Source organism: Cyprinus carpio, chromosome B19, assembly GCF_018340385.1.
Source record: "Cyprinus carpio isolate SPL01 chromosome B19, ASM1834038v1, whole genome shotgun sequence".
Classification (NCBI taxonomy): domain Eukaryota; kingdom Metazoa; phylum Chordata; class Actinopteri; order Cypriniformes; family Cyprinidae; genus Cyprinus; species Cyprinus carpio.
In genome coordinates, this window is record NC_056615.1 from 9,349,739 (window position 1) to 9,421,827 (window position 72,089).

The 72,089-nt window shown below is 37.7% G+C and overlaps 2 protein-coding genes across 6 annotated transcripts; both read right to left on the reverse strand.

Moving 5' to 3' along the window:
- Window positions 1-464: 464 nt before the first annotated feature.
- Window positions 465-41,626, reverse strand: LOC109110875 (tRNA dimethylallyltransferase-like). Of its 4 annotated transcripts, none has more exons than XM_042745970.1 (11): window positions 41,403-41,625; window positions 24,260-24,400; window positions 18,843-18,941; window positions 17,860-18,011; window positions 16,752-16,894; window positions 16,562-16,673; window positions 11,993-12,105; window positions 10,094-10,171; window positions 2,308-2,417; window positions 1,703-1,820; window positions 465-1,620 (listed from the first exon to the last, which is right to left on the reverse strand). In XM_042745970.1, exons 1-11 carry the CDS (start codon window positions 41,547-41,549, stop codon window positions 1,493-1,495), a joined length of 1,341 nt encoding a protein of 446 aa, XP_042601904.1. In that variant the 5' UTR covers window positions 41,550-41,625; the 3' UTR covers window positions 465-1,492. The 4 variants fall into 4 exon arrangements, with proteins under 4 accessions (XP_042601904.1, XP_042601903.1, XP_042601905.1 ...); XM_042745969.1 differs by having other exon boundaries at window positions 17,860-18,014; window positions 41,403-41,623; XM_042745971.1 differs by lacking the exon at window positions 41,403-41,625 and adding an exon at window positions 18,099-18,217 and having other exon boundaries at window positions 17,860-18,014; window positions 24,260-24,394.
- A 2,270-nt stretch (window positions 41,627-43,896) lies between these two features.
- LOC109110858 (protein L-Myc-1b-like) lies at window positions 43,897-48,359 on the reverse strand. 2 transcript variants are annotated; one of them, XM_042745084.1, is made up of 3 exons: window positions 48,037-48,359; window positions 46,898-47,494; window positions 43,897-46,059 (listed from the first exon to the last, which is right to left on the reverse strand). In XM_042745084.1, the coding sequence occupies exons 2-3, from the start codon at window positions 47,454-47,456 to the stop codon at window positions 45,413-45,415; spliced, it is 1,206 nt and encodes a 401-aa protein (XP_042601018.1). In that variant the 5' UTR covers window positions 47,457-47,494; window positions 48,037-48,359; the 3' UTR covers window positions 43,897-45,412. The 2 variants fall into 2 exon arrangements, with proteins under 2 accessions (XP_042601018.1, XP_018979350.2); XM_019123805.2 differs by having other exon boundaries at window positions 46,898-47,481; window positions 48,037-48,358.
- Between the last annotated feature and the right edge of the window lie 23,730 nt (window positions 48,360-72,089).

The following is a 72,089-nucleotide window of genomic DNA, read 5'->3' on the forward strand; positions in this document are numbered from 1 at the left end:
AAGACTTTCCCGCCAAGCCTTGGACTCTCACAGAGCTAAAATAAAACTCACAATCACACACAAGAATGAGAGGCTGCCCGTCACCCCTTATACCGGAATCACCGGCACCCGCACAGTTCAAATCAGTGACCCACATCAGTTTAAATGTGGGACAGCCACTTTCAGGCACTATGTAAACACTGTCCCTTCCAGCTATTGTATGTGTGATGTATATTTAGCCTGGACAGGGAGGCTAATGAGTGTTATGCTGTGAACTTGCTGAATTTCCACATTGGAGCACATACATCGACGCAGAGCAGGGATCAAAAGAGAGGGAGAAAGAAAAATGAGGTAGCTTGTGGCTCTTAGCCAAGGATTACGAAGTTGTGAGCCGGTATGAGCAGGTATTGGTGGCTCATCGCCCAAGCAACCCTGATGACTTCATGCTAAAAGACTCATTTGATTAGATAACAAACACGGATCTGTTCCGATAAGACGTTTTAAAAATTATAAAAAACTCTTTAATTACATTTACATAACGTATGCAGTGATAGACAGATCATTCTGTAAAAGTCAAGAAATAACAACACCCCAACCAAAAAGCAAATGCAGTTGAGCTTAAAATGTAAAGGATTAGGTCAAACTGATTCAGGCTTATGCCGTTAAAAAAGATGATGTTTTGAAGAATGTTCATGCTGCTCTTTTCCATGCAAGCTCCAATGGGACAAAAACCCTGTAAAGTAGCCAATAAGATTTGTGTGTCAAGTCTTCTAATGCTATATTATACAATTTAGTCATTTTATGGAAATGAGCAGCGTGGGTATTCTTCAAAATGTCTTCTTTTGTGTTCCACGAAAGAATGAATGGTTTTGGAGTGGCATGAGAGTAAATAAAATAAGTTTTTGGTTGGACGTCATCACAGAAAAAGGCACTGGGAATCCTGAGGAAAGAATGTCCACATCTGCTTGAAGTCCTAGTTATATTCTGACCCAATATGATCAGACGATTACATAAATTTAAGATTTCCAAATAAAGTCCGGCATCAGATTTAATAATCAAAAAATAACCTTCCATTCTTGATCAGCAGAGAAAAATGTGATCCAGTAATCCAACATCAGCAGTGATGTATTTGGAGTTCAGTCAGAGCAGCCAAAGAGGTTAGCACAGCTCACCGCAGCGTGGTTTAAAAGAGCAGTAGACGCAGTTAGATGTGGTTAAAAAGTGCACCGCTCAGACAAACAGCAGCGGGGAAGACATCTGTCCAGCACAAGAATCCAAATACAGACATCAGATGTAACCCTTGGTCTGTGGCAGATGGGAAAAACCAACAAATCCGGGTGTCCAAACATCACAGACCCTGAAGTGTGTTCTGCTACTCCACAGGGCGAGTTGAGGTATCGCTGCTGCCCACTGCAACCCAATCAATCTGAAAGTACCTTCATATATTGATCTAAAAAATACATTATGGGCACTTCATTTCTTTGGTCCATCTGTGCGCTCGACCCCAACAGAGCTATAGCACAGGTACCTGCCTGTCAGTGACATTTTGATGTTCGGTAGGGTTTGGGTCCTGATCTGAGGCTTGCTCTGCTTTTCTCCTCTTGCGGACCTGATAAAGATGGTTTTTGGACTTCTGGTGTGCTGGAGAACAGGACAGTTCAAATATTAAAGTCTGTCTTAAGACATTTGAAAATGCATTGGTTTGACCCAAGCAAAAACTCACCCGTCCATTCCAAGTCACCAATGATCACCTTATCGCACAGGTCACACATGTGGTGACTCCTCTTGTTGCGAGGCTCCACCCCCTCTGCTCTGATAGGCTGTGCAGACGGCTGCTCTCCCTGAAATGGTTTTAAAAGAAGAGGAATTATGAGAGCGGTTGGGGATAGGTTATTGACATGGAAAAAAGAGACGGGACCTTTATTTTGACGGCACTGAGAATGGCAGCACATGAGCATGCAACGCTCACATTCTCCATGTTGATTGTGTGACCTTTTAACAGTTCTGTCTAAAACGGATATAAGTCTAATAATCGGATAGACCAGCTAATGGAATTAAAATGTATACAAAAGTATTATGACGTATGCTTTTATATTATTAGTAATATAAAGGCAAACTTTATAATACTTTGGTAGTCAGAAAGCTGCAAATACGCATTTATATCATTTAAACAAATCTTTGAATGTCTAATGAACATTTAATTTTCCAAAACGCAACGCAAACTATTATGCAGAACCGCCATGGTTGGGTTCACAAGACAAGTGATGATCAGTGGGGTCTAAAGGAGAAATTATTTGCCAACTAAACAAGAAAGAAAACAAGTCACACCTTTTGGAGGCAGTCCAGGATCTCTAAAGCAGGAGTCAGTACAGTAGTCTCCCAATTGGTCACATCTGTCACATCCAGACCGTAAACTGGTGGCACATTGCTAGCAGGTCCTGAAATTTCAGAAGACAAATTGACAAAAGACGACACTGATGAAATAGCATCTTGATTAAACTTGCAGAATAATCATGGTGCAATCTAATGGTGTGAACACTGTGTACCCAGTTGATGTTCTTGACTAAATCTAATTTAGGAAAGTTAATATTAAATCTTAGGAGCCTTAATGAATAAATTACTTTCCTTAACTTCCAGCTTGAGTGCATTGGGGAAAACAATGACACAAACAATAAAAAAAACAATGACAATGAGACACTAGGATGTAAAGTTAAAAAAAAATGATCATAGTATCTTTAAACTTGTTAATCTAACAATTAAAAATGTTAAAAGCAAAAGGGAAGAAAGGCACAGAATATGTCTGGTGGTATGGTGTGGTTCAGGGAATCAGTATGGAGAAGCGGAGAGGGCCTGCAGCAGTCTGAACCTGCTGAATCACTGCCGCTCGATAATCTCAAACAGGATTCTGACACTGTCAGCAGAGACGACCTCACTCTACCTCGCTCAACGCTATTGATCAACGCACAATACAGCAGACACACACATAAAAAGAGACCCACACACTAAAAATCAAGAAGAAAAAAGAAGAAAAAAAAAAAAAAGTCTTTCACACATAAAACAGAAAAGATTCCGTTTATTAGGGTGTTCCTGGTCCATTTCTCTATGTTATTCTGGTCCCTAGATGATATTTGGGATCTTGGCAAAAGATTTTGATTCCACTGTAACAATCAATTTCTTCTCATAATTTGATGCATCATTCATGTCAGCAACACAAATGGTGCAGGGCAAGTTAGGTCCCGAAGTTCAACATCTAGGGTTGTTGTTGGCTGTACAATAACCCAGCCCAATGCTTGGCTTAGTAAGAAACACAATGTGCTCAGAACAGGCATTCTGAAATGTTGAGAAAACCTTAAATACTTTTAACACATGCCTTTGAGATACAGTCATACATTTGTAAACTTGCCGTCTCGAACAAAGAAACAACCTTTTGTCATAATTTAAAAATCCATCTAGGGGAAAAACTCATCTTTTTCTTCAAATGAGAGGTCATGACCTGCTATCAAGCTTTATTCAAATCCTTCAACTTCTGCGATAAGACACAATGGCCAGCAGTGTTGGGGAAGCTACTCTGAAACTGTAGCTTGACCAGCTACAAGCTACTCATAAATTAAAGTAGTTAAAGTGATACTCCATCCCAAAATGAAAAATTTGTCATTAATCACTTACCCCCATGTAGTTCCAAACCCGTAAAAGCTTTGTTCGTCTTCGGAACACAATTTAAGATATTTTGGATGAAAATCATAAGGAGACTGTCCCATAGACTGCCAAATAAAGAACAGTGTCAAGGTCCAGGAAAGTATGAAAAGCATCGTCAGAATAGACCATCTGCCATCAGTTAGGGGTGAATTCAGGTTGATTGGGACTCATTTTCCAAGTCACTTCAATTACAAAGTGTCCCAATCATTTGATTTTTAAAAATACCATACACACAAAAAAAAAAAATATATAAAAATACACAATATCAAAAACACACTCAAAAAGCAAAAAATTCCAAAAAATTAACAACAACGCAAGAACAAAATGTATGCAACTTAAACTGGATACGGAGGAGTTGTAAAATAAGCAGGTTAAACCCACAGCACGTGGTATTTACTGACTCTGCGCTTTGCATGGAATCCCGCCACAACCATCCTTTGCCAAATGATAAACAAACTACTATATCCCGATTTTATTTTCTGTTCAATTACAAAACTGTGGGGGGACAGATTATACACTGACGATTCATTATTGTAAAATAGACATTGGATAAAGTGCAATGAAGCAGGAAAATTAATTAGTTTATAAAGGCTATTATTCACCTCTGGTATGTGCTCTTCGATCTCTTCTACATGCAGTACTGTGATGGCACCATGTTTAAAATGGTATCAGGTAGTAATACCAGAGTAAAATGAACTCATCACATTCATGGAAAGTGGTTTTACATGGTATGCCATGGCACAGATCCTAAAACATGATTTTTTTATGGTAAAAATGGCACTGCCAAGGCTGGTTCTTTGAGATTTAAATATTAATAAAGGCGAGAACAAAAAAGTAAGTATTGTCAGTTTTACTGCATCAGCTAAAAAAAGTAAAAAAAAAAAAAAAAGGTGCATTTCTAGCCGTTTAAGTGAAAAAAAAAAAAAGACTTGCTCAGCAATTAACTAATGCAATTTGAGTTGATCCAAGAAAGCAAACTTTGGTCATTGAAGTGTCACTATGACCAACTGCAGTGGTTTGGCTCAGGGAGGCTTAATTACGTCCTGGTGAAGACATGAGCGGTTCAAATTTTCCTGCTGTGATTACCAGTTTCAAAGCAGCATCTGTCTGCCGTGATATTTTTAGAGCTGCTATTTTCAAATGCTGACTAGTTGAACTGTCAAACTACTTGAAATGACATCCTGTACATACAAATGTTTGCTTTTCTTTGAGGAAATGTTAGTAAAGCTGACAAACGCACACCGAATATGGAATCGCTCAAGATGTGTAGCCTGTTTATTAATTCTTATTACTGAATTGCACAATGGTGCTATAAAAATGGAGTGTTTGACAGTGACGGGTAGACATTGCTTCATATTTGATTTTTTTATATATAAGGAAGCAACCTGACCTCTTACAATGTGCAGAATGCATTTTGACAAACTACTGGGGACACAAAGTCAGCAAAGTAACATGAAGCCCTAACAAACATGATTTCTTGTTTTTACAAAACATCTTCACAACAACAACAACACTACAATAATTTTCTGCTGAAAAAACCTTAAAAAAATACAACAATAGCTTCAGCTCAAAAGAACAATGACTGAAGTAACAGAGAATTTAGAGCAGCCACCAATTCACAAAGATACTGCTGATAATGTCATCTAGCCTTCACACCTGTTTGCCTGAGGTGAATGTTGCACAAATCCAGCACTGTAACAAAGAGAAACATGCTTAAACACTTCTTAAAAATGCAATAAGGCTCTTAGTTAAATAATTACTATGCAAAAGCTTGCATAAAAATTTGCATAAAATGCAAAGCACACAAATGCTGAAGATCGTTTGTAACCGTAGTTTAAAAGCTTATCACAGAAAATCAAATTCTTTGTCAAACAGTTCCTCAACGACTGGCAAAAAGGAACCAACAGTTTCTAATTTGACCCTCAGCCAACCACTGGACTGGCTCCAAATGCAGTTTACTGTACTTCCTTATACCCTGTCTTTGTTTACAATTAGAGCAGACACAGATGACACCAATAAGTCTTACATAATCCTGAAACACAAAAATAACAGCATCCATAATATTAAACAAGACACAATAAAATAATAATAGATAATTATAAACCTGAAAGACAACCAAATAATAAAATGTGGGTATAACATATCATGAAATGCATTAAAATGATGATTTAAATATACCTCAAACACCTGCTGTATAAATTTTTATTTTTTATTTTAAAAACTGCACTATTAAATAGGCATAGTGGCTTAAACCCACCAAATATAAATTTAGAAAAATCCAAATATAAAATCCATTACTTTCTCCCAGCAAAAAACTGAAAGTAGGGATGATAATAAAGATGTTTCATGTTCCAAATGAGATACAAACAGCTTTATAGGACTAAATTTGCCTGTACATGTTTTGCATTTGCATCAAACACACAGGTGTTCCTTTACACAAGCCACCCAGCGTCCCACTTAGCTGACGTAAAGCATCTCTTTAGCCCAAACTAAACCTTGTTGCCTCTTGCTTGCAGTCGCTCCTAATCAAAGAAATTTCTGCAGTCTTTATATCTGCTATTGTGCTTGTCAGAAAAGAGCGGCAGCAGGTGGGCCTGCACAGAGACACCTGGCCTACCTGAGCCATGTGGGGAGTGGAGGACTTTTTTTTTGTACCTTTATGTACCTCTTTAAACCTCTCTCTCAGGGGTATAGAAATTAGAGGGAAAAGGGCAACGATGGCCATCTGGGGGTAAACAGATGCTGAACGGAGGTCTCTCCCTCCCACCCAAAATTAAAATCTCAGTGAAATCTAAGTCAAGTAATCTTGCCGGACCTGAATGGTGGAAAAGAGGAGAGAACAAGGGTCTCTAACCACAGAGATCTCAAATATCTGCCTCAATGAGGAGGCGCCTCTCCAGCGCACCCACAGCAGAGAGCCGCACGGCTGCCGTATTTTAAAATGTGAAAAGACCCCTTTGCTCACCAACTAGAGTCTCCGAAGACATGGGCATCAAAAAACACTGAGCAGTCACACCTGCTGCTGTTTGTGTGATAAGAGAGCCTAGGGCAGGAAAGGACAATGGAGTAGATATGGATTCAGAACAGGACACCTGTTGGACAGCTGTAGGATTTTGTCAGTCAATTTTGGACATTCCGAACAGGAAGTGAGGGCTAAGAGATTGAGTGGCCGACAGCTGTAACCATTAGACTTCCAGCTGTAGGTTGCAGAACACCTCAACAGCTGTGTTTTTGTGTCTACCATCCCTTAATCTCATTTCCTTATATATTACGTGGCCATGCTCAGTATTTCTCTGTACGTCCTCTCTCAAGCTCATCAACACATGTTTAATGCAAACAAAGGCCTGTATGCAAGCAGCTGGCAGCAGTCTTCCAGCGGGAATGTATTTTGGGAGTATGGTACGTGTCCTGAGGTGTGCGGAGTGTAAGGGGACACTTTTCTATGTCGCAGCTGTTGCGCATCCCACTCAGGTTTCCCCTATCGTTGACAAAAGGCAAGAGACTGTTATTTAACACTTACATCGCCTCCCAGAGCCGTCAACTGAGCCATTGTCACAGTTACCTTCAAGCCGCTCGGCCCAATCTCCCTGGGGAAGCACAGACGGAAACGGCGCTCAGGTTCACCCTAACCCCAAATTCAGCTGTTACACTGTCAACAGTTGGGTTCAAACGGGCAAGCGTGCTGACTATTTGAGCTAGCAACTGGCTGCAAATCAACTGATTTTAATAAGGGTGGCATATCACAAGAATGACTTTTCCAAATAATTTTTGACTGCTCTGAGAGTGATATTCCTTTCTTAGGCCAACAAGATCAATATACCAAACTGGCCCATACATATCAGCTTAGAGCTTAATTCACAAATAACCAACAAATGAAATGAAAAAGGAAAGATGAATTGTTGATCACCTCGTAGAGGCCAGGAAGACAATGAACCCAAGTTTGCCCTCAATGACCCCACAAGTCCTTATCCTCAAGAGGCCACACCACAGACTCCAACCTCCTGCCACCAATCTGAATTCCTAGGAGTACACTAATGCCTGCAGGATTAGACCGGTCTGCTGAGGGCCCCATGAGGCCCTGGGATGCGAGGGGTGCGGAGGGAGGGATCAGTTAGGCCACTGACAGACAGGCAGCAACAGGAGCTTAACCAGACCAAAAGCAGGTCAGAGTCCAGCAAAAAGGGTGGGAGAGTGCTGGGGATGGATGCAAGGGGTTCAACAAGGACGAAACAACCTTGAGTTGCAATGACTTGAGGTCCACTGGCCTGGTGAACCTTGGAAGTAAGGCAACAGTAAAAGTTGACCCAAGAGTTTAGCTGCTTCTTAGAAATCTAAAAGCAGTGTTGTAGCACTCTCACTCCTGACAAGACTAGACTCGAATCTAAAATCTGTCTTAAGTTCCAGTTCAAGACCATATTTTCAGGAGCATTAGGACCTGGCATGGACTTGAACTCTGAAGAACTGGTCTCCACTTGTTATAGAAAAAATGGTCTTAAACTTGAGACCAACTGGCTAACAGAGCAGTTGAAAGAGGAAATGTAGAGATAAATTTAGCTTGCTTATGTAATTATGAGTGGTAAACTGAAATATACCACACTACAGGACTGATCACTTATCAAAGCAACAGACCATCTGGCGAAGATGAGGCTCTTCATATAACTCAAGGGATGAAGAGAGGCCATAGAGGAAGGCCACGTTCACAGACATCTCACCTAAAGCCAGCTGCCCTTGTGTTTAGGATCTGGCTGCATATGGCGAGACACAAAACTACTCTTAATGAGGGCTAGCCACTGTCTCTGCCTAATCTCATTAGGGCTAACAGGATTGCTGGTAGCCTCTGCAGGGATGGGGAGCAGGGGGTAATCCAGTCCAGGATCCTTAGAAACCAGGGTCAGAGTCTAAAGGGAATGCACGGATAATGTTGTGAGGAACAGCAGAGGCAGTGAAGGCCAAAGACTTGTTTAGTGGAAATCCAAGGTAAATTGAAGACACTGGTTTGGTCAATGCTGAAGTGCTTACAGGAAGCAGAGTAAGGTACACGAGGAAACCGAGCTGCACTTGGCGTGTTCATAAGAGTACATCAGAGATGTAGCAATGTGAAATCAAAGTCAAATCTTGTATAAATAAATAATAATAATAATAATAATAAATGGTCTGAATAACTCGTTCACAAATTGGTATGTACAAGTTCTCAAGTTTAAGTCAAGAAGGTTTGGAACAACATGTGACAAAATGATTATTTTGGGGAAATTATTTCTTTAAAGCTTTTACACACAGAATGAGTTATTGCACTCTTCCTGTGTTATTTTTTTTAAAAATTTCTATGTACATATGCATCAGACAGACTACTGTGCCACATCCTAATGTTTTTCAGCATGTCCTTCTGTGAGCATAGTTCAAATTAGTTTATCTTTAAACACCCCACCCTTGAGACCCTAACCCTAGCTGTTTCTGCATACGCCAAGACACAACCTGTGTGAGCGTCCCCTGTGCCACATGCATACACACCTTCCTTTTAACTTTACAGCTTTTATTATGTGAACAACTAATAGTGCTTCACTTGTACATTCTTCATTCTATAAAGCATCCTTCACTTCCTTTCTCTAGAAAAACTTCACACCCTTACGTCACCAGCACACACAGCTGTTCAACCATTGAACTGTTTGCTGATTCGCTGTTGTCTGTAAGGAAGTAAAAGTACAAACCGTTCAGACTGACCGTGTCTTGAAACATCCAAGCTTTACAAGCATTTGATCTTTTATCAACCCAAGGCCAGTAAATACTGAACCCTGAGCCTTGGAATTTTGAGGCTGTCTGTAAGGGAGGGCTAGCCTTCAAACACACACACTGTATTTCTACACAGCCGTTTGTGTGTTTAATGGTCTGTGTGAAGTCCATCTCATTAAAAACGGCTGTGATTACCTGACCATTGGACCGTACTGAAAGAAAGCGAAAAAAAAAAAAACACACATACACAGCTCCAATAACCTCCGAGGGCAACTGAAGCCAATATACAATAGAAAAGCCATGAGTGAAGCCAACATAATGTGCACCGATGAATTCAGAACTGAAATGAGTGAACTGCGGCCACAATTCTCTTGAGAGTAAGTGTGATCCAAATTAAAGCCAGTGGCTATGATGCACTCTGAACTAGCACAGCTGTGGTGTTACTTAGCATCCAGCAGCAGAGACCGTACCTTACAGACCATTAAACTCTCAAACACAAGCAACGGGATGGAAAGGGAAGGGGGACTCACATTAAAAGGTTTCATGCATGAATTTATTCCAGGAATATTATGGCTGGAATAACCTGCAGTTTGGTATCTTTTGGGAATCAAATAAGCTGCCTTCTGAACTTGACCACTACACCACACCAGCACCCAAACTTAGAAAAGAGTGTGTATTCAGTGAGACTTACTCTTGAGGAATCGGTTGCGGACCCATTTGTTCTGTTTTCGGGCGTAGCGGCGGGTCACCTGCTTGAGAGACTCGATACCTGTGAGAGGGGGAGGAAATAACTTCACCAATATATGATGGTCACACCCAATACTATGTGAAATGTTTGTGGGAGATATCGAGTAAAATGAAGTCATGCACGATGGGTTTACTGGCACAATTTTAAGTGCTAAATAGCAAAACCTAGAGGAGGAGGGGAAGAGGAAGAGGCAGTTCCATTAAAACCCTCAGCCGCCCCCTCTCTCAATCCACTTCCCCTTCAGTATATCCTCTTACCACTGGTGCCAGAGCACACTGGACTGCGTCTGTGTACTAAGACTACACAATATGGTCAAATTTATGATTTTCAACAATCATTTTTTTTACTTATTAAAGATTTGGTTGAATTCACACGAGGGAGAGAAAATGATCCCTTTTTTGTGTGAACTATCCTTTTAACATCTTGCATTGCTAGTGCAAAAGTTACTACCGGAGTATTATCATGCAATATTAAAACATTTGTGTCAATTCATTTTAAAAACAGCATTGCTAGGTGGTCCAAATTGGTGGTCGACCAATATATCGCCAAGGCCGATATATCGGCCGATATTTGGCATTTTTCAAATATCAGCATTGGAAATTATTTTGACGGTGCACCAGACTTTTATTTTGAGCACACAGTGCACACATTCTCCGTCTTGTTTACTGTCATCGTTAACAGTTCTGTCTACTGCTAACATACACTGTAGTACTATCAAATAAATCATAATTCTAACCTTTATCTCCACACGAAATCTTATTTGGCCAGAGCGGGGTTTATCTCGAATCTAAACTTTTAAAATACTGGTGTCTGGGCTCACAGACAGCAGCACCCCTACAAAACATTAACACAATTCACAATCCATCATATAAACCTCAGAGCAAACTAACCAATCCAAGAGCAGCATTGTTGACTTCATGGTCTATTGACAAGTCAGTAATGCTCAGCACTCAACACAAGCAATCCGCACTTATAAGCTCTCAGCAGACATGAGCACCATTATGAGTGCTGCAGCTTTCATGCTTAGCATGCCAGTAATTGATCTTGACACCAATCCAACTGACTGATAGAAAGAGAGAGAGAGAGACGTCTCCCTCTCTACAGCCCCTCAGCAGCTGTTAACAGAGACTGAGAGCATTCTGTCTTAAACACTGAATGTTTTAGACATCTGATAAGAGTTCAGCACCACTGCAGCCATCAATCCCCTGCTGAAAATCAGAAGACAAGCCCTGTTTGCTAAATAACAGGACTGTCAATCTATTACCAGTTTTACGTGAATTACTTATGCTGGTTAATCAAATAATTCACATATTGGTATTTAAAGAAAAATGTTCCAATTTGAAGATAAGTCAAAGACTTTGTGTCCCCTCTGTACTATTTTAATAGGTTTGTTTACACATGCATCAACCATGTTGGGATAATCATAAGTAATCATTACTTTAGTGAGAATTAATCACCAGCTATAAATAATGGACACGTACAATAAACGTGTCTGATGGTGGTAGTGATATTTTTGTATTACAATGATAATGTAATGATAATTTTAATCCATGCTAGAACTGTTTTTGTTTCGAATGTGCTGAGTTCATTTAAGAACTAAAAAAAAAAAATCTTCTTGGAAGAGCATAAAAATGCTTTCAGAATCAGGGTCTGAGTTAGTGTTTGCTCTCTTTTGTGTGAAGTGAGCAAGGGTTTCATAACTTCTCAAACAGAGAAATTTCAAGAACATCAACATTCTCACTCTGTTCATTCTCAAGGCCTGAACTGACAGCTGTTTACAGTTTAACAACAAAAGACGGAAGACATTCAAGCTCAAGCAAAATGAGGTGAATGAATGCTTACCTTCAATCTTCAGTTTGTCACGTTCTTCCTGACTGATGTTCTCACTTGCTGTCAGGTACTGGTGAAACTCTTTAAAGCCAATAGACTGGAATATGCCATGCTGATAGTCCTGACTGCAAACATGGAGGAGAAAACTAAATGTACACCAAATTACCATTATTCATGCACAAAACTGAAGAAGAATACTAGATTTTTGCTAAAGTAAATGTAAGGGTTTTTTTGTCCACAACAGCACCACAATGCTAGAATGCTCAGGGTTTTCACCAGGGTGTTGCTAAGAGGTTGCTAGGGTAATATAATACTGGTCAAATTCAAAAGTTCCACATTTAAGAATTATTTTTTTTGAAGTCAAATAATATTTTAATTTTTAAAGCCATTTTTTGTTGTTTGCAATAAGTCTCTTATGCTCACTAAGGCTGCATTTATTTGATCAAAAATACAGTAAAACAGTAATATTGTGAAATTTATTACAATTTAAAATAACCATTTTCTATTTGAATATATTTTAAAGTGTAATTTATTCATGTGATGGCAGAGCTGAATTTTCAGCATCATTACGCCAGTCTTCAATTTCACATGATTCTTCAAAAATCATTATAATAGGCTGATTTGCTCAAGAAACATTTCTTATTGGTGTCAATTTTGAAAACAGCATTTATTTGAAACCAAAATTTTGAAATATGAACTTAATCTGATGTATAACAATTTTTTTTGGTTGCCGTCCAATTATGTCTATTAAGCTTAACAGCAACTCACATTTACAAGCTTTTTTGTGAAATAGAAATGCTCTCAAAAGCTTGAATTTGAAACACTTCACAGCTGCAACTATATATCATAAACAACTTATGCACTGGGAAAAGTATTCTGAGAGCATAAGCAATCTGTCAAAACATCAACAAGCTCTGATGAAACTACATACTTCTTTAGTTCTTTAAATAGTTTAAAGTGCTCCCATGTTTCCAGCTAACATTTTTCAAATGCATTTCATTATACAAATATACCTAACGCCACTGTAATTAAACGACAAAGCCATTTCCTTTTGAACATTTTCTTATCTATGTTATTGTTTAGTTTAAGTTAATAATTTAAATAGATATATTATAAGTATTAGGCCTTCTGAGCAAACTCGAGAGTGAAATCACATCCAATGTTTAATGGGACCCAATTTTAGATGGAAACGGGGTCACTGGGTGCATCAGAACACCAGCCCCTGGGGTAAAAATTAGTCGTCATACAGCTTACAAAACAGAGATCAGTCGGTCACAGAGACACAGACAGTGCAGACAGGCCGAGGGGGAGGGGGTCTATTGACAGGACAGAGCGAGATAGACCGAGAGGGAATGGAAAGGAGAGACAGGCAGAGTCTGACCTTGCTGTCTTGTGACTGCTCCCTGTGTAAGGTGAGAGGGCTGGCGGAAGGGCGGCAGATGCAGACAAAAAGAGGGAGGAAGAGAGTGGGAGGACGTTAGGAAAGAGGAGAAAAGTGCTTGGGTGGCAAGTTTGCCAATGAAGACGTCTGAGAGGGGAGGTGGGGTGCGATCGGCTGGACAGAGAGCTGGGCGTTCGGCCATCTATAAGAAGAAGCCACACCCAAAGCGGCCCAGACACTGCTGTGTCATCAACATCCACACACACAGACACACCGCAGTGCAGTCCGTCCGCCAATATCCCTGCACAACAGAGCATGTGACAGCACTAACAATCAATAATTAATCACCTTTTCTAACAAATATTGTTAGTGCATCAGTAAATACAGACGAAAGCACAGGACACAGCATCATCGGCCTCTCTGATGTTCTGATCGCTCCAAGATCCAAAGATTACAGCGTGATCTGCTGTGTCATGTATCTATAGCCTGATTGGTAAATGCACTGACAGGCACAGTGCCACTGCACGATGCATGTCTTTGCAAAAATCACAGCTACTAGACTACTGTGTCGTTGGTAGAGGCTGGTGCAATTCTATGTGGTTGCTAGGGTGTTTTGGGTGGTTGCTGGGGCATTTTTTTTTTTTAAATCCTACGCTGTTATGAAGGGTTGCCAGGGCGTTTTCATGTGTCTGTTAGGGTGTTATGAATGGATGCATGGGCATATCTATGTGAGGGTGTTATGAGTGGTTGCCAGGGCATTTCCATGTGATTGTTAGGGTGTATGAAGGGTTGCATGGGCAAATCTATGTGAGGGTGCTATGAGTGATTGTTAGGGCATTTCCATGTGATTGTTAGGGTGTTACAGTATGTCAGCTGTCAGTGGTTGCATGGTCTTATCTATGTTAAGGTATTATGAGTGGTTGCCAGGGTGTTTCTATGTGATTCCTAGGCTGTTATATGTGGTTGCTAGGGCATTTCCATGTGATTATAAGAGTGTTATGAGTGGTTCCATGTGTATATCTAAGTGAGGGTGTTATGAGTGGTTACCAGAGTGTTTCCATGTGATTGTTATTGTGTTATGAGCAGTTGCATGGGCATTTCCATGTCATTCCTATGACATGGCTTTTATGAGTGGTTACCAGGGCATTTCCATGTGATTGTTATGGCCGGGACACACCAAGCCAACTTCAAAGAACTAGAAGCAATGAAAACTGACAGCGTTGTCACCTCGCAACAGCAGCGTCTGGACCAAAAGGCTGAACTTGAACACACTGCACAGACCACAGCTGACTGCAAACCAGCACATGCACTCCACGCCTGCATGAGAGGAATAAGCTCTGTCTATATTAGCAGCTATCAATAGTATATATTCGTTATTCAAAAGGAGTAACCAAAACTAAGATATACAAGATAAACAAAATATTCAAAACATAAACAAATCAGCAATTGCTTACCATTCTGCATATCAGTGATGTTGATAACTTTTATCATTTTAAGCATTTCAGGTTGTTATGAAAAGATTTGCATATTGGAATGCTTGGGTAAGATCACGTAACATTAGAACAGCCTTCTGTTCACTGCTTTCATTTACTTGTTTTCATCACTTTCGCTTTAATTCTCCTGCACGTTCGCTAAACTGAACATCCAATCAGTTCTCACTCACACCGACAGTTCCGATGCCGATTCAATATGTTTAATCGGGCAAACTGCTGCTGACGTGAGCCCGACCAGAGCAGGCAAGTAGAACACACCAAACAATCAAGCCTGACAGACGCTCGCCGATGGCCGATGGCTTAGTGTGTCCCGGCCTTTAGGGTGTTATGAGTGGTTGCATGGGCATATCCATATGAGAGGTTTTTTAAGTGCTTGCTATTAGGCTGTTATGAGTGGTTTCCAATTTCTATCATGTCTGAACCTCAAAAGGTGTGGGATAAGTTATGTCTCAAAGTTTATCACTAAGGGTTGTATAATCCTAACATAAGCAAAAGCATCATTAATGGCAATGCTTGGCTTTGGGAAGCATACAAAAAAGATAAGCTGTAATGGCCTAGACTGTCCTTGAGAAACTTCAGTTCATTTTAATCTCATATACAAGTATATATACACATGTTGAGATAGTTATAGTCTTCATAAATACGGGACACTCAATGAAATGGCCCTGAATCACAGTCTAATGCTAATGTCATGGCCACATCAAATGTTAAGCAGCAGTACAGACCAATACATTTCATGTGAATTCAAAGTCATACACGTGTTAACACAACTTCTCATAACTCCATGTACTCTGACATTACTAAAAACACATCCGAGTTATTTGACCGGCTGAGTCACTTTGCCAAAAATCAACTGACATCTACGTCAGTTATTGAAAACGTTTCACTTGTCAAAGCCCTGGATTCCCACCATGACTAAAGCGAGCACCCCCACCTGACAAGAACAGCAGGTGATAAACTTGCTAGAACTTGTTAACTTAAAAGGTCTGATCTGCAGAACAGGTTCAGCTGGTGAAACTTTGCTTTCTTGTATTTCTTTGACAGTTGAAGAAAAGAAAAGACAGCTGTGCAGCTTTTGTATCAGGCAGCTTGTGTGAGCTAAGTTTTACATGGTTCATTCAGAGGTAATACAAGGATTATAAATACAAAACTCTGACCTAGTTCCAGAACTAAATAGAGGATCTCAAAAATAGAGGTGCACAACAGATTGGTTACTGATATTTTTGCCAGTTACTAATAAAATTATATTATAGATACTGATGAAGACATACAGCCAAAAACAAATTATGACAGCCTATTTTTAAACTGCTTATTTGTTATGGTACATTTGTGTCATTGTTTTGTTCTGTGAACTGCATACAGGACAATACTCAAGTTAGTATATTATGTGTTGTAGGGCTGGGCTAAATGGGCAAAAATTAATCTCTTCATAACTTTCATTAGAAAAATTCATAACTTTCTCCGCAGCAGCTCAGTCTGTGTCCCCCGCTATATTTTCAGATGTGCTCGTATCAAACTACTATTAAACTATCGATATAAACGGTATTGCCTCATATCGAATCACTTATAAAAAAAATATTGATATATCGTACAAACTCAATATACCGCCCAGTCCTACTGTGTTGTCAGGAAATTAAGTGTTCAGTTCCAAAAATCATTCTCTGTGAATTTTTCTAAAAATGACTTATTCACAACAGTGAAATCTACCTGTTCTCTTTGATCTTCTTCTCATTGAAGCGTTGGTGAAAATCTTTGAGCTCATCAATCAGCCCAAGCGACAACATCTGATCCACACGCTTGTCCAACCTCTCATCTAGAGCTACAGAAGAGGATGAATGAGGAAACTGTATAAAAGATGCTGCAGACATGTCAAAGTACCGATCTACAATGAAGCTACCATTCGTTTTGCAGTGGAGCCAGAAGATGCAAGGGTTCTGGAACCGCAAGGGACCCCCAAGACAACCTCCTCCATCCTGTCCTCGCTGCTCCTCCAAAAGCCGACTGTGTGGAACTCCAGTGTCCATAAACACCTGCAGACTCCTGTAAATCAATCAACTGACAATCAACTTGTGGCAAACAACAAAGGTTGAACAATGAAGTTGCAGAGGTGCATGAGATTTCTCAAGCTTGTCAGTTCCTCAAAAGGAGCTGATATAAGGAGGAGACATCAGCGCTGTGAAGTGTGGGAGAGGAGCTCTTCCACCACAGCAACACTGCAGGCACAGTGGCACACAGGCTGGCATCAATTAAGCGAGAACAGTGCTCAGAAGAGGTGCTTATCGCCCCCTTGATACCAATCAAACACCAATTGAGGCATGTGAAATCTGGTGTGTAACATGCTCGGAAACCTCAGCCATCAGCAGTTCTCCCACACAAGTGGAAAAAAATAAATGCAAAAATAGATGCCCAACAAATGCCAAAATTTAACATGGCAAGACAACATGATAAGGTTTCTACCCAAGTTCAAGTCAACTCCGCCCCTTTTCTAACAATGCATGAAGGGGAAAAATCAACATAAGTATACAGCATTCACTGAAAGAAGAATAAATAGTAAAGACGCAGTAAATAGGGTGACTGGTATCTGAAAAGCCCAATAAACTATCACCACTGTGCATTTAAGGAACTTAACGCGATAGTTTGAATTTAAATTCCCCAGAATAAGTAAATTAAGAAAAAAGGGATGTTTATGTATACAGAGCTGGAGTCAAGACTAGATGTTCCATGACAAAGTCCACAGCCAGGCCCCCTAAGCCCCCTAAGATCCAAAATGCAGACATAATCCCAAGACCCAGGCCTGCAGGTCCAAGACCCAAACTGTCCATTTTAATGAACTTAATCCCTGAATTTATTGCAGCATTACTTTCGAACACCTGGACTACTTTGTATACTATTTTCAGAGCCACTGAATTCTAGCAAATACTTTTAAATTATACCATGCTCAGTTTTTCCTGTGACTGGTAATCAAGCTTTGTCTCAATATTTTGTGCAACCACTTAAATAATTACCTTGCAATCTTGCGTGCATCATGAGGGTGCAATATGGCTGCCATGTCAGGATCCACCTCCTTCAACCATCTGTGAAGCTCAGGACCACCCAGTTTCTCAAGCTCCGCCTTTGATTTAGAAGCCACATCCCCTTTTGACTCAGTGTCACTCCCCTGCTGTAGGTCAGACAGAGGAGGACTTGATTAGAATAGATCTGCCAACAGATGCATAGAAAACCTTTAAATATTACTCAGACTTACTAGCGCCGTTTCAAAATCTTGTGAGCTGCCACGTTGCCTACTGCCTTTTAAGGCAGCACTCAAAACATCACAGAATGTCATAAGAGATCGATTTAAAAAGCTCAATATAGGCAGCAACCCTGTGTGCCACACAAATAGTGAGATTTACAATTGGTTTCAATAGTTTTTAGTAAGCATGTTGCTAAGCTAACAGCGTGATATTTTAATACAGAGTACTCACAAAACTGTTCGATCAATACCATAAAAATGCATTCTGCAATCATCTTCTCTCTTAAGTTATCTTAAAAGGCAAAATAATTAGGATTCCTACCTAATGAAACAGGCTTCCTGAGAAAGGAACACATATGGCATGAAACAGAAAATGACCATTTCTATTTAAATGAATGCTATTGATCTTCTTGTGAATGATTAAATGGATGAAGGTCTAATTTTTAATCAAAATAAATAAAAATTTGGTATTCTGGTGACGTATGTCGAACTTCTCCAATCGGTTTGTTAAAATCCTTTTTTACAATTGATTGCAAGTTTAAGTCTATATCTGCCTCTATGCAATCAAGCAATACAAAGTTCCCACACAATTTTTGTCCTTTTTTCGATAATGCATATCACCTGTATGTCAGAAGAAAAGATCTGTCACTACTTTCATTTTATTGTCACTTCAAAATGCTGCCCACGTAGGCAGCTCACTAGATTTTGGAACAGAGCAATTGTTTATACTCATAAAACATTAAAATTCACATTTACCCCAGGATCGATGAGCACCTTCCATAAAATGGACTCAATGTAGTAGTTTGTGCCTCCAACAATGATGGGCAGCTTTTGCCGACGATGCATATCCTCTATGTATGATATTAAGGAAGTCAAACTCCCAGACAAAGAAATACAAGCAATACATAAATTATGTACAATGATCATACATGTGAAACCAGATTGGGTTAGGGGTGGGCGATATGAGCTCAAATTCATATCACGAGATTTTACACTGTCCAGGCGATATCAATATTATATTGTGATGAGAAAAAAAAATTACAGGCAAAATATTTTAACCTTACATAACTAGAAAAAGTGAGGGATTGGACATAGACCTGAAAAGTATTTTTTTTATATTGTGCCAGTGGTTCCCAAACTTTTTCTGCCGGGAACCCCCTTTGGTAGAGAAAAATATTTTCAAGGCCCCCCACCCCCTCTTTTTTTTTTTTTTTTTTGGAAAGTCTCTTATGCTCACCAAGGCTACTTTTTTATGCAGTAAACACTGCATATCATATTTCTAGACCTATAGCTGCTCTAGCAATTAGAACAAAGATTGCAATAAATGGCATCAAAGGCTGCCTCCATGGAGCAATTCAATAACTGCTTCAATAAGAGAAGGAGCATCAGCACTCCCCCTCGATCAAGACGGACAAACACACACTCCCGGACACACTTCCAGGTCACATGCATCAAAATCAAAGCAGCCTGGCCACACGCTGTCCACCCCACCCACATCAATCTGTGATCCCTCGGGAGGGAGGTGGAGAAATGAAAGAAAGGAAGAGGGAAGAGCAAGAAGCAGGAAAGGGGTGGGGACGAGATTGCGAGAGAGTATTAAAGCATTTCTGAATGGTTATGAGAGAAGACTGAGAAAAACAACTAGCTTAACTATATTATTTCTCTAATATCCTTTCTTGATAGAAAAAGCTCTATATTTCAAGCTCTATCTAGAAAGCTCATCACCCGCCACTCCTTATTTCTTGTGCGTGAGCGTCTGAGGTGTCTGCGGCAGCGCTCCTCCAGACACTGTGAGCCGCCCCACCTCCTCACAGCATCTCCCTCAGCTATTAATATCCTCCTCATCTCTCAGCAAACATCTGCAGCAGGCGGGCGGGGAAAACGAGGACAACGACGCGTCTCGCTGTCCGTCTCTGGTACATGAATTTCCAGTTATGCCCTTGCATTTACTGAAAGATCATGCCGAGGGAGTACAAGCCAGCGCCCACTCATAAAATGCCACAGCCATTCATGTGGCTCGCTGGGAAATGCCACATTCCACAAAAGACGAGAAATTAAAAGATTGGGATTTGCATTCAAACAAGGCACAGTCTCACAAAAGCAGTGTCACTGATGTCAGGGAGGCGATGACATTTTAAAAGAACAATTACTCAGAACGATCATTAAGAAGTTTGCAGATGATATCTTAAAAGGCTGAGTAATGGTCCATTAATTTCATCTGCAGAGACAAAATATAAAGCATTTATATTTAGAAGGGCCTGTCAACTAAACTTGTCAACTAAATGAATCTCTGCAGCTGGTAATTATGGGGAGTATAGCTTGGGCAAAAGTGGCTGATTAGTCACCCAGTTAACTAGTCACAAGGTTCCAGGCTATGGAGGAGACTAGGGCTGAAACGATTCCCCGAATACCTTGAGTAACTCAAACACAAAAAATCATTTATTTGCCTTGAGGCTTCGTTTAGTCCATTTACTGTAACTACACATGGAACACAGTGTTTCCCCATGGACCATTTTTACTGATGCACAACCTGATAAACGCTGGACCATAGACTGTAAAAAAAAGCGGTGGACATATTTAAGCCCTTAAATCAATATTGTGGCTAGTTATGATGTCCCTATTGCCGCGTTTCCACCTAAATTAACCGGAACAATTGTACCAAGAACTTTTTTCCCAGGAACTATTTTCCCCCCAGACCTGTTGCTTTCTGTGTTTCCACCGCGGTCTGAAGTACTGTGAAGATTAGGCAAATAGTCTGGTGGCGTAGGTCTGCATGTGTTTCTCAATACAAAGTACGCAAATTTCGGACTTGCATCCTCTGTAGTTCGGACTTTGTGAGTTCGACTCGGGAGTGTGATCTCTCGCGGACGGGACGACGCAAGTCCGTAATTCTGCAAACAGCAGCGTACTTGAACATCAGTCAGCTCGCCTTGGCTACTGCAATTTTCCTCACTGTATATTTACAATAAAACGAAATAGGATATCAAGTACCACTGCCTCCTTTCGTTTTCATTTAAACAATATAATAGCCGCAGAAATGTTCTTAGTTCAGGGAAATGTATATATATATATATATACAGCCTAACTTACATTACAATAAAACGAAATATATCAATTGCCTCCTTTTATTTTCATTTTAACATACAAAGATTACCTGTTAGATTTACCCAAAACGAATTATATTTTATGTTTAGCCACTAAAGAGACATCATAGCCAGCGGCACATATCAGAAGGACTAGCCGACTTGAGACTGCTCTAGATGGATACATGAGCACTGAGCTCCCACTGATCGCATGGAGCTCATCGTCTCTGAAATCAGCGATACACATTTTTAAATAGGCGCTGTCTTTATAAATAAACCACAGATTTGAGTTTCAAACAACTACATTCTCGCCTGAAATACTTTTAAAACTACATTTCATGACACAATAACAGTAACAATAACAATGATCTGAATAAATGGTGGTTGAAATCACAATGCTGTGTGAACTCAACCAATCGGCATGTTCAGCACCAAAGTCCCGCCCCCGAAAGTTCCGGAACTTTGAAAAAGTTCTACCTCGCGAGCAGGGACTTTCTGAGGGGCATTTTTCTACCCAGAACTTTATTTAGATCCTGGTTCCTGCGGTGGAAACACACCGAGTATCAGCCCAAAGTCCCTAGTTCCTGAGTAAAGCTCCAGTGGTGGAAAGGCGGCTTATGTTAGCTATTTTTTGTGAAAGACTAAGCACCATTCATGTTGATTGTCTCATTCTCTCTCTGTGACACACACACAGACACACTCCCCATACAATTATGCATAAAAATACCACAGAAAGAAATGTAGTCAATATAACACAAAGAGTGCCAGTTTTCACCTCTAAAATTAGCATGATTACAAATGCAATACTGATTTTATGCAACAGTTCAATAATCATAAAGTTAATATTAAGAGACTTGTATCAAAAACAAATGCAATGTTTAGGTATTGTAATTATTTTTATTACTATTGTTTTGATCCATGCCTTAGTTTGAGTTTGGAATGTTTACCTTTTTAAGGTAAAGTGAAATAGATTTTAATTTTTTTATTTACATTTTGAATGTAATTTGGCAATTAAATGCATTAAATGGGTTTAGTTTTCACGGTTATTAATGTATGCAATTTCAGCTATAAAAATTTTCATTTTTCTAACAATCTTATCTCTTGTATTTTTAGTATTGCTCTTTAAAAAGAAAAATGACTTCTTATCTGATTACTCAATCGATGGAATAATCTGCAGAATACTCAATTACTAAAATAATCAATAGCTGCAGCCCTAGAGGAGACTAAGGAGCAATTGGCTCCTCAAATTACATATTAATCATAAAATTACTCACTCAATTTAACATCAATTTCTTAAAATTTTAACAAAAATTACATGTTTAGGGCCCTATGAAATCTTAAATTTTTTCCAACCTTATGTTTTACTGTTACCAAATTCTGTGTTTTAGCATGTCTAATTTTTTGAAAGTATAAAAACAAGTTTCATTTATTACAATAGCCATGTTTTTTCCTCAGAAATTCTGTGTCGTGTATATACATTTTTAAGGCATAAAACATTCATTTAATTTATCTTTTAATTAATGAAAATTAAACAAATCTTATTTTTTGTAAAATAAAGGGGATTTAATATTACAATTAAAACATTAAAGAAATATTGTATGATTATTAGTTAAAAATAATTTTAGTAGTAGTAGCCTACTATTACTAAAAAAAAATAACAAATTTCCGCCGAAATATGAGGATAGTTTTACTCAAGTCTTCAAGTTAAAACAAACTTTTATTTTGACGGGCTTCCACGAATTATGTCCTCATTTAGTGAGACGGCAAAACCGATATGAGGATAGTTTTACTCAAATTAAATGGTCAAATGCTCATGAAGTGACTCTTAGAGCAGTTTTGGAAGTTTTGTTCATGTATTTATGTCCTCATTTAGTGAGACGGCAAAACCGCGCGTCTGCGCCATTCATTAACAAAGAGAGACACGCTGAATTCATATTTAAATAGTCGTTCTGTGGCCTAATATTTACAAATAGTGGGAGTGTACTCACCTTGTGCGTGCGCACACGTTTATGTGTGTGTTTGTGCGCGAGCACATCGGGGCGGAACTCCGCTGTCCGCTATACAGAAAGCATGTAATTTAGAGACAGAAATGACATGCCGTCATGTAAATAAGATAAATAACATAAGGCTATTTAGTTTTTTTTTTATATATAAAATAACAAGGTATAGACCTGTTCTATAGGAAAAGTAACTTTAAATGACTTCTGTTTTGATCTGGCGCTATAGAGAAAAAATTAAATAAAATCAACTTGACTTTCAAGGCTGCCCCCCTAATATAATGGCAGGGGAACACTGCTTACCATCTGAATTAATTTTTAAGCATCACAGTTTAAAAACAAGTGATTTTAAGCAGTTGAAAAGCAATCAGCTGCATAAAAACTCATTTTGACACAATTTCACATGAATACGATGCTCATAGAGTGTGGGAGTATTTAATTTTTGCTGATTTATAGGCCTGGAACAGTTAAATACACACACTTGTATGTGTCAAAATGGCCATCTTTGCAAGTATCTTTGTAAACATTTAGGTCTTAAGTGAAAGCAAACAGCTGGAAAAGAAAACACATGTGTAACAGTATATTAGATCCGGGCAGCTCTTAAAGTAATAGCAGTCTAATATTCCTGCTGTCCATCATTCATGTTACAAAAGAGAGAAAATCTCTCACTGCTCTCGACTAAATCACTTTTGCAAATTTAATAAGAAGAAATATATATTTAATTTACAGTTTTTTTTTGTTTGTTTGTTTTAGGCTAGCATCAGTTTTTGTGATATTGGCACTGTTGACAAGAATTATGAAATTTCTATGGAATCAAATATCAAAGGCCTTATTTAAAGCAAAAATAAATAGTTAATTAGTTATATATAATAACTAGATATAATTACCATCCTTAGAGTGAATAAGCCTTTCGACACAAGCGAAGTTTGAGACAGCTGTGTGAATCTTGTGGCTGACCCATTAAAAAAAAAATGGTTTATAAGAGTCACTTGCTCATGAATCAAGCACAGACATGGAAAAATGCCTTAAATAATTTAATTCGGGAGTAGTCTGATATTTCACTATGAAGGGTCGGACATTTCAGAAAGGATATAAGAGACAGAGCCTTGTTCCTGAAGTCCACCACAGTATATCCACTAACCAATGGATCCACAAAGCTGATCATGTGATGGAGACACTGGGCTTGCTCCTCCTCTGTTACCTTATTTGTGATGATGTCCAGCCCTTTGTAAACCTGCAGTGAGAAACCAACGAGATCATATAAACAATAAAGCAGCAAGAAAAAATTTAGGTACAGTAAAGTATGGAGGAATGTAGTAATGGTTGCATGCTTCATACACCACATTACTGTTTTCGCTTGGTTCATCATGACATGATAACTACATGAATCCTTTAAGAGATTCCTTTCAAAAACTGTCCAGTGAGACAGAGTTTTTCGCTCTGTCCTACATAACTATTGTCATTATTCTTCATGAGGATTGTAGTGTTTGTGTGACTACTGTGTAGCAGCAAAAAGACATTTGTGTGCACCTCAACAGAAAGATCTATTATCTTTGATGAGCCCCAATGAAAACATTGGATTCCAGTATATGAATGAACAAGAACCAGCTCTGAATTTTAAACCCCAGTTATGTGGCATCAGTCTATAAGTAGACAACATAAAGTGTTGTGGTCATTCAAGGAACTTGTCAGGGGTGTCAGCAGAGTTTCAAGATCAAGGGCATGCGTGCATCGCTGTGGCTAAATTCAGAACAGCATACCGTAACTCCTCTGCCCTTGCGTGCCGATTTAGACAAGTTAGGAAGAAATACTACTGAATTATTGAGATCTTTTCCCCTGTGCTCTCCACAGGACATCCCTGCCAGCGAAATCTTGCTGAGGTGAATGGGGAGAACAGCATATGAGGAGAGACAGGAATACAGGCCATTCTCTCCAGAGCAGAATGGGAAACACTAATAAAGGGGCGCGATTAAAACACGCAGAAGGTCTTAATCGCCTCAGAACTTGGCATGGTACTGCCGTTCTGTTTTTTACTGCCCAAGTAAAATGCCGTTTTTTTTAGAGCCAGCCCTCTAGAACGCAATATTTAGAATTTACAAGCCTCTAACTCTGTGAAATCTTGGAATCAATAACAGCTGTTTTTCGATCTTGAAATAAAACTAAAACACAGAGTTGGGTCGCTAAACTTGTTAAGATAGACTAACAAAGCAGGGAGTTTACCAACAACCACATTAACTTTCACAAATTTGGCGCCTGAGTACAAAACACAACATTTTTGGTCACTGTAACACTGTTCCCAAAAACAATGTGGGGAAACTAAAGTTCATCAGGTCAGGACAAGTTGCTGAATACGTTTATATGTAAACGTAGGTGTTCATTTGTTAATTTGCCTTGCTATTTTCCATAAACCGCCTGAATGGACAATCATTCGCATCAAATCCTCATGAGTTACCTGTGAAAAGAGCATTTTAAGACCACTAGAAAAACGACAACTGAATGTTGAGACTGCAGATACTCAGCTAATAATGAAGCATTATGAGGGATCGATACAGCAAATCACATGGCCTGAGAGACCAGCATGCTGGGAGCTCCACAGCTCTGTAGCGAGGGCATTTCAGGTCAGCTGACAGACAAACAAATGAGGATGGTGACAAGTTCTACAGATGGTGGAAACAGCACCTGATATGGTGGGTGGATATTTAAAATATTAATTAAAAAATACACAAAAGAATGATAATTGTGCTACTGACACAGAAGAAATTGTTGAATAAAGTCATTATTTTTGTTTTCTTTGTGCACAAAAAGTATTATTGTAGTTTCATGAAATTAAGGTTGAACTGATGTCACATTAACTATTTTAACGATGTCCCTACTACGTTTCTGGGCCTTGAACGTGCCAGTTGCGTGGCTGTCTATACAGGGTCAGAAAGCTCTAAGATTTAATCAAAAATATCTTAATTTGTGTTCCAAAGATGAACAAAGATCTCACAGGTTTGGAAACGACATGAGGGTGAGTAATTAATGACAGAATTTTCATTTTTGGGTGAATAATCCCTTTTACGTAAAGCATCAACAGAGATAAGAGAAAAGTGACATTTTAACAGTAGGTAGACCGAGTTGGGATCTTAACAGATATCTTCTTGCTTTCAGCAAAGCATTTCAAATGTTTAGTATGAATATGCACCAAATTATTATGGTTTCAGAATGTAATTTTAACATGATTGAAATGGCATTTAACACGAGAGTGAAACCAATCAGTTTGATTCAGTTTTGTCTATTGTCTCATATAAATGGCTCTGACTGTATATGATCACAACTTTTTTCACAACTTGAATTGTACTCCAATTTCCCACAATATTTTCTACAGTAGGAAATATAATTGCACACAAAAATAATACTGACAAGGACCTAAAGTATAGTTGCAATAAAGAGGTGGGGGGGGGGCGGGTAAAGAATAGCAATATACATATAGGATGCAACATGTTCCATCAAGGTTATATGTGAGAGAAAAACATTGAGTTTGACAACTAAAATGCAACAACCAAAAACTAACCATAGAAAAAAAATTGCATGTGTTCTTCCGAGAGGTTGTATAGCGCCCCTAGCATGTATGAGCTACCCTCCAGGATAAGACTAAAATGACATAAAAGAGACACGAAATAGGGGGTGGTGGGTGCATGTGTGTGGCAAAGTATGACAGAAGGCCCTGTGAATGCAGAGCCTGGTCATGTGGCTCTCATTTGGGGCCACGTTTCTTAAGTGCTGCAGGCATTAGCGGGTTTTGTTCCCTTCTTTCATTAGGCTCTGTACAAGCCTCTCACTAGCTGTGTTTCCATCTACCCATTTTTATGCGCATTTTAGAATATCGCATAAAACTCTGGATGAAAACGCCAAGATGCGCATAAATTATACAAATACGCATTAAAAACAACTTATGCGCACATCTGAGTTGGATAAACTTTTATCCGATAAGAAAAAATGTGCATAAACTACGATGGAAGCATATTTACCGAATAAATTTCTCCATGCACATTGAAAAAGTCATGTGACTTTGCACTATGAGACGGGATAACTTGACTAGCATCGGACCGATCTCGTTCACAGCATCTATATGTTGTTATGGTCATTCTGAAAAGCCTGAGCAAAGTATGTCGTCAAAGTATTTCTGTATAATTGTCTTACACGACTGTGTTCCCAAACAGCAGGGATCCGCCTCCGAAAGCACTGACTTCTTGTGTTACGTCTGCTCTCACATATGAAAAATAAAATAATAACATACATGAAAAATATCAAATTCATCAGCATCTCTTATATTCTTAGTGACATTTAATGCCACCGTTTAGCAGGAAGTGATGATTTTGTTCTCTTTGACTCGTTGGATGGAAACGGTGCTTTATTCGCATACGTTTTACCCAACATTCCAGTTTTGCGCATAAGTTTAATTCGAATCTTTGGATAGAAACATAGCTACTGATACAGAGCCCACCCTGCGCTCCAGGCTTCAAATGACCAGTGAGCCCTTTATTCTCTCTAGTGGTTTAATAGAAGGCATATTTAATCTGGCACAAATGCAGACGTGCCTGTAAGGGACGGAAGTTCGATGTGTCATGGCTGGTGTATAATGTTGTCAATCATTTTACAAATGAAACTGGAATATTTCGTCAAAGTACTACATATAAAAGACTGTTTTATGGGGAAACATCTGTAACTGACTATCGTTTAATGAACATTGTCACAACCTTGCTTGTTAGGAAATTGATGGCAAGTTTCTTGCAAAAACAGATCTCATTTGGAACCAGAATTTCACCCATTACATTTTTTCCAAAAAACATTTTTGTTTGTGGAACTGGAATATTCTGTTCACCAAATACGTGGAGAAACACTTCAATGTATTGATGATTATTAAGGAGCATATAACATTAGCAAATAAAATTATTGCTAACACAAACATTGGCACAAACTTGCTTTGACAAAATTTCTCACAAACAAACAGATTTCAAACTGGATGAAAGATTTAAAGTTTCACAGTACAACAGTACAACATAGTGAACAAACTGTACTTCTGTTCCTCTCAGGTTCATTTTTGCCTGCATCAAATGTGAACTATCTAGTTCCACTGAAGATTCTTTTTTACGATTAGACTTGAGTCCTACTCTTTTTTCCCATTACACTCCACAATTCTGAAGTCCTGCTGTTTGGTCTCATGACCTTCCATGATTTGAATTGCAGGCATCTAATCCCATGCAGCTTGGGACGTTTGGACATGTTCTAGAGAGCCAGAGTGTCTAATTGAAACTCGACATGTTCTAGAGAGCCAGAGTGTCTAATTGAAACTCATTATTAATGAGGACAACTGGTCCACAGAGGGGGAGATTGAAAGAGAGGAGTGGAAACAGGAACAGAACAAATGTGGACTCCTTATTTCACATCCACAATTTCACATTTTCCAATTGTAAAAAAAGACAATAACCGCATTTATGAGGTAGTAAGAGCTGCGGCAGCGTGAGAGAATCCAAGCGCTCAGCATACGCAAGAACCGAGCAAGAGACGGCTGACACAGTGATCACAAGTCTGTGTGTCGACCACAGCCCAACGGGGTGGGGACCATTTTTCTTTGTGTGAGACTGTGTGAAAGAGAGTGTGTATATATACGAGACCCAAAAAAAGAGAAAGACAGAAAGCAAAGGGAAAAGGGGGTGAATGAGCAAAAAGGGTGTAGTGAATCCAGTGACCCAAACCGCAAACACTCAGACGAGTCCCCAGACAATGGCTTTAGTGTTGTTGAGCTATTAGAGCCGGCCACGGCTGATCCACACAGCACCTCAGGCCACGCACGAGACAGCTGCTCCCCACTTATTAATACAGGGGGAGGGACATCGAGTGGGAGGAACGGAGAGAAGTGACAGTATGACCAACAGCATGACTGACGCAAGTCATTACAATTGACTAAATATCAAACAACATTTTTGATTATGATAAAAGTTGGATTCCAGTATCACATACTGTCTGAGTAAGTACCTCATTTGATGTCTAATCGGCAAACAGTGTTCTGAGCTACTAAAGAATGAGAAATCTACTTTGGTTATATATTATCATATTTATTGTAACACCTCATATACAAGACTAGTAAACAAAGTCTGGGGTGCACCATGTTTCACCTGGTTTATCTTCTAGGTGAAAACTGTTAGCTCAAGCATTTAGGAAAGTAAAAGCACACCTCTCCTGAACAAGAGGCTTTTAATTTGTACAAATCTATGACACGTTGATGGCAATGAGAATAAATGAGAAGCCTGCTTCTGTATTAGAGGTGGAAACTGCAAACTGAGTTTCTCCAACACTGTACCTCCCAATACACTACATCTTTAACGCCCCAATCGTGCAGTTCACGCTGCCCCACTCTCCTGCATCTTTCCAAACTGTTCATCCTCTCCTCCAGGAATGGCTCTGTGAAGCCAAGCTAATAAATCATTCACGATGTCGCTCTTTCCCCTCACTTTAGCGCTATCGTGAAGTCATCATTAGTGGAGGCTTTTCTGAATCGTTTCTGCACCACGTTTTAGGCTTTTCTAGGAGGACAGAACAGGGGGACAGAGGAGATGAGCAATGGAGAATAAATGAGAGACATCACTTCTATTTCTCGCGTCAGTCTGCACCGAGAGACCAGCGTGGGGTTTAAATGGATATCAGGCCGATCTTGAGCTCTGTCGAGGTTTCTCAGACGCCGGGATGAATGCAGACGTCACAGCGGGCATGTGTTGCGCCGCCAGTCCTAGGCGGCCAGACAGACTGACACAATTGGATTTTCATTCATTCAGCTCAAATTGAATTTAGCTGCTGGTGTGTTTGGCAAAAGGGGGGAAATGGTTCCTTCCAAAAGCATTTAGTGCCTGAGCAAACGCAGACAAACTGACTCGGCCCTTCAAAGCAAAAAAGGCCACATTAACCCTTTCCTTGTCATCTACATCCTTAAATTAGGTTATAAATCATTTGACATGTTTACAGTAATAGTTCTGCAAAAAATGACAATTCTGTCATTATATATTCATGTTTTTTCAAACCTGAATGCATTTTTTATTTATTTTTTTGGCTGTGGAACCCACAATTTTTTCTTTTATTTGATTTTTTTTGTCATTATTTACTATTTGACACCATGCTTTAATGGTGAACCTGGTCACTAAGAACTTATGTTGAATGGAATAGAGCTGCATGAACATTCTTCCACAGAAGAAATAAAAAGCCTATAAATATATGGCAGCTATAAGAGCCAATAACAATTGGAGAAACTAAACTTGCTATAATATTTTGCCAAAATTATTCAAAAATGAAATAGTAAAAATCTAAATTAAAAATAGCTCAAAGAAATCTCAAAATTAAATGCAAATACTAAATGAAAACCTTAAAATTGAACAGAAAATATTAACAACAAACTAAAAATTTAGTAAAAAGTACTAGGGTCTGATCCATTAATCATGCAGGGAGATGTAAGTGCGAACAAGTGCTCAAACGGGTACAACACCTTATCAAAGAGCTCAGAAAAAAGGAGCAGAAATTAGACAAATGCTTTAAAGGACTGCAGCCAGCAGAGTATTCAAATCAGGTTGATAAATTAATCTCTTTGAATTACGGTTATCCCGTGAAACAGGAGAGCACAGAGAAGTCAAGGCCTGTCATTTGTCATGTGTGGAAAGTTAGTGGAAGAGAGAGGCAGAAAATCCTTGGAGTCCACCGCCTTTGAGTCTTCTCATCATGTCATAATGTTACATAAATTCAGGTAAACAGTTATTGAGTATGTGAATGGACATTCAAGGCTCTTGCGCTCAGCTGAGAGTCGGTTTAAACTGGTCACCAGAGAAGTATAAACACCAAAAAAAAAAAAACCATTCACAAAAAAGCAAAATTTACCAAAATTCAAATGATAACTAGACACTACCAAAAAAAATAAATAATCAAAAAAAATCAAGAAAACAAAAAAAATTTGGAAAAAATCTAATTAAAAAGCAAAATCAGGGTAAAAAAACTCAAGTGTATCTCAATGTCTTTCTTTTCCAGTTTACGAGTCATGAGAAATTACTCACACATTACCTGGCGTCAAGGCCAAAGATTTGGGACATTACACCGAGAACAAAGGTCCAATTATTGGAAGTGCTAAAGTTCTTGAGAACCAGTCTGAGAAACATGTGATACTGTGCCTACGATCCTGAATGATTAGGTCTCTTTGAATTTCTTAAGTGGCTCCTCCACATTTTAGCAGATGCTTAAACACAAAGGTGATATATACAGTAGTTTATTATAACTGATTGACATCGATATATTAAAACATTTTGTTTCTCGGACAATTTTCCCATTACGGTGTCAAAAATCAGAGAGAAAAAAAGCCCAAACATCTTGTCTCAGAAAACATTTGTTTGGTACCCGCAGTAAGATGCTGAATTTGTGCTGTCAATTGACCGAATAAGAATGAGAGCTTTCCATTATACCAATATATAATCTCCCTATTATTAACTATAACATCACCACTTTATGGAGATCCAATGGCTGCCCGGTGTTATTAGTTACCATTCATTATAACTGGGCTACAATCATTAAGCAGGTCATTGTAGCTCAAACACAATGGCATGGGTGTTTGTACAGGTTTTTCCGGGGTGTCTCGTTTTTCTGTAATCTACGTTACCATGATACCCTTAAACCCTTTGGATTGCCTTTACACTGATCAAAAGCTGACACCAGCAAAGAGTAGTATGAATCAGTTCCACATCAGTGGACACAAACACCCACTAAAGGCCATTAATAACCGTTTGCGTTAGGGTCTCCTGGTCTTTCACTCTTGTGAATGGCCTATTAAAAAGGCTGCTGGGATCTTAAAGACCTTGTGTGAAAGGCAGGATGCCCTGAGCATCTAAAATCCCTTCTTACTTTTCTCCGGTTACAGCCTTAGTGACCTCTGCCGGGGTTCCCATGAGCGGTTTGTCGACCCAAGTCCATTGAACCCTGCCCTCTTTGACCCTTCATGTCACTGCTCGCCCCAACAGCAAGAACAAACCATTATTCAAATATTCAATCCTAACCTGACCACAAGAACAATCAGTCGCTCTCTCGGCTTAGTCCCATTCTAACCCTCCGTACAGTACTGCCATTCAAAATATAAATAGTGTCCTGTGTAAGCCGCATGGCCGCTGAATGTCCAATGAAAGCTACTGAGCATAATAGGCGTGGAGGCACCAATTCAGCACGAATTCAGCACGTCAATAGCGGCTTCCCAGTAGCCTGCCTGGAACAGAACTCAAAAAAAAAAAACCTCACTCTTGCACAAACATGCATTTACTATCTATGAACAAATGCAATACTTTTCCATATAGTCTACAGATACACCAAGCACACATTTACTGCTGCTGGGTCAATCCAAAGCTCTCATTGTGTCTCTCTCATGGAGCATTACACCAGCGAGGGGTCTTGGAGGAGCCAGCTTGCAGCTCAGTGTGTGAGCAGTGGATAGGACTGCAGTGCAGCACAAGGGGAGGAATTTTATTAGTGTAACCCAATTAACTGCACCAGGTGACAGCCATGCCACTCTCAATAGAGCAATACATCCTCAAGGAGGCCGCATGAGGGAAGGACAACTAAAGGTTAAAATTTTCTATGGAAAATATGAGTAACGCTTGACTTTGCAAAAGTCGCCAAGGGGCATTGTTAGAGTATTCTAGAGCATTCAAAATAAGTGTGATTATCAAATAAAGGCTGAAATTTAATTAATTAAATACAGGTGCATCTCAATGAATTAGAATGTCATGGAAAGGTTCATTTATTTCAGTAATTCAACTCAAATTGTGAAACTCACGTATTAAATAAATTCAATGCACGCAGACTGAAATAGTTTAAGTCTTTGGTTCTTTTAATTGTGATGATTTTGGCTCACATTTAACAAAAACCCACCAATTCACTATCTCAACAAATTAGAATACTTCACAAGACCAATAAAAAAATAAAATAAAATTTTGTGAATTGTTGGCCTTCTGGAAAGTATGTTCATTTACTGTACATGTACTCAATACTTGGTAGGGGCACCTTTTGCTTTAATTACTGCCTCAATTCAGCGTGGCATGGAGGTGATCAGTTTGTGGCACTGTTGATGTGGTATGGAAGCCCAGTTTTTTTTGACAGTGGCCTTCAAGCTCATCTGTATTTTTTGGTCTCTTGTTTCTCATTTTCCTCTTGACAATACCCCATAGATTCTCTGTGGGGTTCAGGTCTGGTGAGTTTGCTGGCCAGTCAAGCACACCAACACCATGGTCATTTAAACAACTTTTGGTGCTTTTGGCAGTGTGGGCAGGTGCCAAATCCTGCTGGAAAATGAAATCAGCATCTTCAAAAAGCTGGTCAGCAGAAGGAAGCATGAAGTGCTCTAAAATTCAAAAAACATAATGGACCAACACCAGCATTTGACACTGCACCCCAAATCATCACAGACTGTGGAAACTTAACACTGGACTTCAAGCAACTTGGGCTATTAGCTTCTCCACCCTTCCTCCAGACTCTAGGACCTTGGTTTCCAAATGAAATACAAAACTTGCTCTCGTCTGAAAAGAGGACTTTGGACCACTGGGCAACAGTCCAGTTCTTCTTCTCCTTAGCCCAGGTAAGACACCTCTGACGTTGTCTGTGGTTCAGCAAATTCCTTGACACGTCTGTGTGTGGTGGCTCCTGATGCCTTGACCCCAGCCTCAGTACATTCCTTGTGAAGTTCACTCAAATTCTTGAATTGATTTTGCTTGACAATCCTCATAAGGCTGTGGTTCTCTCGGTTGTTTGTGCATCTTTTTCTTCCACACTTTTTTCTTCCACTCAACTTTCTGTTAACATGCTTGGATACAGCACTCTGTGAACAGCCACCTTCTTTGGCAATGAATTTTTGTGGCTTACCCTCCTTCTAATGTGTTGAGATAGTGAATTGGTGGGTTTTTGTTAAATGTGAGCCAAAATCATCACAATTAAAAATAACAAAGACTTAAACTACTTCAGTCTGTGTGCAATGACTTTATTTAATACACGAGTTTCACAATTTGAGTTGAATTACTGAAAGAAATGAACTTTTCCACGTCATTCTAATTTATTGAGATTCACCTGTATATGTGCTGTATGTTTTAGAGTGAAGCACAGCACTGTGTTTGTTTATCTGTTCATGATCCAGTGTTCTCAGTATCTCAGAATGGCTCGGTTCACAGTTACTCATCGCCACACGTGGTTTTTGAGTTTTTTTGTATATTTGGGCACCAATCATCTTCCTAAACTTGGAATCCGAAATCAAAATGAAAGCTTAATTGTTTAAAGTTTGAGAATTAAGAATTCATTAGAATATAAGAATTGAAATTTGAAAGTTGTGCTGTAAAAGTTTATTAGCATTATTTTGATTACTATATAATATAAATACAATTTCTTTATTTTACAGTAAAATATTACAATAGTAATGTTTCCGATCCTGTCTTTTTTTTTTTCATCATCATCATCATGTTATTGTTATTATTTAGTCATATTGATATATAAATCACAGAATTTTGGGCCACATTGTGCAGCCTGAATTTTTCCCCCCAAATCTTGGAGCCCTGTAACCAGATCTCTATGATATTCTTGTCTCTAGATATGGCTTATGATATGGCTCCTTAAACAGCCCTCTACATTGCAAGTAAATCACTCGAATATGCGACTAAATCTTCACTCTGGGCAACTAAATGATGTCTAATATTAGCCAAATGGCTAATAAATTCTCAGATTTTACTCGCCAGTGAGTGAGTTGGAGGCTAAGTATAAGTTTAGCACCGATATAATTTCACTCGCCAAACCCTCTGACTGAGCGCTTCAGAGTTTCACTCTCCATCAAGCGATCTGTGCTGTCTTACAGTTCATCTGAATGGATGTGCAACACACTTATATTTAACGTAACATAAACCCTAGTGTGAAGGTGCACAACTTGCCGTCACTTTGTTTCACACACACGCAGAGAAATAGAGAGAGAGAGAGAATTGATGCATTTCATGTAAACGATATTCTTTGTTTTATTTTCCTGTCAAAATAACGGCATTCCTTTGGAATTCTTCAGCTTTTAAGAACTGCCGGGTTTTCTGGTAGTGGGCGGAGCTAATGCGCAAACGGCAATCTCATTGGCTGGTGCTCACTTATTTTCGTCCCTGTTTTGATTTCAGCAAATCAGTTTGATCGAACACACACAACCTGATTAATATTCATGAATCAAGCAGCTCATTAATCCTTAGTGCATTTTATATTGTTCTTATTAGTAGAATTTGTATCATTATTATCTTATCTTAGTAGTTTTGTTAGTTTTTTTTTTCCATTTTTTGTTTTTTTTTACAGAAACACTGAATGACAAAAAAGCTATCAAGTTTTAATTCTATAATATTCTATAATATTTTAAATAATATTGATTATCATATTATAATGCTTGACTGACTGATGTTAAGAGTGTACTTTCATACATTTATCAGTCTGGTGAGTAAACTAAAAAATGTACTAGCCAATGGCAATTTGATTGCCAAGGTGTCTGTTGAGGGTTGTTGAAATATAAGATTATTGTCCATATTTCACCTTCCAGGCAAAAGTCTAAGTCAAAGCACATCTCCGTTCAACAAGCCACACAATTTGAGGTATCATTTATATCCATAGCCCAAACATGCAGGACACATGCAGAAATTTAATATTAAGGATTAAGGAGTGTGCAATAACAGCATAGATGCTTGACTTGGCAAACACAACTAATAAAGTGGTTATGGAGTAGCAAAAAAAAAAAAAGGCTAGACACTTATACAAAAATGCTAGACAAATTTCTAAGGATAGACATCAAATTTCTAAGGAAAATTACATAATAGAGCAATCGACATGAGAATACTTTGCCAATGATGCAATCTATGTGCTGGATTTATAAAGATTATGTAATTAGCTGAGAAAACCGTCATAATTTTAAATATATACGTCAGAGTTCTTAATCGCATGTCCTGACACACTTTCAAACCATAAAATACATGAACTTTACCCAGATCAGCTTTGGGAATGGGCCAAATTTCCACAACCTGAATGAGGGTTTAATGTGCGATTAAACTGACCCAAATTCAACAGCAGAAAAGTCCCTTTCTACAGAGAATAATAGACAAGCCTATATGTAAATGCGGTACCAAACCTTCACTAAGCCCACCCCCTGAGTTCCCAGGCATTTCTTCCCAGGGCCCTGGGAGCACAAAAGGTGTCCATGGAGCCAAGGCCTTTTCATCTGTTACTGACATAGACTTGGTAGAGAACGCAGCACCACAGCTATTTCACCTGATCATAGCTGCAAAGATCTGGTATTAAAACTAAAGTTGACAGACTGAAGGAGTAAAGCATTGTTCCAATTATTAATATTTGCAAGAACAATACAGGACTCAAGGCAACCAGACAAGTCTGATTAAACCAAAATGTATTTGCACACAAAGTAAAGCTACAGTGTGCAAGTAGTGCATGTCCAACACATTTGAAATCGTCATCGGCAGTGAACAATGAGCTTCTACTCACACTGAGGAACTTACAAACCACTGTCATTTAAATGATTCAAACCTCATATTTCACATATTAAAAATGTAGATTGTTATCCTACACCAGTACACAGTTAATGTATTTTCAAATATTTTTGTTACAGTGGATAGCTGTACAGGCATTTGTTGTTAACAAAGCAAACCCTTTTCGGTCAATTTTGCACCCTCTCACCAAACTAACTTACTCCCAGAATGGACGTTTGGGGGCAGAGCATGGAAAAGAAACAGAAGCCACTCGTATTATTACAAGTCAGTGTATCATCTACAGTGTTTCCTACAGACTTACACGATGTGTGGCGGCACATCCCCGGGGGGGAAATAAATATACTATATACATGTATATGCAAATTCATTCGCGGCCAGTAGGAGGGGCTTTTAGAGTGGGTGAAATATTTATCTTGAATAGTGATATTAAATTCCTTGATTTGCATTGTTCACTCGCTTGTAGGGGTGAAATGGAATCTTAGTTGATCATTCGCACTTTCTTTCTAGTCTTGCCGATTTAAACATTTGTGCGCATTCGGAGATAGCGCGCTGGTTTCTGCACACACTCATTCAAAGTACGCACAGAGATTATACAATCAAAATAACATATTTAGCATCTTTTTTGGATAGTAATTCAAATGCAGTGGTTGCCTCGGATTTTAAATAGAGCACAGGCAAAGCCTATGTTTATAAGAAGAGATTAGAATAAATAAATAAATAATTATATTGTGTAATCTCCATCATGAATTTTATTGCATCATAAGTTTATTGAATCGTTACACCCCTATATGCTACTAGTTTTTGTTGATCATTCTGATTTGTCCAAAGTAAATTTTAGCCAATGTTTTTTTTTTTTTTTTTTTTTTGGGCTAGTTAATTTCTTTTTTGGGTACCAAAACCTGAAGAATGCCTGCCCGAAGGGCTACCAGGGATTTTGAACTTTTGTGAGCCCTGCGTCAGTTTTGATACTGTGGCAACCCGCCACAAATAAATCAATGTATGGGAAACACTGATATAGGGATGTCACAAGAACTGATACTACGGTACCAAGTCGGTATAAACATTTTAAAATCCTGCAGGTACTTGTTTTTCAACAGTAGCACAAGTACCGATGGTACCGAAAGTAGCCACTAGCGAGGCTGCAGTTTATGTTAATGGTTTTAAAAATATATATTTTCGGCCTGCCAGTATGTCAGTGAATTTAAACAAATGCTTGCATTCAGAGTATAGGTATGTGTGCATGTGTGTGTGTGCGCAAGTGCATGTATGTGCAAGAGTGCATGCGTGTTTGTGTGTATTACTTGAAGGCTAAGTGTCACTAATGTTGTGTTTTTGTAATGTTAAATAAATGAGTTACTGTTTAAGTATTATTGTTATTTTTCCCTGTAGTATCGACTTGGTATCGAGTACCTTGTACTTTTAGTGGTATCGGTACAGAATACTAAATTTTTCGTATCCTAGTATCATCATAATGATTCGCTGGTACAGCCAAAAAATTATGTTTTTTAAAACTATCTGAGCATAAGAAATAACATTTATAGGTCAGTTCCTGTCAGATTTTGTTGCCGATTTGAAATATGTGGTGAGCGTTTCATTATGTTCTTGTTTTTTCTCAGGATTTCCTCATTCAGGTAGACAGCACTTGGTCTTGCATGCCTGAAATAACTGCCCAGAGGCATTGTAAATGTGGCTGCCGAGTGAACAGACTTTCCTTGAAAGAGACTCAATTCAATAATTTCTGTACCTTAACACTAAACCTAACTGAAAACTTTAAAAGCACTCTTTATTTAGTTGTTTGTACTATGCTTCTGTGTTCTCATTTTGAATAACAAAAACAACTTGGTTTTTTTTTATATGTGTGTGTGTGTGTTACATTAATATATAATGTAAATTTACCATACAGAATCCTGTTAGCTCTTACAACATATTGCTATCAGTACTGGGTAGTACATAACATGTAAAACAGATTACATAGAAGGGTTGGCTGATATCTACCAAATTGGCATCAGACGATGTCTACAGTGAGACATCACGATGGACAATGACATGAGGGGGTTGGGGGGCAGATTTAGGGATGTGCCGAAGTGTGAATCCATTTTCAGAAAGGCATAGAAAATGAACAACGCGTTCAACTGAGCCACTAAAGCAGGGTTCCTCAATAGGCAGAGAAAAATGTTTGGCCCACGCTAATTTCAAATAATGTGGCATGAATATTTAAACGCAGCATCAGAAAGCGACATTAACTTACATTGTGTGTACACCGGACTCGAGTTGCGCAGCACAACAAAATACAATACAACTTATTATAATGAGTGATGTGGTCTACACTGGATGTGGCACAGCGCGGCGCGACAAATCCCGGACAGAAAACTGCTGACTCGTTCTATTTATGATGCATTGACTAGGGTTCTGCCGATAGAAGATAGTATTGTGTATCGACGATAGCAGATGTCTCTGTCGATAGTCAAGATGATATTAGGCTCATTCTCCTATTAATGTATTAAATAATAATAATTATTATTATTTTTATTAGGTGGCCTATTATAATTCGGCCTATTATAATTTACACATATATATATATATATATATATAGGTCAGTGGCCCTTGGCTTGGTATTGTTGGCAGAATTCGGCCCTCGGTGAAAACTAATTGAGGAACCCTGCGGACATGGTTAGCTGCTTACAGTACATAAAATTGTACTTACCACATAAAGAGAGTAAGGAAAGAAGACTGAGGACGACAGAGAATGATTTGCAGATCCTGAGCACCACTGACAAACATTTAATCTTGAACAGTGTGTGGTAAGTACTGCCGCTCCATAGTATAGAGTACGTGTGATCCCGAATCTCAAAAGATAAAAAAAAAATATATATTACAACCAATATATATTTCAATGCCCCATATATTAATAGGAATAGACCCATATAGGAAGAGTGGGTGGTGTGGGGGGTGAATCATGATGCCGCCAGCTCAACATCGTGATGTCTGTCAGCCCAAAACTAGTACATTGGCATAATCAAATTTTTAAAAAATAAGAATTTATTTATTAATTTACTTGCAATTACTTTATTACGTTTTAAAATGTTCATAATCAGATTACAGTTAGATCTCAATATGGCACACAATAATCCCAAATTGGGAACGAGTTAGGTCTAAAGTAATCTAAAAGTAATCAAAAATAAATCGAAATATATTACTTAAAATTAATAATCCAATAGATTCTGTTACCAGCTATGATTTTCATTGTGTAAATTGTAATTAGTAACAGACTACAATTTGCAAGCAATCCACCCCACACTGAGTGCTAGTTACTAGTAATATGGTGAAAATAGTAGCCTATCTGTATCCTTAAATGCAATAATGAGAGCTTTGAGATTCACTCACAGATCTGATGAGTTGGCACAGTTTTAATCATTTAATTTGCTGGTGCACCTTCCGGAAGAACAGCTTTTAATAACATCTTAGTTAGCTAACATCATAAATTTTCTACAGAAGTCTGAAAGTTACCACCACAAAATCAATCAAAAATGGTTCATTCCTGATGGGATTGAAAAACAAGTTCTCCGCTGATTGTCACTCAAAATATCTGTGTAATCTGGTAGAGTACTGTTTGCATGCAACATTTAAGTACATATTTCAATATATTGCTACTAACATATGATTTCTGGTCTTTTTTTCGAGGTTCTCTAAAAATAACAAAAGATATTTGGCCTATGTGCTGCCTTTGAGTTCACAGTGAACTGCTCAGTACAACCTGGCAGAAGCACACACGCAACCAGCAAAGATGGCAGACTATCTAATCGTGTAACCTTACTTCACTAGGTATCTGCACTAGTTAGTAAATGTCCCTGGGATTCACAGGAATGCTAATGGACAGCTTTCTCCAAATATTACATAGACCTTGATATAGAGTTGGCACCAGATGGTGGACAGGAATTTTATAAGACACCATTTATACTGTTATGCAACATGCCCTATTGTGCTCATGCTCAAGATATCTACAGCTCTGCTCAGAAATATTCATACATAACCAAAACCATACAAGCCATCTACTGCACATGGTGACTTCTATCTATTTAATGAAACCTATCAAAGTTAATCAAATCAAAAAAACTGAGCAATGATCACATTGAGATTATCTATGCATATAATGCCAATTACCGAATCAACTAAAATATGAAACCAATTATTACACACTGCTTGCCGTAAACCTGGTGTTAGTGACAAAGATCAGTAGACACGACTTTAATCTTGGCTTAAGCTTTAAGTCAAATTTAAGAATTCGCGTGGAGCATTGTCAAAAATGGCGACCTGTGGTGGACACGAGGAAATAAATTAACTCTAAAACTAACTCAAAAGTATATGGTGCGCTATGCAATACGTTTAAACAACGTTTGCTCCAAACTATTTTCGAGGTGGATACGAATTACTAGTCAAATTTTGGAGTCCAAATGCTTTTGGCCTACTGATGTTCTAGTTTAATGCGATATAAAACTTGCTGTATTTAATTCTACACCAAAACAAGGCTTTCTGACAAATCAGCCTGGTCCAGTATAAAGCATTAAATATGTAATTTTACAGCACTGCTGTTTTAAAATGACCTGTCATTTATTAATCGCAATGCCCTTTCACGTGCTCCCCTGTTTGACAGATGATGCAGCGCATCGCTCGACTCACCTGCATGGAATCGGCGCTTATAATTTCCCCATTAAGCCTTTTCCCGATCTCGATAGCCAGTTTGGATTTGCCCGTTCCCGTAGCTCCTAAAATCACCACTAAAGACGGGCTCATGACTTTCTGGAGCACACGCGTGGCGGCCGCCATGACAGCAACCTCTCAGGGCTGTAGAACGATCTGAGCGTGCGCGGGGATTTCGCAACGGAGGCGGGAACTGTATCCAAGCAACTAAAACTGTTTCCATAGGAACGGAATTGAGGATTCGATTTTAGCAGGTACGGCAAGGCAAGGGTGTTTCATTCAGAGACAGGACAAAAGTTCACCAGTCGAACAAAAAGTGCTTGGAAAACAGGAATTGTAATATACTATATATAGACAATAAAATAGCACTGCTTGTTGCAAACATGGAAGAATCTAGTAAATATGTTTAAAATTGTTCAGATTTGACAAAATCCTGTTGGCTCTAATAACATTGTGCTAGCAGTGCTGGATAGTAACTGATTACATGTATAATGTACTCAGGCTCCAAAATTTTTTTTTTTTTTTATTTATTCGTACATTAATTTACTTGTAATTAGATTATATTACATTTTAAAATGTTCATAATAAAGTTACAGTTACTTTTTACGGCTTACATAACTACGTATTATCCTCACAACGGCATTAAATTATTCATAATTCATAAAAAGTTTCTCCCTAATTATTATTTTTTTCCCCCTCTCTACCTTCTTTCTTTTTTTATATGTCATTGTAGCCTATTCGAACGCAGTAATCCCAATTTGGGTTTAAGATAAACGAGTTAGGTCAAAACAAAAGTAATCTAAAAGTAGTCTAAAAACATTATTTAAAATGAATAATCCAGTAGATTATGTTACTAACTATAATCTTTATGGTGTAATTTGAAATCAGTAACAGACTACTGAATGTAATCAGATTCCAAAAATCAAGTACTTGTAATTAGTGTATATTACTTTTTATAATGCTCGTACTCAGATTACAGCTACTTTTTATGGATTACATGATTATAATTCACACATTGGCAGTAAATCATTCATAATTTATTGATTGACCCCGAATCTTCTTTTTTCTCTTTTAAAATTTCCTCTCTAAAAATCATACCATTTAGCTTTCACTATATTCACAAAATAAAAATTGAAATGGTTGTGTAAATTTCTTGTAAATAAATTTGCAAATCATGCTTCTAAGTTTGGGTGGAAAAAAAGCATATTTACTTGAAATATCTCAGAGGAAGTTCATATTTCAATAATTTAACAAAGCATTTGCATGTTTACACAGTTCGATGTCGATAAATGGTCACATCGAATGCAGGTAAACAAAAGAAATATTTCTATTTTTGGTGTTCAAAGGTTTAAAATAAATCATTTTACATTTTTATGATTTAATTAATCATTAGCTTTTTATCAACTCACAAAACCACTGCAGTTTTTCATAAGCCCAGTTTGGGAAATCCTGGTTTAATTAATTTAATAATGTTGATTGATATATATATATATATATATATATATATATATATATATATATATATATATATATATATATATATAATATATATTATATATATTCTCTTTGCTTTTTTATGTCAATATAGTATGTTCAATTGTAAGTTTCAAAAGAACCCAAAAAAGTAATTTAAACATAATCTAAGATGTAGTCAGAATGCCTGACCTAAACTAACTACAGTTTTCATGATGTAATCTGTAATCAGTAATGGACTACAATTTCTAAGTATTCTACACATCTCTGTTGGCACAGTTTTTAATTGTTTAGTTTTTTGCTTTGACAACACTGTTGACTTTTGCAGGTCGACTTGTGCACCATCCGGAAGAACACGGGTATGAATAGCTCTCTTCCGTCTCCATGGCAACTGAGCGTTCTGCGCCAAGGAAGAGAGAGATGATCGTTGCCATGGCAAAGCAGGCCACTACGACGTGTCAACTAAAAGTGGCTCTCGCTAATGAAACGATCAAATGGAGTTCACACACACTCGTACAGGTGTTGATGGGGTGGAATAGCTCTTATGCCACGCATAGTAAAACCTTGACCTATTTTCTGGCATAACTGAGAGAGGATAATACTGTTTAAACAGTTATTATGCATTTCATAACCAGTCATTGCCCCTCTAATCCAGATATTACTTAAGAACTGTCAAAAATCTTAAAGGGACAGTTCACCCAAATGTGATGTCATTATTTTCTAACAGCAGATCAATAAGCTACAGAAGAACAAAAATGTAAAATTGCATCTTTTTTATACAAAGAAGTTGAATGGTGACTGAAGCATCTCCTGTTATGTTCCACAGAAGTCAATCATACTTGTTTGGAACAACATGAGGGTGAATAAATGATGACAGAAGAATATTTATTTATTTGCTTAAAATAATTCTCTTTTGTTCTGTTAAAACATTTAATTTTTATGGCTTCAGGTGTACGTGGAAATAAATGCTTATTAACAAAGAAAGACAAGCATGCTGACATGATTTGAACTGAATTTATTTTATTGTTTACCCAATTTTGAGTTTATGTATATAGGCTTATGAGGTACAGAACACAAAGTGCTTAGACAATGCTGCTGCCGTTCTCCTCCCATTATGATACCTGACAACAAGGGACAAAAGTGAAAAAAACAACAACGGGTTACTGATGGCATATACATATTTTACGCTTTTGGCCAATTTCAAAGCTGAATGTACAAACAAAAGTCACCTCAATCAATCAGTGGTGATTGCTGTAAGCACATGACCTTTATTTTTTGCATTTTGCATTGCATTACAAATGACCATGTGCATAAACTTTAAATTAACATTGTCATATTTGGAGATAAGTAAGCATACGCCATCAGTACAACTTTATATTTAAATAGAAATCAAAACAATGATACAATTAATTCTGTAAGAAAATATAATTAGTACAAAATTCTTTCAACAATTTTTTTTCTGCCACAAAAGCAATAAGCCAAAGAAACCTCCGAACACAAGGGAATAGGCAGTGAAAACAGCATAAAGTGGCTAGTGATGAAAATGAAATGTTGATAGTGTTGTTTTATTTAACTTTTTGATTTTTTTTTTTTTTTTTTTACTTTTCTTAACAAAAATAGAAACTTTGAGATACTCCAGGGAAGGCAGGTGGGCCAACCAAATTTTAGGACAAACGACAGAAAAATAGAAAATAAAGTCTATTAACAGTGCTGATTTTCATATTCAAAACACAAAGCATGTATTTTTACATAATGTCCTGTACACCACTACAATTATATACATATGTCCAAAGAATATGCCACAGTTTACATACACTGCAAGTCTGTGCTGGACACTGTCCTTGATGTTCAAGATAACAACAATAATATACAATAACTGAAAAAAAAAAAAAAAAAAAAAAAAAATGGAACACAATGTAACAAAGGAACAGTGATGCAACTTCCTGTTTGTTAAACTTACTCTGTCATCATGTGGCAATGGGGCACACAGCTCTCCTTAAATTTAGATTAATTTAGATAAAGCACTATTAACGGAGAAGTAACATTGCTCAAAGACCCTTAAATATATTTACCCAGATAAATTCAAGATTCCGCCACAAAAAATGGGCTTGATGATTTAGAAGATCAATTACACATGCATATAAACTGCTACATTTCAAATAATGCCTAATTTGGCATGCTAATTCAATGATACAAGTAATACTTCCCCGCCTAAATACTATAGCTTTCACGAAAGAATTTAAGATAACACACGTTCATGGTTTAAATCTTCAAATTTCAGAAATAATGACCCTCTTTGGAAAATGTTTGAACCAGTTCCACAGCTTCCACAAGTACGTCTCCCCCCGTTGCAAAGGCAAGTGTGCAAAGAACAAAAACTGAAGAACTATTCTCAAAATATAGAGTCCGTTCCATTTAATATCCCACTTTTGAAAAAAAAACAAAAAAACAACAACAACAAAAGAACACACAGTTCTACATAGTTCCTATTGAAAATATGGCTGGGCTATGAAGGTTTATGCACGTTTCAGTTCAGCGAGTCTCCGCAGTAACTGCTGTTGCCTCTTTTTCAGCTGCTTCTTCTCCTGGGTCTTCTGTTTGTCGCTTACATGAAGCGTACGCAGGTATTCTGTGGCCTTGGTCAAGATCACAACTTTGGGTGTCTTTGGACAGTCAACCAGGCCTGGGATCTCATCCCGAAGGGCCAGAAATCGGGAGCGTAGGTCATTGCGTCTCTTCCGCTCCAAGAAATTGTGTGTCTTACGCTTGTCCGTGTCCTCACAGTCTGAACTCTGAGGGCTGGAGGGTTGGGAATTGAGGTGGTAGGATGTGTGTGTTGGAGAAGCGGAGACAGTCTGAGATGGGGTGGGGACTGAGGGGGAAGGTAAGGGGCTTTTTCTTTCTGGGGATTGAGCTGTGGATCCCACTCGTGGCTGCAAGGTCTCTTGCCTGATCTTCTTGCGAGGCGGCTCCTCTTCAGGATAGCTGTCGGGAGAGCGGGCAGCGTAGTTGTGCTGCTGCTGGTGAATGGAGATGTGGAAACGCTTCATGCAAGGGTCATAGGGGTCTGCACGAACCGTGATGGTCACCGGTTTACGGGCGTTGACCAAACGCGACTTGTTCTGCTTATGTTCCACCGTCACAACATCAATCTCTTCATCATCTGAAAGAACAACAGAAAGAAATGTAGATTGACTGTAGACATATGTTGTGTTACGCCACCTCCTACCAAGTCCAACACCATTCCATTCACCCATCCTAGCATGTTAGAAACGCCATTCAGAATTTAAGACCTAATTAGATGGGTCCTAAATCTACAAGATGAATATAAGGTTTCTATTAGTTCCCTATTCTCAGCAAGAGGAAAGTAAATGAGGCTTTGAACCGCAATAATGAACTTGGAGTCACCTCTCATGTGCATTTTGATAAGAAAAGCATCTGATCCGAGTTCCCTCTACTCTGATTTCACTATGCTAGTACTTTAATCACAGAGCACAATGCACAATTTGTCACAAAACCAGAAGTTCACTATTAAACTTAATATTTAAGCCCCCCAACCCTTACAATGCCAGTGGCAGCTTCAGATACTAACTGTTCATTCCTGGACAATTGAGTGGCCCTGAACACTTTAGGATTCAAGCATCCTTATTATTGGTTTCTGCTGCTGGCACCACCCACAAGTAAAACAATTTCTCCTTTTGTTTCACTTGAGGAATGTGGAAGCTCAGCACACTATTACATTCCACACATATTAAGTAGAAATCTAGATGAAATGCCAACCTAAATACCATGGCACTAATGCAACTTTTCTATTCAGGTATGCCAGATTCTGGCTTAGTTCTACTTAACGCACAAATGAATGGTAACTACTACACTGCACGATCCTAGACACTGAGATCCGTCAGGTTTCACTAGATTGTAGCTACTGCACGGTTAAGCAAGTAGCCTAAGTCAGTTTTAGCGCTCTGTCGCGTTCAAAAAGTCAATGGGCTCGAGCTTACCAGAGGAGTCGGTGCGAGATTCTGACCCGGACGACACCTGTTTCTTGCAGCTGCTGCTCAGGGGGAAGGTAAGGACAGCTGCTGGATCCACGCAATCAGTCGCCAAGCTGTTGTCCGCAGGGACGCACTGCGCCTTGCTGGAGAGCTTCGACTGCGCCGAGCAGGACAAGCGCTCGCTGACAACTTTCTCCAGCTGCTTGCTGGCGGAGAAACTGCTCCACATACAGTCCTGAATAATGATGGAGCTCAAGTTCTCCAGAGTCTCCTCCGCATTCAGTCTGCACTGTCCCTCCTGCTCGTCGTCCTGCCCCAAGAACTGGGACATCCACTCTAGTCTGTCCCCTGGAGATGGAGCGGTCCCATCCAGTGTCCTGACGGGCGACATGGGCGGGGTTGGCACTAGCTCGAATTTCTTCCAAATGTCCTCACTTGGTGCGGTCGATTTGAAAAAGAAGTCCTCGTCCAAGTTGAGGTCGTCGTAGAAATAGTGCTGATATTGGTCGTATTCCTCCATCTCCCACTTCTTATTTCGCGACGCGTTTGCACTGATTCCTGGCATTGGTGGCTTCCTCAGAGATCAAGATCTGAAAACCACAATTGATCCGCTTTTAAAAACAATCCGATCTTATGGTGCTCTCCCAGAAATAATGAACTTAAAGCACTTCATTTTTATTTTCAAATGAACTTCGGCTAATATATATATATATATATATATATATATATATATATATATATATATATATATATATATATGATAACAGTTTAATGTTTTGTACCCTTGCAAGCATTTTAATAAATAAAATATTAATATACATTTATCCCAAATAAAAGAAATGATGAATCAATTAATTAATTATTCAAATATGCATGCAAATGTATTATTAAAGACGCCTAACAGATAACGCGGTACTAGAGTATTTGGTCTGCATGCACTTCCACTATACAATACAAAACTTGAAGTTTCGCAACATAGCCTACTTCTATTACATAACACAACATGCTTCATATAAGTGCATAGGTTTAAACGAGTGAATACTGTCTCAAAAAACTGCTCTATTTGTCGTAAAATGCCTTACTTTCCCCCAAAACACGATTAAGATAAACCAAATAAATTAGGCGCTCCTTGCTTTAACACTTACCGTAATACAGTGTGTTGAGTGTCATTTGAGACGCGAAAATAAGGTGCTGCGGTTCACCGGTGAGCTCCAGCTAAATGTTTTGCACAAAAAGCTTTCATGTCAACAAGTTCAGAAAAGCGTCGTCAGCTGTGTGTTTAATAATCCTGTTTTGTGTTGGGTTTCTCAAATGTGGTCTTTGTGTTATCCGGCTGTTGTTTATAAGCTGAGTTGCGAGGATGTTTGCTAATTTGCGGTCCGCTTCTTCTTGAGAACTGCGTGCTTTATAGCGCCTGTGTGCTCCCTTCTCAAGCCGCGGCTCGTGCACACTATGGACACCTGAAACGAGTACCGCACTATATTACCAGCCAAAGTAGTGGGAGGATTTGCATAAAATACGCTGACCACGCCCACAGCTTAAAGCGACAGGGTCTGCTAGAGGTTCATTTGAGGTCTAGATAGAGAGAAAAAGTTTTGCTGTTTCAGAGTGGGAGACACTTTTAAGACGATATACTGTTTATCATTTCAACAACCAATTGGAATACGCAAGAATTACATATGAAAATGCATTTTATATTATACCATTGTCAGAAATTAACTAGGGCTCATTCAAACAAGCCACATAAATTTACATAAATTTTCAGATATTTGAAATATCAGTTATTTAAAACGTAGATTACTGTATTACAATATTCTGCTTATTATTTAATCAGCAAAAAACAGTATTTTTGAACATAAATTTATCTATACAAACATCTAAAAATCCCTAAAACAAGATAATTTACTTGAATTTATATATACATACATACATACACACACACATATATATATACATATACACACACATATATATACATATACACATACATATATATATATATATATATATATATGCAAATAAATATAGCTACCAAAACACATTTAATAATATATTTAAATTATATTTTATAAAGATAATTTGATATTTATTCATAAATATAAAAAACTGTTTACCAATAATGTTGGAATAAATAAAATAGTAATATAAAATATCTGTGTAAAAATTAATGTTTACAAATAAACAAACAAATAAATAAATAAATGGTGATTAATTTTTGAGTTTTTGGTTGAAAAATTGTTTTATTGAAAAAAAAACCAATAAAGCTAATTCCAGGGAGAAGATTTTGTCCAATAATAAAATATTCATAATAAAAATAACTTCTTAAATTGCAAAATGTTAGTGAATTATTGTACACTTGGTCTGAGAAAAGTGAATCGTTAGCCAAGATCTTGTTTTGTTTTTGTCTAACACACAACAGCAAACCTATAATTTTGGATTTGCATACGCTGTATTCATGTTGAACTACACATTGTTGTATTATTATTGTGAGTGAAAGAGCAAGTCATATCCAGCCTATACATCTTGTCTGTGTCAATTTAGCTCAAGATGATAATTAGTGCCAGACAGCTCAATGAATTGCTGGCAGTGCACAAGCTGTACTTGTGACAATACTGTTTCTTATGGCTATACCACATGTCCTCTTTTCCAACAATGTCCCATATGGCAAATCTGTGCATTAGGAAGTAAGTAATCGCTGACTAGTGTCTCAATTCAGTGTCTATCCTCTCCTTTCTTTTAAAACCTTGACTTTAGAACAAAAGGTCTTCCCACAGTGATTTACGAATCTCCCTGGAGAGATGTATCTTTCTTTCTCTGGCTTTATGGTCTTTTTATAAATTTGCTTTGCTTTTTTGACCCACCCTTTTTATCCAATTGTCCCATACAAATGTTCAAGAGTTTGTACAAGGCTGGTCAGTGACACCAGGCTGAGTGAGTTTGATTGCTTTGCTTTGACAAGTAGTTTGCATTAATGAATCCCCCTCAACTCAGTTACTATATATATATATATATATATATATATATATTATATATATATATATATATATATATATATATATATATATATATATAAAATGGATGAACTGTAAGCAATGGAACTGGTGTTTGTGTGGCACAGGGGACAAAGACTAGAAGAGGTGTGTGAGTGTGTGTGTGTAAACAAGGTTCTTGAACATTAGCATGCTGTTATCATATAGGTGCTAATTAAGAAGTCTGCCCTCAAAGCTGAGCACTGGAAAAGTAGAAAATTAGAAATAAAAAAGTTTTTGTAACACTTTTTCTTTCTTCTGGCAGACATAAATGCAATGTACACTGAATGAGAGATCAGGGCCATTTCTTGGTCTTTTGTGTTGGGCCAGTAAGCAGCAGTGATCAGTTTTACATGAATACGCACCAGTATGCTTTCTGAAACAAATTTTCAGAAATGAAAAACTTTCTCTGACAATTCGTAGCCAAACAGGCTGGAACGTATGCTGTAAAAAAATGATATGATCAATAAGTCATGGCAACATATGTTTTCCTATTACTTTACTCGTCAGAATAATTCAACCAGAAAAGTTATACAGGATTCAGTGAATCAAGAATTTATTAAATGAGTTTAAATGTCTTGTACAGCCAGTTTGATTATACTTTCAAATTTAAAGCAGCAACCATACCTTTGTTTTTAAGTTATTCAGGGTTTATTTTTATAGGGCCAGTGTAATTACTCTTTCTTAAAAGCTTTTTCTCTTTTTGTTACAGCTGCTGTAGTGTTATATGTGATGACGTGAAGCAGAATCTACATCATCAACAGATGTCTTTGGTGTGAATGATGTGAGAATTCTTGTTTCCATGACAGCGCTTTTGTTTTTTCAGGTTATGAAGGTTTATTGGCATAAAAACTGAACTGACAAGTCAATGAACAAAATACTGCTGTGGAGGGCAAACTGTAAGAAATGTGCTGGGTTTAATATGTTTAATATGTAACAAATGATGAGATAAATACACAAAAATGCAATCCTGTCTTCCAATATTCTCTGGATATCTAAACTCTATTGGTTGCTCTATGCTTACTGAAGTGCATCTATCAAAGGCTGGTGTCATGAATTCCCAGTAGCCTGACCCTTGAGTGAATAGGTTGACTGAGCAGGATGAATACCATCTGATGTCTTTCTAATCAGATGAGGAAGGGAGAATCTATCCCTAAACGTCTAATGAAAGGTCAAGGTCCCGTGATCTTCTTGACCACCATGCACAAAACTGGGTGGAGACCTGTCCCTTAGATCTAGTATCTTGCTCGCTTTGCTCCACTAGGGAATACTAGAATTAAATCTGAACAACTGGCAGCAACAGACAAAAAAGAAAAGAAAAAAAAAAGAAAAATTGCACTTGACAATAAAAATGTATAGACATATGATATGACTGTTTGGCATGTAAAAAATAAATAAATAAATAAATAAATAATATAATGTAATATAATTCATATAAAATTAAAAATAGAATTCATATTTTTTATTTACTAAAAATATAATTCTAACAATATTTAAGTATTAAAATATTTAAAATATCGTATTTGTAAAATAAATATTATAAATAATGTAAAATTATTGTATAATTAAAAAGCTTGTATACATTAAAAAGTATTTTTAAATATAATATAATGTTTCAGTTGTATATGATAAGGTATACTATGTTTTTAAATAATTAAAGACAAAATGTTCATTCATATTTTTTTATTTGACCTTTTTAATAATTTGTAATCATTTTCAATATTTAAAATACATTTAATATTGTTAAATTATTACAAAAATAGAACGTAATAGAAGTTAATCAAATATACTGTGTTTTCAAAATATATACACACAAAAGACTCAACATGTACAAATATAAGGTATAAACAGGGGCTTTTGGGAATGCATATTTCAACATCCATTTTTAGATGATTCAGACTTTTTTTCATTTTTACAGCCTTTTTCTATTAAATACTTTATTTTAAAAAATATTGACTGAAGGAAACTTGTTTATGACTAGATATTAGTGCATTAAAGTTTGAGGTAAAATAGATCTCCTGGTGACTCTTTGTTGCTTCCCGTTAGTTGTATTTTAAAAAATGCACAAGCCAATCCCAGCCCATCCGTCGCCTGCAGTGTTCATATGCCAATGAGTTGCTCATGGGTGGGTTGACATCACTTTGAAATGTATGTGAGATTGATGTCAGAGCACAAGTGAGAGCCAAGACCAAGCAGATTTCTCTGCTTGAAAGCAGATTCTGGTAGTAAACAGTTACATGTTTTAATATTCTTTATTTGTACAATATGTAAATTAAGTAGTTTTAATGAAAAGGTTCTAGTCTTTAAACATTATACATTCCATTGGAATTTTAAGTAGCCTGTAATAAAATTATAAATAAATTAACTATAATTTTTCTACCCCGCGTTTGTGATGAATAGCTCTTGTAATTTAATAAGTGCTAGTTCACATTTGCATGATACAGAGGGTGATACATGAAGATGAATGTGTGAGATACATATGAAAATGATTGTTAGATTGCGAAGGCTTTTGAATTGCTTAGCACTTTACAACAAATGCACAGATGTTTATGGACATGTGCTTGTATGATACATGCAGAAGAAACATTAAAGGAATAGTTCACCCAAAAAAAAATTTTTTTTTTGAAAATATACTCACAACTCAGGCCATCAAAGAAATAAACAAGTTTGTTTCTTCATCAGAACAGATTTGGAGAAGCATTATATCATTTGCTCACCAATGCATCCTCTGCAGTGAATGGGTGCCGTCAGAATGAGAGTCCAAACACTTGATAAAAACATCACAGTAATCCAAACACGAAATCAGTTAACCTCTAGTGAAGTGAAAAGCTGCATGTTTGTAAGAAACAAATCCATCATTAAACCACTGATGGACTGAAGTTGTGTGAATTGTGTGATGTATGGACTCTCATTCTGACGGCACCCATTCATTGCAGAGAATGCATTGGTGAGCAAGTGATGTTATGCTAAATTTCTTCAAATCATTTTCAATTAAGAAACAAACTCATCTGCATCTTGGATGGCTTGAGAATAAGTAAATTTTCATTTTTTTGGGCGAACCATTCTTTTAAAGTGATTAGTGACTTCAAAAAATAGTCACTGTTTCCTCTTAACCAGCCTCTGAGAACAAAACTGCCACTGATAGTGCAGGAACATTTAGTGTCGTCCATGTAGCATCTGTATGTAAATCACAAATGTACCACCATTCCTTTTAAACCCTTTCTTTTGTATTATACTATGTGATTTTTTCTACTAAATTCAAAGACTGAAATGCAGAAACAATCCCATGCTTTTCATGAATATATAAGCAGCCCAATGAGAGGTCCTGGCACAGAGGTTTTGTCCAGCAGCAACTATTGACCAGCAGGGATGAATGTGAGTGGGAGGGTCACGTGGTCCCTTTGATTGATAGATGCTCAATAATTGGAGAGGGTGTGGGATTTTTTACTGCGTTCTTCTGAGACTCAGCCCTGAGAGAAAGCCCGCTGTCAGCTCAGTTCTGGGTACAGCATGTACTTGTTGCAGACTGCACCTTGGCAGCAGAAATCGGGTGAGAGAGAGACTGAAAGAGAGAGAGAGAGAGACTGAAAGAGAGAGAGAGAGAGGGTAGATGGAGATAGAGAGAGAGAGGTGCTGCATTTCACAACAACAACAAAATAAAAAAAATACATAAAAACAATATCTCACAGAGAGAAAAACAAAAACCCTCCAAAAAAAAAAAATTAACAACAATTATATTTGACCGTTCATTGCAGTTTCGCGTGTTGTTCCACTGAAATACGTATTTGCATATGAGCAGATGCAGAGATATTGAAAAGTTGCACTGCATCTCTCTGCTTGATGTCAGTTACATAATATTACCTACAAAATTTATATTTGCATGAATGCAATCTGAGACAAACTTGAGGGTCTGCCTGGGTTATTCAGATTCAAATCATTCAGGATGTTTCTCAACATACCTTTTAGATCTTCTTGTAAATGTGATGAGATGGCGTTTAAACAGTTGAGACAGGATTTGCGAGTCGTTTCTGTTATGGTCAATGTACACATCTTCTTTCCACCATATAAATAACAAAAGAGGAAACACAGCATCATATTCATTATTAATAACCTTGTTTTTAACGTGTGTGTGTTCATGGCTCAGGTTATGCATACACTTTGCAGATGAAATGTCCCCACAAGGATAGTAAAAAACCTACATTATATTGTGGAGACCAGGCCAAGAGTTCCCATGAGGAAAATATCTTAATAAGCAATAAACATACTAAAATTGTCCTAATGAAGAAAAAAGGTTTCTGTGACAGCTAAACATAGGTTTGGATAAAATAAATAAATATTATTAAATCAGTATAAAAAGACAATGCAAAGTGTCCACCATAAGCAAATGAAATAGGCTACTATTAAATAAAATATAATACATAAAAAGTAAATGAATGAATGAATGAGTTGTGAGTATTATAAAGACAAAAATATGTGTTGGCAGAAGTCATCAAATGTTCAATGAATGACCCATAGACTTTTATTGTAAGAGTACTTCTGTCAACACATATTTTGTTGTCATTCTTTCAGTGCATTTTTGTTTTATTTGTATAATACATTTTTAATTTTAAGCCATTACGTATACAGCCTTTCCTCATCCAGTCTTTTCTTGTATTTGTCTCTAGGCATACTTTGTTTTTCTTTTGTATTTCAACTCTGTAGTCAACAACACCCACCATCTGCATTTGAATCCAGCCTGCTTCTCACACTGAACACTTGCGACTGGGACACTTTGCTCATACAACAACTTGTACAAGGTTGTACATGTTCATGCTTGTAAAGCCTAGGATACACTAACTTTTGCTCAGATTCTTGGCCCCATTTACAGGCTAGAAAATTTGATGTTAGTTGCCAAAATTCTAAGCCAGTCTGCAGATTTGAGTTCACAGATTTCACATAGTGTATGATGATCACAGACTCTTTAGTTTCAGACTATGATTCCATCCAGTCAGAGGATATCAAACATAATGTTTTCATTTGTCACCCATCTCCTAGTTCGGAACATCTCAAAAGACTGGTAGTGTGTGATCCTCAGTCATTCAGTGTATGATGCCTCTGTTCAGATTTTAAAACTAGTGTAGTGTATTACAGCCTTAAGAAATAGTAATGTTTCTATGTATAATTGACTGTGTGTGTATGTGTGTGTATGTAAGAGAAAAACAGTACGGCATGATTCCAAAGCCATTTCCTCCATATCCTGGTCCATGCTGGTCTTCAGGCTGATCCCCACCCACTCATCTCGGAGATCTTCTGCTGGCTCTGCAATCTTGGTCTTTACAGTGTGCCAGACAGTTACCCACCCACCTGCTTACACATACGGATTTACATGTACAAATTAAGCCCTTGAACATGCTCACAGCTTATTAGAGGCATACCATATAATTTGACTGTGAAAGCACTGTTTTGATTTGAAAGGGTCAGTTCAGCCAAAAATGAATGTTTTGTCAGTATTTACTCGCCCTCATGTCATTCCAGACCTGTATGCTGTCATTTATTTCTGTGGAAAACAAACATAGAAAATGTGAAAAACAAAACAAAACAACAGATTAAAAGAATTAATAAAAAGAAGTATTACATTTCCAATTTTGATTTTCCTCAGACCCAAACTTGACTGTAACTTAAATTTGTCACATATATTCTGTATTGTATATTTGTCAAATATATTCTAATAAATAATTTAATATATTATCATATATATTTTGTTTGTGTGTGTGTGTGTGTGTGTGTGTGTGTGTGTGTCTATATATATATATATATATGTGTGTGTGTGTGTGTGTGTGTGTGTGTGTTCTTGTTCATGCACCTCCATTTTTTATCCACTTTTCCTTATTCTTTTCTTTTTAGTTTTCACAAGACTTGTGTTTTTTGTTTTATGTTTACAGTTCTTTTTCATGATTTTATTATTATTATTTTTTTTGAAAACACCCAAATAATGTGTAGACTACATTATATGTGTTTGTACATGATAAGGATCCAAATGTAAAAAAAAAAAAAAAAAAAAAAAAGACAGAAAAAAGGACAGGAAGGAACTTGAGACAGAGATTGGGTTAAATGACGTCCCCTGGTGCATCTGTACATGACAGGAATCTCTCTCCTCCTGATCATCTCTTCAGCATTCCTGGAAATCCATGCAGCATCCAAAAAGAATAATCACATCATTGATTTGATGCCATCTTAGTTTGATCGCGCAGACCGCTGTTCATTTACAAATGGATTGCAGACATCCTCATGTGACCTGACAAAATTAATCAAACTGCCAGCAGAAGAGCCACAATACCACAAAGGTCAGAATAACTCTCATTAACAACCCAGATTCTGCATCCAGAAATCTCATACATGGTAATATGAGTGAAGGTCATGGATATGATTATAAGATCTCAAACCGGTGGCCAGAGCCTCACAGTTTAATCTGTAAACACATTAATGACTCATACAGGCTTCAAAATCCTAGAAAAAATCAAGATGTGCAGCCATATAATGGAGCTTTGCCTGCAAAAAGCCAAGTAATCTTAAAATGAACATTGTCATCATTTACTCACCCCCATTTACATTTACTCATTAAACAGACACTTGAGGAATATCCAAATGAGGAATATCATAAGCAATTTATCACAGAATATTTGTAAACCTCTTATTTCCCATTTGCTCCCTGGGTAATCTCGTGTGATCTCTTTTTACAGCTGACTGGATAAATAGCCTCCATTCCAGCAGAATGGTCTTTCAGCAGTGGCATACTGGAATGCAGAGAAGCTGCTGCACATCCTGGCCTACAGTCTGCTCAAAATCAAGATTAGCAGGTCTTCACAAAGAGCGGCGTTGAGCCAGCATGGTCCAAATGACCCAACATGACCCTCATCAAAGAACAGGACCCTTGTACATCAACACTGCACACAAAGGCAGAGGAATCTGGCCTCTAAATGACATAAAGAGTTTCAGCAGTGTCCACAAACATCAGCTCTATGTCAGTTTGTAACAAAGCACTACCTGAGAAACGTTAACATTCTATAAAGAAGTACATATGCAGTTGTTAACTTACGCCTCTCAACATAAGGATGTCCTGCTGGCCCAGGGCCAGTTGGAAAGTGCTTTAAGCCAGTTTAAGCCCAGCCTTTTTGTTCTCATGTCCCAGCAGTTTGTGAATTCAAATGATGTGCATACGTCACTAAACTGATGTTATGTGGTTGGTTGAGTGTTATGAGGTTTTGTTAAAATAACTAGAATGACTTGTATAAACTAATGACTTAGCATAAATTAAAATGGATTATAAATAAATCAATGATTTTCTGGAAAGATTTTCAGCTATACTTGCAATATACAAACATGATAAATTATTTGTAGTAAACAAGGTCCACCAGAGTATTAGTCACGCAGCTGAATTTTATGTTTATATATTGAACATTGTGTTCTTCCAGACAGTAATAAATATTAATTAATCAAATAAAACAAGTATATTACTAAATCTTACTAATGTTTGTACTGTACTAAATGCTATTATTGCTAAATTAAAATTAAATTAAAATATTATTGCTAAATTTTCTTGCTAAAATGCCTGTTTTTACAACAACAACAAAAAAGCCTGTATCATGAAATATATGTTTAGTTAGAGTTCATGCTTTAAAATAAAAAAAACATATTTTTTTACACTTTCCGAGGCCAAACAAATGTAAGAGCAGATAAAAACATTGATACTTTAAATACTGACATTATACAAGGAAGATCGATCCTCACAAGAAATATTTATGAATATTTATGAACATTTTAATATTAGATGTGATTTATCACAGAATCTTTGCTGACTGATTTCACTGATTTTCTCAGGATACTCAGGCTGAGTCAATGCTGATCATAATACTAGCTATAGTCTACTTTAATTTACCATTTGAATCATATTTAGGTTATTTGACAAATCTTTTTATGATCTACTTTTGGTTTGGGAATGTTTTTAGTTATTTAAACTCAGTGAGACTTACTTGGTTTTCTTGTTCTGTAAGATTTCCTGCTGTCTGCCAGTACTGCAAATAAAAATTGCATGAAAGAATGTCATAAAAGGCAGTAAATCTGGTCTCTCAGTTTAGATGTAACCACAAGTTCATGCCATTAACAACAAGGGCAAAAACATGTTTACAGTTCAAAGAAACATTATAATCTCCTCTCCATAGTGTTTCACATGCATTGCTTTTATTTCCCCTGCAAATTAGAATGAGAATAGTTTCCACCTGACCCCCTCATTTGTTTAAGTTAAAGGGTTGCCTTCATTGTAATACAGTCCAAGAACAGCTAGGCCAAAGAAAACAGCTGTTGCCTTGATAGAAGACTATTTCTTCCTCTGTCTGTACTCACAGGGGGATAAAACTACTGTTTGATTGCCAGAGACTCAATCCTTACATAGCGGAAATGTGTGTGTTTGTGTGTGTGTGTGTGTGTGTGTGTGTGTGTGTGTGTGTGTGTGTGTGTGTGTGTGTGTGTGTGTGTGTGTATGTGTGTGCGAGCACTTTACCAAGGAGGATCAAAGTCATGACAATAATCTACATTACACCAAAATAGTTCCAGATTGCTTTGCTAAAAACATTTAGCCATGCGGGGGATCTTGACTGGAAGTGGCTTATCTCCTAAACAGCTAAGAACAGCGTGGACAAATAAAATTAAGACCTTTCAAAAAAAAACTGTAGATAGATAGATAGATAGATAGATAGATAGATAGATAGATAGATAGATGTGTGACTAGTAAATCTCTAGTCATTCCTTAACACATCATTGTCTGATTAACATCATCTTAACATTCATGAGTGATGCAAGTCTCTTGAGAGGATGAATAAAACTCATGAATAGTGGAGTCAGTGAAGCTTTCTGCATTGTGTTTTGTGCTCTTCTGTGACAATCTCACTGTTTTGGAGACGCCCCACAATCTGTTGCTCTTATGTGATATTCATTACAGCCTGAGAGAATGATGGGCCCTTTGGCCTTTCAGACAACCAGGGGAGCTTCTCCTTCTCCTCCCATGGCCTGCCTCTGTTTCAGAGTCCCAACATTCACATTTGAGTCCCGACAATGGTTAACACTGACAACACCGTCTTTCCCACCCCAAAGCCCTCCAGGTTAACTCAAGCTGAAGATACCTCAACTCATCCACGACCCACCCACCCACACAAACCCTCTCCATTGTCTCTCCAGCATATGTCTGTGAAACAGTGAGGAGGAGAGGGCATTGTTGGCTTCAGGGAGAAGTCAAGCAGGGCACATTAGCACATTAGCAGCCAGTCACCCCAGAGAGATGGGCCACCTCAGCAGGAGAGGGTGGGGCCTTGGGGCAGACCCCTCTACAGGAATTCAAGACATCCATACAATCCTCTGCATTGATCTATCGATCCCAGTCCCAGAATGCTCTCTCAATTCAAAGCCCACCAACAGCCAATAGATTCTTGACCCATAGTGAAGCACTCAAGCCTACACCTCCTCCAAAAACTCAGACCAGCCTTTTCCAGGAACGTCGTTACAGGCCATAGGGAGGCCCTGTACATCAATGATGCAGGAGGACTGATGTCATGCATCTTGTGGGACACAGATCAATCTCTCGGTAATAGCCCAATAAAAGCCCATGCTGTTGTAAAACGGGGGATGGACGAAACCTTCTTACGCTACTCGAGAAGATCAGGGTTTTTGTAAAATAAATTTTACTGATTTTATCAGAAGAAATTGTGACTTTTTACTGATCAAAGAATCCTGAAAAAATTGTTTCCACCACAAATTTATCAATTTTCAACTTTGATAGCAATAAGAAATGTTTCTTGAACAGCAAATCATCATATTAGAATGATTTCTGAAGGATCATGTGACACTGAAGACTGGAGTAATGATGCCGACAATATAGCTTTTCATCATAGAAATCAATTAAATTTCAAAATATATTAAAATAATTTAAAATATATATTATCATTTATTAATATATAATTTAATATATATTAAAACACATTTTATCTTTTAAATGCTAAAAATATTTTACAATATTTACAGTATTTTAATCAAATAAATGTAGCCTTGGTGAGCACAAGAAAACTTTAAAAAAAAACTAAAATACCCACTCAACTGTCAAGAAACGCACACTTCAGCAGCATCGCTCGTGGCTTCATTACTGTAACATAATTCAGTAAACTGTTGTGTACTTGTGTGATTATCAATCACTGTGCAAAAAAGCAAAGCTCAATCTTTGAGTTCTTTATAGGCTGATGAAAAAGTCTTGATTCAGACAGACACTCATTGAAAGCAAATTATTATTGCACTGCTAATGACTCCCTGGCCGCTGTGGAGAGCAGCTAGCATGATCAATCAGCTACATGCGGCTCCACCAGCTCTCAGATCAATACTGATCAATGCTCCCTAATAAGCACCAATAAATCACAGCCCTGATGGCTTACTGGCTGAATCCAGTATCACTATCATTCAGTTGACTCTAATGAATATCTGTATGCAGCAGCAGTGTTAAATGAAGAAGCAATGAGCAGATGCTGAGTAAGCATTCTACAGAAACAGTCCTCAGAAAGACAGTATCTTTCTTTGTTCAATCCATGTAGAATTTATGCCATGAAGCTCAAATAAGCACACAAAAAAATCAACCCAGTGGATTGGTTCTGCATAAAGTACTTCTGATGTGTTGTTATGGGATGCTTTTAGATGTATCAAAAGGATGAGACATGAAGAATATCGTCTTTTGTCTGCAAGGGTGCACACACGGAATCAAAGTGCTGATGTTCAGCAATCTGCTCATGCTGCAAGTCGTTTTAGGAAACTGAGTAATTGTGTCTCCCATCCTACTACTGATGTGTGTGTGTGTGTGTGTGTGTGTGTGTGTGTGTGTGTGTGTGTGTGTGTGTGTGTGTGTGTGTGTGTGTGCATACAGAGATTTTCCTGTCTCTCCTCCTACTGTCCTGTGTAATAAAAGAGAAAAGCCCAGAAATATATACTATAAAACATACTGTACAGAGATACGGAGCATAGTCAGATTTTTTGATTAACTTTTTTTGATTTAACTTAAATGTGTAATGAAAAAAAAATAAAAAAATAGAAAAAAGAAAAAGAAATCTATTTTGAATGCATTTTATTTTGAAACCTATTTGTAGTATTTTTCTGTCAGTTTATGTCTGTTATCACTATTCCACTGAATACATGTAATCAGTTATAAAGAATATTTAAAAAAAGCCCCAGTAAAAATAACGACTTCCTGACATAATATTTGAGGAAGTGACATCATTGCATATATTTTGACCAAAGACCAGTGTTTCAATATTCTCACTTATATTGTTAATGTCAAAGTCAATGCTTTGTTATGGGGTGGAGAACTCACCAAAAGGAAGTGATACATAAATAATAATAATAAAAAAAAAGATCTCATAACTATTTTACGAGTTGATGATTTTGTATAAATGTATGATTTAATTTGTATGAAAGCATATGAAAGGAACATCATGATGGTTAACCCTTAAACCCATCGTACAAAATGTATGAGATCATATGAATTCAAAGGAATACTCCACCAATTCTTTAAAAATTTAAATATCCACAAATTGCTGTGAGTGTTGAAACTGAAAGTTTAGTTGTAATCTTTTCCAAATGAAATACTTAAACATAGATAGATAGATAGATAGATAGATAGATAGATAGATAGATAGATAGATAGATAGATAGATAGATAGATAGATAGATAGATAGATAGATAGTGGAGGTGCTGAAATGCGGTCATGTGTTTGATGTCCATGTCCTGACAGATGGGATGGTCACTGCATCCCATCAGCCCCTTCTGCCAGCAGCATGATGGACCACTGTCTGAGTCTCTTGGGAATCCCTGGGTGAGCCCTCATCCCGGATAAGAACCGTCAATGAATGATTGATCTTCCTGCAACTTTCCACCCTCACACACACATCTGGAGAGACGCTTCTTTTTCCTGCTCTCTTTCTGTCTCTATCAGTCACACACACACACTGATCCATCCCTCTCGGGCTGATCAAAGCATTATTCATCACGCAGAGGAAGAGGGCCGGGGTGAGGTGGAGAAGAGGACCTTCTGTCCACTTACAAGAGCTACACAGCCTGACCTCCCACAGCTGTAACGGGCCATATACTCACATACTTGTGAGTGTGTCAAGCGACAGATCATCTGCTTATTACCCTGTTAAATTCTAGTTCTTCAGAAGTCTGAGGATTAACCTTTTTTTACATTTTGAGGAACTGATGAGATCTCATTTGCAACAAAGAAACAGTACGAGAAACAGGGTTGTTTGTCTCTCACCACATGTAGTCTAGGAGAAACAATTGTTATTTATCATTTAAAAGTCATTTATCATTTGTGATTTTACTTTCTTACGTGTAGCTGAGTGAGTTATTGAGCAAATTAATTAGTAGAGCTTTGTTTAGAAAGATAGCTCAGTTCAGACAGTAGAGGTCAGGAGAAACACTTCCAAAACATCCCTGAAGTTCGTACTAAGCCCAGGATGTTTGGCAGGCGAGTTGAATTTTTTCGACAGCTGAGGCATTTAAGCGCTACAGAATAACAGTATTACAACATTCAGCCGTTGGGTCTGGCACCAGGCGGAGGCCCCCTGAGGAGGAGAGAGAATCAGCTGTTGCAGCATGCATGCATTTGTTTGAGTGTCGGCGGGGAGGGCATGTGCTTTTACTGCCCTGCAATTCTGACATAAAAGCAATAAAATAAAGTGATACTCCATGGAGAAAGAACAGTTTGTTCTAAGATTTGAGTGTGTGCATATGTGCCTGCTGTTATGAGGACAGTATGTGCCATATCATATGGTAAAGGGTAGTGGTGGGTCCATTTGCTCTGGGATCTCTTGGGGAGGCACTTAGGTTGCTGTAAACTGATGCCGAGCAGCTCTGGACAGCTGGACTTGCTCATCTGTCTACAGGCTTTCATCAAAGAACTGCTTCTTCTGCTTCAGCCCCTAAGGATTTCCTTACAACCAGCCTATACTCTCGCTCTGAGTGGGGTCTGACACGATCATGTAACCAAAACTTATTAAACATTGATGTAACATTCATAACATACATCATTTATCAGAACTTTTATGTGAAGTAAGAATACAATCAGATGATCCGCACATTTCTGAGAGCCATGTAATAAACAAAATGATCTGAAGGGCAGAATGCCTTAATAGACTTCGGTCAGGTCAGACTTCATTTAATATAGATGTAAATGAGGCTGTGAGGAATAGACTTACAGTCTATACAATGATATACAATGCATTAAGGTAGATCACGTAATTGTCATGACTCACAACTTTTCAACTGTTTTATGAAGTGTTTTATGAAGTTTTATGATGTTTCATCAGCTGAACAATTGGCATATTGTTAAACAATAGTACAATTCAATGAATGCACTGTACTTCTATCCCTCACAACCTCATTTTCATTCCTGTCAAAAATATAATACATATTTATATATAAAAAATAAACGCGCCTTTACCCTGACTAATGTCTATTGATCAACCAGAAAACAAGTGCAATTTTTCAGTTCTTGACAGAAGTCTTCTGAAAGTTGATTTCCTGGATATGTTGTGTAAGATCCATCTGTGCTGCTAAGCACTGATTTCTCCATCACTGAGATGTGTGAAGGGTCTGGAGTGGGTGGCTTGGGACTCGATGATTTTCTGTCTCTAAAACCAGTTTAAGAAGATGCATGCCAAGTGTGATTGCATTATTCTTACGGGTGTGACATTTCTCACATCTAGATACTGTTAATGTATCAGAAGATGCATTGGAGGTGTTTAAGGTCACAGGTAACAGGCTTGATGTTTGCAAACAGCTCCAACATACTGCAACTGCACGGCAATGATTACGAATGCGGTGACTTCAGATTATAAAAGAAAACTTTGTGGTCCAATTTCGCCACCTGCTGGTGATATGTGTCATAAAAAACGATATTAATATGTGACCCTGGACCACAAAACCGTCATTTTTTTACATTGAGATTTATACATCATCTGGAAGCTGAATAAATAAGCTTTCCATTGATGTATGGTTTGTTAGGACAATATTTGGCCGAGATCTGAATTTGAGGGTGCAAAAAAAAAAAAAAAAAAATCAAAATATTGAGAAAATCGCCTTTGAAATTGTCCAAATGAAGTCCTTAGCAATGCATATTACTAACCAAAAATTAAGTTTTGATATATTAATGGTAAGAAATTTACAGAATATCTTAATGGAACATTTTCTTTACTTAATATCTTAATGATTTTTGGCATAAAAGAAAAAATGACCTTTTTTACCCATACATGGTATTGTTGGATACTGCTAAAAAATATACCTTTGCTACTTATGACTGGTTTTGTGGTCCAGGGTCACATATGAATTTATATTCGAATCCTAATTGTTACACATATATGCAAAATGAAACAAATGTATCTTCAAATAAACAACACAAATCAACAATAGAAGATCAGTGATTCTGATGTTTGCACTGTACATTTGTCTGCCCACCAAGAATTTTGTTGTATGCGTGAAGTGCAGAGTGGATCTTGGTGATCAGGGCAAAGCTATAACATGTGTGACTCATTATAATGTCTGTTCCAGACCATTTTTTAAAATCATAAATTGTATTTACGTTTTTGTATATTGTGCATTGCATTGCAGCATAATATGTACATTGTGCAGAGCATTGTGTCACACTTTTTGAATATTTCTGGATATTTCTCAGGAGGGTTTATTTTTGAAAGTCTGTTTCTAAACGTACATACATTAAAGTTAGATATATTATGCTGGTAGCCCCACGGTTGATGGTAGCCACTGACTTCCATAGTATTGTAACTGTACTGCCAATGACCACAAGATGGCAGCAAAATATAATTAAAAACAAATCAGTCCCATTGTTCTATAGGGCGAATGGGAGAGACTTGACTTCATCCAACAGGAATTTCTTGTATGGATTTTTCATAAGTAAAATAACCCAGCTTAGTATGACTTTACTAAAACCATGCTTAAATAGGTATCTGCCTTATGCTGGTTATCCACCATCCCACGGAAGTCCTTTTTTCTGCTGAATACCATGCACTGATGAATGTTTACAATAAGGGTTACTCAGAAACAGATACAAACTATAGCCAACAGATCTTGCTTTCACACAGTTATTACTTTCCTGTAGTAATATATGACTCCTGGATGTACTGGAAGAAACCATGACGTGGCACATGTACTGTACAGTCATCAGAAAGATATTAAATGTACAGTACAGTGTAAACTTCCTGTGGACGATGGCTGTGCTTGACTAAGAGAGTGTTACATCACAGCAGGTTTTGGTCAGGCTGCTGGGAAGTTGAAGGAATCCAGATAGGGAGGATATTAGACCACAGTATGTGGGCTATATCAGATGGATTATTTATCTTGAACGGTTTGTTTCTGCAGTTGCTTCCACTTTTTAATGGAAGAATTTACTAAATAGCAAATTACCAATGGAACAAAACTCACCCCTAATGATGATGCCAAAATTATTTTTTATATTTCTCACTGGTCCGAGTTAGTCAGAATCAATATCACAAGCTTTATTGTATTTTTCTGTGCTTTTCCTTTCCCCCCAATGCTTGTTAATGGAGGACCCAAGTTTGAAAATAACAATAAAGTTACATGCAAGTCAGCATTTGTTGCTGTCCCTGACACCTTTAAACACTCTCAGGGTCAGGATGGAAAATTCATGACGGAGGCCAAGAGCTGCTATGAATGTCAATGGCATGTCTGAACACTGCAGAGTTAAAATAGACAGGAAGCTGTCAGTTGGACATTGAGTAATGCGCACACTGAGCGTCATGAATCCTAATAGGGCTGTGATGAAGCTGCTTCTAAAACAGAGAGAGAATGACTGGCTTACCTTATGATACAGTATGTGCAATTGTGACATACTGTTGTTTTGGAAGGAGTCATTGTACATAGTTCATCCTCATACTGAGCTTTATAATGAAACTTAAAGGGGGGAAGCTATATTTTTGTACTGCATTATGTACACATAAATAAATATTAGTTTCTTTTTTAAGTTTGTTAATATAGAAGGCCAAATTACTAAAAATTAAATCATTAAATAAATGTTTGTACATATAAATAAACTGTTAAATACAATCCCAATTTTCACTGTCTTTTTGACTATCTGAGATGAGCTCTGGCCCAGAGAACCCGGCAGCATCGCTGCACCAAATTGATATATATACCTTTTTCCTAGAGTACAGATATTTAAGTTGCATTTCTTGATGCAGCAGCAGACTGTGGTAAATGACAGTGACTTTCTGAATGAATGAATGACTGAATAAGAAATAAATATTTATGCAAATATGCATTTATTTATGTATTTAATCATGTATTTAACGATTTATTTATATATTTCAACATTTATTTAATGATTTAATTTTGAGGAATCTGGCCCTCCATACCTTTTTGATATTCTATATGCATAAGTTATTTAGTTACTTGTGTTAATCTTGATCATTATATATATATATATATATATATATATATATATATATATATATATATATATATATATATATATATATATATATATACATTAGATTAGATTAGATGCAACTTTATTGTCATTAGGTACAAGGCAACAAAATGCAGTTAGCATCTAACCAGAAGTGCAATAAGCAGTAAGTACAGGATATACAGTGTCAGAGGGCAGAATTCAGTAAGGAGACAGCTGTAGGGAAAAAGCTGTTCCTGAGTCTGCTGGTCCTTGTCCGGGGGCTCCTGAAGCACCTCCCGGAGGGCAGGAGGTTAAACAGTCTATGATCAGGGTGAGAGGAGTCCTTAAGCATGCTGCAAGCTCGACTTAGACAGCGTTTTCTCTGGATGTCCTCAGTAGCAGGGAGTGGTGTCCCAGTGATGCATTGAGCGGTTTTCACCACCCTCTGCAGTGCCTTGCAGTCAGCAGCTGAGCAGTTCCCATACCAGACTCTGATACAACTGGTCAGGATGCTCTCGATCACACACCGGTAGAAGTTCACCAGGATGGCTGAAGACAGCTGGTTTTTCTTCAGTGTCCTGAGGAAGAAGAGGCGCTGGTGAGCCTTCTTGACCAGGCTGGGGGTGTTTGTGGTCCAGGACAGGTCCTCCGAGATGGTAGTTCCCAGGAACTTGAAGCTGGAGACACGTTCAACAACCAGGTGTTGAGTGTGATGGTGGTGGAGCAGGTGTGGCCTGACCTAACATGCTGAGGTCTGTTGGTCAGAAAGTTCATAACCCAGTTGCAGAGGGAGGTGGTATTGATTTTTTTTTATGTTATATATATATTTAGGTTTTGATATCACATTTCAAGCCCACGAGTTTTAATAATATACAAGTGGTGTAGGAGCACAGCAGTGGGTTAAAAAAGTGACAGCCTTAAAAAGCAAACTTTAAGTCTTATCCTAATAAGGGGAATAAACTGAGTGCTATATAAAACTTTAACTGAGTATATGTAAATAAAGGAGTTAACATGCTTTTAAAATTATTATTTAAATCATGAGCAGTACAAGAAATATATCTGTAGTTGCACTGCATGCATTATTTAGTGTGCTGCAGTCATATAAATTGCTCATTCTTAATCTCTTGTTCCAACATGCTCTACAGTTTAATATAATGTTTTTATCTTAACAAATACCAATAGGAGTGCAGAGCACTATTCCACATGGAAAAGGTCTCTAAACCATGACGTGTTCCTCACCAATGGCCAGAGGCTATTACAGTTCATGTCCATTTCAGACTGTCTGAGGTCATGCTATTACGCAGATTAAACAGAACCAGCATGGCACAACATTTTGTATTTCTGCCCCACAGCCACATAGACAGTTTTATTGGACTTTGAGACTATCAGCAGAGGCTCTTCAATAGTGTGTGTACGTGGACTGTTCTAGTGGGTGTGTTTATTTATTTATTTAATAATGTTTGCAGTTGACAGTCAGCCGTCTGAAAAAAAAAAAACAGTCTGGCAGGTGACTTGTATGCCTTATTAGCTGCTTTTCTTCCAGTCAATATCACATAAAATTAATAAAAAAATTCAAATAAACACATACATATAAAATATAGGCACAATTTATATTTGTCTATAATATTCATTTTTAAGCAGTAGTAAGCAGAGTGTTAAAAGGATATTTCACCCGACAATTAAAATATTCCCATGATTTACTGATCTTTAAGCCATTCTAGGTGTTTATGACTTTCAGTTACACTTTATTTTAAGGTGTCCTTGTTACAGTGTAATTATACATTTATACTGAGTCATATTAATTAACTACATATACTTACTATATGGTTAGGGCCTTCTGAAGCAAATTTTTGTCGGCTAACTGTCATGCACATGTTCATGAGAGAGTGGAGTTCCAGAAGATGACGTAGGATGTAAATGAACGTGGTGAAAAACGCGGAAGTGATGAATGCAGAAACACAGAGAAGAGAGCAAATCAAAACACTGGTCACAAATTAAAAGTACAAATGACGATTCGTTGAGAAAAATGGTCGAGGATTTCAATATAAGCCAAGAGGAGACTTGGACTAGGTTCTCACGAGACTAGCGTATTCTCACCGGAGCTTATGCTACGTCCTCCGTCATCCGCTGGAACGCTACTCTCTTGTGAACATGTGTATGACACTCAGCGGAGGCTAGAGATTACGGTTTATAAAGTTTAAATATGTATATTTTCTTACAAAAACATTGTTTCACTTCAGTAGGCCTTTATGCACCTCCCCAGAGCCACATGAAGTACTTTTTATAATGGATTTATGCACTTTATTGGACTTTAAAAACTTAAACCCCATTTACTGCCATTATAAAGTTTGAAAGAGCCACAACATTTTTTAATGTAACTCCAATTGTATTTGTCTGAAAGAAGAAAGTCATGTGCACCTGGGATGACTTGAGGGTCAGTAAATCATGGGGTAATTTTCATTTTTGGGTGATCTATCCCTTTTAGACTTTTCCTCCAGTCAATATCAAAATCCAGTAAATAAACACACATACATACATAAATTAATGCAGAATGTATATTTGTCTGCAAAACTTCTTTTGAAGCTTTAGTAAGTCTTCAGTTGTGTCCAGAATGTTGACTGGTATATTACATCCTGTTTTAATTAAAAACACATTCATACACTGTGCACCAGATAAGCAGAACTGACAAGGGTACAGAAGGTGCCTGTGGTTCAAACCTGTTGCCGTAACATACTGTACACATGCACACACAGATAAATCACACCCGCTTGCTCATGACTTTCCATAACACCTGTGGCTATGTATAGTGCAGAACAGCAGTCAGGAATCAGGATTTCAGTGCCATTATACACCAGCGTCTTGTGTGTTTGACAACACACTCATGTGAGCTGATGAAAGCAAATGTGCGAGTGTCGAGAAAGCTAGAGAGTGTTCATTCATGAATGACCCCTCCCAACATAAAACCAGTGGGATAATGGTCACAGCAAGGCCACTGCTCTTCAGATTCCTTGAAACAGTGTCATGATTATAACAGTAGGCTACAAAAGGCAATTGTTGCTTGAAGATGTAACAGAATGTGAATGCAGAAGGACTGAGTCATGGTCAGGGCTAATGTCAGAGATTCTGGTCACGCCACCCTGAAGACAATATGAAAGAAATATGGTGACTATGTCATGAGGTACAGGAGATCAGTAAAACTTCAAGGCTCCATATGCGAAATACCAATAACTAATCCATTTCATGTTGGCATTTGTTCCGTGTGGTGGTGCAAACAAGAGCGAAATGATCTCTGGACAGACTGAAAACTCCCAGACAGGTAAATAAGAATCAGGTCTTTAACCCTGTTTTTTAACCAGTGGCAAACAAAAACACCTCATAAACAGACAATGTCAACTAAAGCCTCCCTCATATTTTGAAGAAAATATTAACAAATCAACTAAAGATTGGTTAACTTTATGGATTCTAGTTTTGTTGAAAAACATTGTAACATTTTTTTTAAAACGGAAACGGTGGTGGATTGAACTCCCTGTTCTAATGACGCAAGAGTTGCAACTATGGCAGCTGAGAAGGCCATTCTTTGTGTTCTTTAAGAAAATGTTTTGGAGCCTGATATGATTGGTATAAATACGTATTTAATACTGCAAAATCGGCTCGACAGTCACTGCCCCGCCGTCCAGAATAAAAGAGAACAACTGTATGTATGTGCGTATATATATATATATATATATATATATTACACTTAATCATTCAAAACTGCACTTGAATACATTTTTTGAAATATAGACACGATTTATATGTATATATGCAAAACTCCTTTTTAAGCAGTAGAAGGCCTTTAGATTGAAAGCTCAAGCCCGATCTCACAGCAATTTGTACATGTTTTATGAGGTGGCTAATTCGTACGAACTCAGTCGTACAAATTCATAAGATTTTTGCTAAATCATACGTATTTTACGAGTTGCACAATTCGTATGGATTTGTACGAATGACCTACACCTAACCCCGCACCTAAAGCTACTTGTCACTGGGGTCTAGACAAATCGTACAAAATCGTACAAGTGAGGTTGTACGAATTCTTATGAATTAGCCACATTGTAAAATATGTACGAATTGGCCGTGAGATAGCGTTGAAAGCTCGCGATAAATCAGTCAGGTGTATTCAAATAACCTTAAATTGGGCATTGATGTCTCTTTCTGGTTAGATGCAATGCCAAAGTCAGTCTAAACAGCACTGCGTTGCCCTCTGCTCTCAAGATAAATGCCAATTCTTTCCCAATCACATCCGTCAGTGACACCGAATGAATCAAGCCAACAGACTGTTATCTTATCTTCTATTGACACACATTGATTAGTGCGCGAACCTGAACTCTGTAAACACTATGGTGTGTTTACCCCCAATATGTATGTGAGTAAACAGTAAAGTAACAGTCTCCACCTAGCATGGTAAATATCCTGCATACCCTGCATGACCCCAAATGACAGCTGTTTCTCTGAGTGTATTGCTGAATGGAAAGCGCATTGCACAGCCTTTGATAAATGATGACTTTCTTTTGTCAGAAGAGAGCATAATTATAATATACATTAAACATGATGCAGAAGGCTATTTGATTTTCAATGCATTTCATTTCAAAGTGATTTTCATTAGAATCAATGCATCCGGGGGGTATTCCGAAAAGCAGGTTATGTGACATACCCGGGTATGTTTGAGGATAAGCGAGTGGATAACCTAATGTATAATTAGCATTAAACAAACAATATAATTAATATTCTCAAGGATTAATGATTAAACAAGAAAAAAAAATATTGTACAACCATCAATTAGGCGGCGATAAGCACTAAGCATGTAAACGACCATTGAACAAAAGAAGAAGAAAGAAACAGCATGGCACACTTTTTCCATAGTGACTCGTCGATTCATGGCTCTGTTGAGAATGTCTTGAGTCAAAGCTGCCTTTCCTCTGTCTCCGACGAACGACAAGCAACAGACCGGAAGTCATTCATTTCCAATGGAAAGTAGTGCGGGAGCTGCATGGAGTTGTGTGGAAATTTCGGATCCGATTTGAGCTTACGCCGCCTTCACACTGGCAGTTGAAATCAGCTCGGTAATACGCAATACGCCCCCAGTGGACGTCGTACTACACCGCTGAAAAGCGTCAGAAAGCTTCGGAATCGAGTAGAACAAAAGGTAGTATTTCACCCACACAGATCTCTTATTTTTTTGCTTGCGTCTCCAGTATAGGATAGCAATAGCAAGCGCATTGACCAGCCGATGATTTGCCATCATGGAATTTTGTGAATGAGCGGGGGCCACAATATTTAATTATTCATTTTAATTGTATTAACTGCCCTAATAATGTTAGAAAATCATGAAAATAAAAAAAAATGACATGACAACTTATCATTATTTATTTTATTAAAAGTTAAGAATTCAGGTTTGTTTATCAGTACCATAGCAACGCCAACTTCCGCTGGAACTGTCGGATAGCAGAGAATGTCTAATATGGCGAGAAGTTTCACTCTCACTACACTTCCGGCTTCTGAACTGGTTGCAGTTCCACTCTGATTTCATATGAGGGCGCTCACAGGACGAGTGCAGAATGAATGGAGGTCAGTGGCGGTATACCCCTCAAAATCCACTTTTCTCAGGATATAATTTTTTGTCTAGTAATTTGAACGTTG

Coding starts and splice junctions, on each gene's coding strand:
- LOC109110875 (XM_042745969.1), bottom strand. CDS start 41,549: ATGGCGGCCGCCACGCGTGTGCTCCAGAAAGTCATGAGCCCGTCTTTA. Junction 10,172..11,992: donor TGACAAACTGAAGATTGAAG/GTAAGCATTCAT, acceptor CCCCTCTCACAG/GTATCGAGTCTCTCAAGCAG. Junction 1,621..1,702: donor TGGTGACTTGGAATGGACGG/GTGAGTTTTTGC, acceptor CCTGTTCTCCAG/CACACCAGAAGTCCAAAAAC.
- LOC109110858 (XM_042745084.1), bottom strand. CDS start 47,456: ATGCCAGGAATCAGTGCAAACGCGTCGCGAAATAAGAAGTGGGAGATG. Junction 46,060..46,897: donor ATCTCGCACCGACTCCTCTG/GTAAGCTCGAGC, acceptor TTGTTCTTTCAG/ATGATGAAGAGATTGATGTT.